Genomic DNA, 72,089 nt, shown 5'->3' on the forward strand with positions numbered 1-72,089 from the left:
AAGCCATCTGGTCCTGGGCTTTTCTTTGTTGGAAGGTTTTTAATCACAGTTTCAATTTCAGTGCTTGTGATTGGTCTGTTCATATTTTCTATTTCTTCCTGATTCAGTCTTGGCAGGTTGTGCATTTCTAAGAATTTGTCCATTTCTTCCAGATTGTCCATTTTATTGGCATAGAGTTGCTTGTAGTAATCTCTCATGATCTCTTTTATTTCTGCAGTGTCAGTTGTTACCTCTCCTTTTTCATTTCTAATTCTATTGATTTGAGTCTTCTCCCTTTTTTTCTTGATGAGTCTGGCTAGTGGTTTATCTATTTTGTTTATCTTCTCAAAGAACCAGCTTTTAGTTTTATTGATCTTTGCTATTGTTTCCTTCATTTCTTTTTCATTTATTTCTGATCTGATTTTTATGATTTCTTTCCTTCTGCCAGCATTGGGGTTTTTTTGTTCTTCTTTCTCTAATTGCTTGAGGGGTAAGGTTAGGTTGTTTATTCGAGATGTTTCCTGCTTCTTAAGGTCGGCTTGTATTGCTATAAACTTCACCCTTAGAACTGCTTTTGCTGCATCCCACAGGTTTTGGGTCGTTGTGTCTCCATTGTCATTTGTTTCTAGGTATTTTTTGATTTCCTCTTTGATGTCTTCAGTGATCACTTCATTATTAAGTAGTGTATTGTTTAGCCTCCATTTGTTTGTATTTTTTACAGATCTTTTCCTGTAATTGATATCTAGTCTCATGGCGTTGTGGTCAGAAAAGATACTTGATACAATTTCAATTTTCTTAAATTTACCAAGGCTTGATTAGTGACCCAAGATATGATCTATCCTGGAGAATGTTCCATGAGCACTTGAGAAAAATGTGTATTCTGTTGTTTTTGGATGGAGTGTCCTATAAATATCAATTAAGTCCATCTTGTTTAATGTATCATTTAAAGCTGTGTTTCCTTATTTATTTTCATTTTGGATGATCTGTCAATGGGTGAAAGTGGGGTGTTAAAGTCCCCTACTATGAATCTGTTACTGTCGATTTCCCCTTTTATGGCTGTTAGTATTTGCCTTATGTATTGAGGTGCTCCTATGTTGGGTGCATAAATATTTACAATTGTTATATCTTCTTCTTGGATCGATCCCTTGATCATTATGTAGTGTCCTTCTTTGTCTCTTTTAATAGTCCTTATTTTAAAGTCTATTTTGTCTGATATGAGAATTGCTACTCCAGCTTTCTTTTGGTTTCCATTTGCATGGAATATCTTTTTCCATCCCCTTACTTTCAGTCTGTATGTGTCTCTAGGTCTGAAGTGGGTCTCTTGTAGACAGCATATATAAGGGTCTTGTTTTGTGTCCATTCAGCTAATCTGTGTCTTTTGGTGGGAGCATTTAGTCCATTTACATTTAAGGTAATTATCGATATGTATGTTCCTATTCCCATTTTCTAAATTGTTTTGGGTTCGTTATTATAGGTCTTTTCCTTCTCTTGTGTTTCTTGCCTAAAGAAGATTCTTTAGCATTTGTTGTAAAGCTGGTTTGGTGGTGCTGAACTCTCTCAGCTTTTGCTTGTCTGTAAAGGTTTTAATTTCTCCATCAAATCTGAATGAGATCCTTGCTGGTTAGAGTAGTCTTGGCTGCAGGTTTTTCTCCTTCATCACTTTCAGTATGTCCTGCCACTCCCTTCTGGCCTGTAGGGTTTCTGCTGAGAGATCAGTTGTTAACCTTATGGGGATTCCCTTATGTGTTATTTGTTGTTTTTCCCTTGTTGCTTTTAATATGCTTTCTTTGTATTTAATTTTGACAGTTTGATTAATATGTGTCTTGGCATATTTCTCCTTGTATTTATCCTGTATGGGACTCTCTGTGCTTCCTGGACTTGATTAACTATTTCCTTTCCCATATTAGGGAAGTTTTCAACTATAATCTCTTCAAATATTTTCTCAGTCCCTTTCTTTTTCTCTTCTTCTTCTGGAACCCCTATAATTCGAATGTTGGTGCATTTAATGTTGTCCCAGAGGTCTCTGAGACTGTCCTCAGTTCTTTTCATTCTTTTTTCTTTATTCTGCTCTGCAGTAATTATTTCCACTATTTTATCTTCCAGGTCACTTATCCATTCTTCTGCCTCAGTTATTCTGCTATTGATCCCATCTAGAGTATTTTTAATTTCATTTATTTTGTTGTTCATCGTTGCTTGTTTCATCTTTAGTTCTTCTAGGTCCTTGTTAACTGATTCTTGCATTTTGTCCATTCTATTGTCCATTCTATCTCCAAAATTTCGGATCAACCTTACTATCATTATTCTGAAATCTTTTGCAGGTAGACTGCCTATTTCCTCTTCATTTGTTAGGTCTGGTGCATTTTTATCTTGCTCCTTTATCTGCTGTGTGTTTTTCTGTCTTCTCATTTTGCTTATCTTACTGTGTTTGGGGTCTCCTTTTTGCAGGCTGCAGGTTCGTAGTTCCTCCTGTTTTTGATGTCTGTCTCCAGTGGCTAAGGTTGGTTCAGTGGGTTGTGTAGGCTTCCTGGTGGAGGGGACTAGTGCCTGTGTTGTGGTGGGTGAGGCTGGATCTTGTCTCTCTAGTGGGCAGGTTCACGTCTGGTGGTGTGTTTTGGGGTGTCTGTGGCCTTATTATGATTTTAGGCAGCCTCTCTGCTAATGGGTGGGGTTGTGTTCCTGTTTTGCTAGTTGTTTGGCACAGGTTGTCCAGCACTGTGGCTTGCTGGTCGTTGAGTGAAGCTGGGTGCTGGTGTTAAGATGGAGGTCTCTGGGAGATTTTCGCCATTTGATATTATGTGGAGCTGGGAGGTCTCTTGTGGACCAGTGTCCTGAAGTTGGCTCTCCTACCTCAGAGGCAGAGCCCTGACTCCTGGCTGGAGCACCAAGAGCCTTTCATCCACACGGCTCAGAATAAAAGGGAGAAAAAGTAGAGGGAATTAGTAGAAGTATGAGGAAAGAAAGAAGGAAAGGAGGGAAGGAAGGAGGGAAGGAAGGAAGGAAGGAAGAAAGAAAGAAGCAAAGAAGGAAGGAAGGCAAGAAGGAACGAAAGGAGGGAGGGAGGGAGGGAGGAAGGAAGGAAGGAGGGAAAGAAGGAAAAACAGAAAGAAAGAAGATACAGTAAAAATAAAATAAAGTATAATAAAGTTATTGAATTAAAAAATTCTTATTTAGAAAAAAAAAAGGGACGGATAGAACCTTAGGACAAATGTTGGAAGCAAAGCTATACAGACAAAATCTTACACAGAAGCGTACACATACACCCTCACTAAAAGAGGTAAAGGGGGAAAAATCATAAATCTTGCTGTCAGAGACCACCTCCTCAATTTGGGAAGATTCGTTGTCTAAAGGAGGGAAGGAAGGAAGGAAGGAAGGAAGGAAAGAAAGAAAGAAAGAAAGAAAGAAAGAAAGAAAGAAAGAAAGAAAGAAAGAAAGAAAGAAAGAAAGAAAGGACGAAGGTAAAGTATAATAACGTTATTAAAATTAAAATTGATTATTAAGAAAAAAATTTTAAGAAAAAAACATGGACGGATAGAACCCTAGGACAAATGGTGGAAGCAAGACTATACAGACAAGATCTCACACAGAAGCATACACATACACATTCACAAAAAGAGGAATAGGGAAAAAAATCATAGATCTTGCTCCCAAAGTCCACCTCCTTAATTTGGGATGATTGGCTGTCTATTCATGTATTCCACAGATGCAGGGTACATCAGGTTGATTGTGGAGCTTTAATCCGCTGCTTCTGAGGTTGCTGGGAGAGATTTCCCTTTCTCTTCTTTGTTCTCACAGCTCACAGGGGCTCAGCTTTGGATTTGGCCCTGCCTCTGCGTGTAGGTCGCTGGAGGGCGTCTGTTTTTTGCTCAGACAGGACGGGGTTAAAGGAGCCGCTGATTTGGGGGTTCTGGCGTACTGAGGCCGGCGGGGAGGGAGGGGCACGGAATGCGGGGCGGGCCTGCGGCGGCAAAGTCCGGCGTGACCCTGCACCAGCCCGAGGCCCGCCGTGCGCTCTCCCGGGGAAGTCGTCCCCGGATCCCGGGAACCCGGCAGTGGCGGGCTGCACAGGCTCCGTGGAAGAGGGGCGTGGAGAGCGACCTGCGCTCGCACACAGGCCCCTTGGTGGCGGCAGCAGCAGCCCCAATGTCTCCCGCCCGCCTCTGGGGTCCGTGCCTCCAGCCGCGGCTTGCGCCCGTCTCTGGAGTCCACGCCCTCAGCCGCGGCTTGCGCCCGTCTCTGCAGTCCGCGCCCTCAGCCGTGGCTCGCGCCCGTCTCTGGGGTCCGCGCTTTCAGCCGCGGCTCGCGCCCGTCTCTGGGGTCCGAGCTTTCAGCCGCGGCTCGCGCCCGTCTCTGGGGTCCGCGCTTTCAGCCGCGGCTCGCGCCCGTCTCTGGGGTTCGCGCTTTTAGCCGCGGCTTGCGCCCGTCTCTGGAGTTCCTTTAAGCAGCGTTCTTAAACCCCTCTCCTCACGCACCAGGAAACAAAGAGGGAAGAAAAAGTCTCTTGCCTCTTCGGCAGGTGCAGACTTTTCCCCGGACTCTCTCCCGGCTAGCTGTGGTGCACTAACCCCTTCAGGCTATGTTCAAGCCACCAACCCCAGTCCTCTCCCTGCGCGCTCCATCCGAAACCGAAACCCGAGCCTCAGAGCCTCAGCTCGCAGCCCCGCCCGCCCCGGCGGGTGAGCAGACAAGCCTCTCGGGCTGGTGAGTGCCGGTCGGCACCGATCCTCTGTGCGGGAATCTCCCCGCTTTGCCCTCCGCACCCATTGCTGTGCACTCCTCCGCGGCTTCGAAGCTCCCCACTCCGCCTCCCGCAGTCTCCGCCCGCGAAGGGGCTTCCTAGTGTGTGGAAACTTTTCCTCCTTCACAGCTCCCTCCCACTGGTGCAGGTGCCGTCCCTATCCTTTTGTCTCTGTTTATTCTTTTTTTTCTTTTGCCCTACCCAGGTACGTGGGGAGTTTCTTGCCTTTTGGGAGGTCTGAGGTCTTCTGCCAGCCTTCAGTAGGTGTTCTGTAGGAGTTGTTCCACGTGTAGATGTATTTCTGGTGTATCTGTGGGGAGGAAGGTGATCTCCACGTCTTACTCTTCCGCCATCTTCCTCTGCAGCCCCCTATCATTGTAGTTTTGATTTGCATTTTCCTGATGATTATTGATGCTGAGAATATTTTCATGTGTCTGTTGGCCATCTGTATGTCTTTCTTGAGAAAATGTCTACTCAGATCCTATGCCTATTTTTATCAAGTTGTTTTTTTGATGTTGAGTTGTATGAGTTCTTTGTATATTTTGGATATTAACCCCTTATCAGATATATTGCTTGCAAAAATATTTACCCATTAGCAAGCTATCTTCTTGTTTTGTCCATAATTTTTTTCACTGTGAAAAAGTTTTTAGTTTGATGTAGTATCATTTGTTTATTTTTGTTTTGTTTTCCTTGTCTGAGGAGATAGATCCAAAAGAATATCGCTAAGACCAATGTCAAAAATCATTCTGCCTATGTTTTCTTCTAGGAGTTTTATGGTTTCAGGTCCTACATTTAAGTTTTAAATACATTTTGGTTTTATTTTTTGTATATGTTGTGAGACAGTAGTCCAGTTTGATTCTTTTGCATGTAGCTGTCCTGTTTGCCCAATACCATTTATTGCAGAAGTTCTGTTTATTCTTGCCTCCTTTGTCATAGATTAATTGACCATATAAGCATGAGTTTATTTCTGGGCTCTCTACTCTGTTCCCTTGATCTATGTGTCTGTGTTTGTGCCAGTTCCATATTGTTTTGATTACTGTAGCTTTGTAGTATAGCCCAAATACAGGGAGCAAGATACCTTCAGCTTTGTTCTTTTTTTTTTCTTAAGATTGTTTTGGCTATTCAGGGTCTTTTTTCTTTCCACTTAAGTTTTAGAATTATCTGTTCCAGCTCTGTGTAAAATGTCATTGGTATTTTGATAGAGATTGCACTGAATCTGTAAATTTCCCTGGGGAATATGGTTATTTTAACAATATTAATTCTATCAATCCATGAGCACCATATATTTTTTCAACTGTTTTTGTCATCTTCAATTTCTTTCATCAATGTCTTGTAGTTTCCCAAGTACAGGTCTTTTACCTCCTTGGTTAGATTTCTTCCCACGTACTTTATTCTTTTAGATGCAATTGTAAATGGTATTGCTTTCTTAATTTTACTTTGTAATAGTTTGTTATTAGTGTATAGAAATGCAACATATTTCTGTATATTAATTTTGTATCCTGCAACCTTACTGAATGTATTTATTAGTTCTAATAGCCTTTTTGGTAGCATCTTAAGAATTTGCTATATATAGTATCGTATCATCTGCAAACAATGACAGTTTTACATCTTCCTTTCCAATTCCAATGGAATTCCTTTTATTTCTTTTTCATGTCTGATTGTTGTGTCTAGAACTTCCAATGATATGTAAAAAAGTAGTGAGAGTGGGCATCCTTGTGTTGTTCCTGATCTTTGAGGAAATGCTTTTAGCTTTTCATTGTTGAGCATGATATTGGCCACATATGGCCTTTATTATGCTGAGGTATGTTCCCTTTGTAACCACTTTGTGGAGAGTTTTTATCATAAATGGATGTTGAATTTCATCTACAGCTTTTTCTGAATCTATTGAGATTTTTACTCTTCAACTTGTTAATGTGGTTGATTGACTTACAGATACTGAGGTCTCTGGTATCTATGACATAAATCTCACTTGATCATGGTGTATGATTCTTTTCACATAGTGTGTTGAATTTGGTTTACTAATATCTTGTTGAGGGTTTCTGTATCTATTTTCATCAGTGATATTGGCCTGTAATTTTCTTTTTTGTGGTGTCTTTGACTGGTTTTTGTGTCAGGGTGTTGTTGTCCTTGGAGAATCAGCTTGAAAGTATTCCTTTCTCTTCAGTTTTTTGGAATAATTTGAGAAGCATAGATGTTAACTCTTCTTTAAATGTTTGGTAGAATTCACCTGTGAAGGCTTGTGGTCTTGGATTTGTTTGTTGGGGTGTATTTATTACTGGTTCAGTTTCAATACTGGTAAACTGTTTGGTCATATTTCCTATTTCTTCCTGATTCAGTCTTGGAAGATTGTACATTTTAGGAATCTATCCATTTCTTGTGGGTTCTCAATTTATTGCTTATAGTAATATCTTATGATCCTTTGTAATTCCATGGTGTCAGTTATAACTTTTCTTTCATTTCTGATTTTATTGATTTGGGGCATCTCTCTTTTTCTTTTCTTTTCTTTTTTTTTTTTTTTTCATAATAAGTCTGGCTAAATGTTTGTTAATTTTCTTTATAATGTTGTCAAAGAACCAGCTCTTAGTTTCACTGATCTTTTCTATTATTTTTTCAATCTCTTTGTCATTTATTTCTGCTCTGCTCTTTATGATTTATTTCCTTATACAAACATTGTTCTTCTATTTTTAGTTCCTTTAGGTGTGAAGTTTGGTTGTTTATTTGCAATTTTCCTTGTTTCTGGAGGTAGGCTTTTATTACTATAATCTTCCCTCTTAGAACTTCTTTAGCTGGTTCCCATATATTTTGGATCATTGTGTTTTTGTTTTCATTTCTCTCCAGGTATTTTTTATTTTTGTAATTTCCTCTTTGATTTCTTCACTGATCCATTAGATGTTTAGTAGTGTACTGTTTAGCCTCCATGGGTTCTTTGCAAGTTTTAACTTTACTTGACTTGTAGTCTCATAGCAGTGTGTCAGAAAAGATGCTTGATATGATTTCAATCTTCTTAAATTTATTGAGATATTTTGTGGACTAGCATGTAATTTATCCTGGAGAATGTTCCATGTACACTTGAAAAGAATTTTTATTCTGCTTCTTTCAGATGGAATGCTCTCTCTCTCTCTCTCTCTATATATATATATATATATCCCATCTGGTCTAATGTGTGATTTAAATCCAATGTTTCCTTGTTTGCTTATTGATATTTTTGTCTGGATAATCTTTCCATTCATATAAGTAAGTTGTTAAAGTCCCCTACTATTAAAATATTACTGTCAATTTCTCCATTTATGCCTGTTAATATACCCTGTATGCATTAGGTGCTCCTATGCTGAATGCATATATATTTACAAATGTTATATCTTCTTGTTGGATTCCTCTGTTTATCATTATGTAATGTCCTTCTCTTTCTCTTGTTATAGTCTTTGTTTTAAAGTCTATTTCATCTGATATAAGTATTGATACCCCAGCTTTATTTGCATTTGCATTTGCATAAAATATCTTTTTCTATCCCATCACTTTCAGTCTGTGTGTGTTTTTAAATCTGAAGTGAGAAGTGTGTGGGCAGATATATATGGGTCTTTTAAAAAAATATTTATTCTGAGACCATATCTTTTGACTGGAGAGTTTGATCCATTTACATTTAAAGTAATTATTGATAGGTATGTACTTATTGCCATTTTAATAATTATTTTCATTTTTTTGTAGTTCTTTTTTCTTTCTTTCTTCTTCTTTTTCTCCCTTCACTTGTGAATTAATGATTATGTTTAGTGTTATGCTCGAATTTCTTTCTCTTTTTTTGTGTACATGCCAGTTATAGATTTTTGTTTATATGAAGACTATATATAGAAATATATATGTGGATATATATACACATAGATATATATATACACACACACATGATTATTTTAGGTTGAAGATCTCCTAAGTTCAAACACATTTTAATAATCCAGCATTTTTACTCCCCTCTCCCACATTTAATATTTCTGATATCATAATTTACATGTTTGGTTTTGTGTGCTTCTTAACCTCTTATTGTGGACAGAGATGATTTTTCTAATTTTGTACTTAATATTTCTCCTAGTTTTAAAATTGGTTGATCTATTACCTTACTGTATGTTTGCCTTTACCAATGAGATTTTTCCCTAGCCTTGGAGAAGTTACTTAATATCTCTATGAGTGTCAAAGAGTGCTTACCTCATTAAGTACTCATAAATACATATAAGAAAAGGTGAAGTCCTGACTCATACAAATATATAACGAACATTTGTCATAATTTTATTTAACTAATTCATGAGGAAGCCAGCAAAGTGTTACAACTGATTCAAATGAGAATTAATAGTACCACGCATATAGTCAATAAGCAATGGTGAAATGAATTTACAAAGATATGCCAAACGGGTAAATTCACAGTGCAATAATAAAATACATTCCACAAGACACAAATCATGTTATTATATATTCAAGAATTATTTGCAGTAAATCAGTTTTCCACAAATTATGGAGTTGTAAAATAGCTCAAAGACAATATAAGACAGAGACTCCATAGAATCAGATAGACCCAGAATGTATGATCCACGATCCCAAGTCTTCAGCTGAACACATTCAATACCTTTTTGTTCCATTAAAAAAAAAACTATCAATTTTATTTAGAAATTGTTGTGGCAATGTGTGTATATATATATATATATATATATGTGTACATATATACATATATTTATAAACACACACACACAGACTGTTGTACAAGGCATACAATTAAAACTGTAATTTTTTTTCTTTTTTTTGTGGTATGTGGGCCTCTCACTGCTGTGGCCTCTCCCATTGCAGAGCACAGGCTGTGGACGCGCAGGCTCAGCAGTCATGGCTCACGGGCCCAGCCGCTCCACGGCACGTGGGATCTTCCTGGACCGGGGCACAAACCCATGTCCCCTGCATCGGCAGGGGGACTCTCAACAACTGCACCACCAGGGAAGCCCCAAAACTGTAATTTTGATTAGAGTTCTTTACTACTGTTACTGATATTGGTATTATTTTACATACTGGTAAAGTTTATTTGCTCATACTTTTTTTAGCATTTTTACAACCATATACTTAAGTAAATTGGGCTATAATTATCTATGGAATGCTTTGTCCATATATTATTTAATCATACATATTCTAGCCAAAGTAATGCAGTAGTGTTCCTATGGTGGATACTTGGAGGAAGTTTTAGGGGACATTGGCTAAATGTACTACTTCTTTGGGAAAAATTTCTCTTTGTTCCTAGTACTAGAAATATTTTATTTTCACCAAGTAATCATTTAATTTCTATCATAAAGACCTTGACTTATGTGGTTGATCTCCCTGTTTGAACTGTCTGTTAAAAGGTTAGAGCTAAATTTATAATCTACATCAAGCTTATGTTTAAGGCACTATGGAAGGAATTTGACTTTATGCATTTTACTTTTATCTTTTATTTGTTCCATTTTCTCCCTATAATTAATGCTTGTTTTGTCTTAATGAAATATATGTATATGTATATGTGTGTATATATATATATATATATATATGGAAATGACTTTGACCAACCTAAAAAAAAAAAAACCTGTAGTGACTTATTTTTCATTAAATTGAGAAACACAAGTTTAACTAAATCATCAAGTTATTGGACTAAACACAATTATGATTCAGTCAAAATTATAAAACTGATTATGTGTGCAAAATGTCAAACTCCAACAATTAGCAGAATTGATGAGAATGGTCCAATCCAATATCTTTTCTTTAGCCTGAAAGCAGAAGTTAGTTCAACTTCATATACATAATCATCTGAACATGGCTATCAGACACAAACATAACTTGTTAAAATTTTATAAATAAAGAAGTGATATTATGAGGTGTGTATTTTTCTTTTCTTACAATTTTTCTCCTTAATTTTTTCTCCCTATAATGAAAGAGAAAAAAGGAAACAAAGAGGATTTAAACTAGCTTTAGCAAGAGATTCGCCTAGAAGAATTTGATATGAATATCATTATTAAAATCCCACTGCTTCAAATGGACTTTTACATTAATATATCTGTGGAGGTATAAAATTATCTGATTTATAACTTTACATTATTAGATATGAAATGTCAGTTATTATCTCTTCAACTTAATACTTAGACTAGCATATAATTTTATGCATCTTTGAGAAAAAAGCACACATCTTCATAAGTCATTCCTTGTTTGTGTGTATTCTTTGTTACAGTCTATTTGACTTACTGTGTTATGACTTATCACTCATTCTTTTACTTTTAAATTGTGAATGTATGAAATTAAACCAAGAGAATTTATCAAACCAAATTTCACTTCCTTCAGTGTATGGCATTTGAAGTTAACATTGTGCTACATGTTGAAAGAGAATGTTGAAAGTTCAAATCTTTCTAACAAAGTCCTAAACTTGTGAATCTAGAAGCCATTAGTAGTAGCAAAGTTGATCTTTTTTTGTTGTTTATTTATCCATGTTTATTTTGATATTAATAAACAGGGAAATAATGGAGGCTATATGAATATGAACGAAAATACTTCATCTGAAAACATAACTGATATGTAATTATGCTTTATATCTATAGAATCTTGTGAGATAATTTTAAGATTGAACACATGCTTGTTTACCAAACTCCTTAATACTAGAATGGAAAAAGGGTAGATGTAGGTAAAGAAAAACTAATCCCAGCTCTGTCTCTTGCTTACTTTGTGAATTTGGCTCTATAAATTCCTTCAGTTTCCTTATCAATTTAATATGGGTATCTACCTCAAACATTTGCTGTGAGCATTAAATAAGATGATGGATGTAAAGACTCCTGATATAGTTTCAGGACATAATAGACAGTGAATAAATTTTACCTTCTGTGGTTACTATTATTTTTATTCTAATCCATTTTATTTTCTTTTTATAATTAGGAAGCAGGTATATAGTGGTAAGTTGCCAGCCTGATGCATAAGCATATTAGGCAGAAATCAGAAGTAGGAGCTTGATCTCTTGACTCTACTACACTGGTATTTCCACCAAAATTTGCCTTTTATATTAGCAATTATTTTATTACCTAATATTGCTCCTGCATTTTTCACCAAAGTGCCTTGCACAAAATATGTATTTGATAAATGCCTGTGGAACTTAAACACATCTATATAACAAGTTCATTTTCCTCTCACTGACCCTTTAGCCAAGCTGTGTAAGGGTAAAACCTAAATATTAGTCAAGGATTTGTTATTTGCCATATCCATCTTCACAATTTTTAAGCAAACGTGTGGGACATTTTCTGATAATTGTCCCAACAGTTCTAGTTGGCTGGCTCTGCACTTTTATTTTTGGGAGTGCTCATGAAGCTTTTTCTAACTAAAGCTCTAAGTGGATATTTTTCATTCTTAACTTGTCATAAAGTAGGCTTCACAGTTGTCTGATTTGAGATTACCAATACATCTGGCCTATCAGAACTTCCACAGGGTCTAGATGCCACATTGTTGCTAGCCCAATGTTGATTTATTTGCCACAGATGGGCTTCTCTCCATAACCTTCAATGGCACAGTCTCAATAGTGGGAATCAGTCAGCTTCTTTCTTGTCTTTGAACTGTGCATACAAGGGTTTATTTACGCCTGCCTTGCAAGCGTTATTATAGTTGTTATCCTGTTTGGATACTGGCCAATATTTTGGATTTCATGTGGATACAGCTTTGAATTTCCAATTATTATTTTAAAATTGCTGCATACACCCTTATATTTACATAGTATTTTATGCATTTTAGTATGGCCTCAAAGGTATGGTGTCATTGTATCCTTAAAAATTATAATAAGAATATTATTAGAAACATCTTTAGCAGAGAGACAGACACATAGTTTCAGGAAGTTTCTGTATATCACAGGGTCATTAGAGCCAAGCTGGAGGTAAGTTCCTGGTCTTCTGCCACCCCACCAGTACTCTAGACTGGAGTATTGTGCTCTGTTGTCTTTATTAATGAACTACAAATCATTGAAACCAAGCACTAGAGATGAAACAGACTGGAATATTACATCTAAGAAAACTTGAGACAGTTCCTTTTCAAACTGTCACCCCCATCTCTCTCCATAAACATGCATACAAGCTTTTTTTAAAATGAGTGAAGTTATCAAACAACTTCAGAGCCTAAATTTTGGATCTAGAGTTTTGCACATGATTGGCCATTGAGCTAATTATAATTAGTACCATTTATAGAACATTACTCATACGTATGGAAGCTTTGAATGGAATAAGAAACAGTTCTTAGTTCTGGACAATTTACTCTTTTTGGAGATAAAACAGTTTCAAACACAAATGCAACCATGAAATAAAAATACTCTAACAAGGAACTAATATACTTTACAACTTATGTACATACATATTTGGAATTGGCCAGTTGCTCAGACCTCCAAACACTGCACATGCTCTCTCCTCTGTATTCACATTTCTTCCCTACCTAACTCAATTCCTACTGAATTCTTGTTCAGGCAAGCCTTTTCTGACCTCCTTGATTAGACCAGCAACTACCATCCCCCATCTTAAGTTGCTATATTTTCAACAGCCTCCTTTAACATAGCTTCTATTTTACATTTACTTGTGTAGTTAATTAATGACTTCTTTTGGCATTTGATTCTAAGTTCTCTCCTTTTTGTATGCTCTTGTAATACAGTGACTTGCACAGTGTTGTACACAAAATATGTAATCAGTAAGTATTTTTTGAATTAATTTATGAATCTTCCCTGCCTAACTAAGATTTTATGGAAAGGCAAGTGGTCAAGAAGTACTGAATGTACTCCAAAGTTAGCTGTCAAATAAGGTTTGGTAACTTTGACACTATTGACATTTTAGGCTAGATCATTCTTTTCTGTGCTGTGTTGTGCATTGTAAGATGTTTAGCATCATATCTGGCCTCTAGCCACTAGATGTCAATATCATTTCCTCCTGTTCCATACCCCCACCTCCAAGTCTTAACAACCATAAATGTCTCCAGACATTGCCAAATGTCCCCTGGGTGCAAAATCATCCCTGATTGACAATCATTGCTTTAAAGAAATAGTTACATTCTTAGTTCTCATATTTTCACAGCATGAATTGTCTATATCAAAGCTAACCTATTTACAGTCATATAAATCTGCAGTGTACCATCCTTAAGCCATTGTTTGAGGTAGTATTTTTATTGTTCCTTCTTTAAATTTCCTCATTCTACTTAATTTCCTCAAATATTATTCATACAATAGAGCCTGATTCTGATTCTCAGCAGTCAGATGAGGCTTTCTCTATTAGTCAGGGTCTTAGCAGGAAACAGAGAACATCTCAAATAAGGATAAAAGAAATATATACAGAAGTAGGCAGAGTGTAAGCAAGAAAAAAAGGGGGATAATGCAGTATCCCACAGTTGTTAAGATTCTAAGGCCTGACAGGATAGAGAAATGGAATTGTTAACAAAGCCTAGGAAGAAAGAGTCACCTTGATACGTTCTGTGACTTTCAGTAGAGGGTCCAAGGCAAACCAAGGTGACCTCTTAAGAAGGAAGTCAGAGAAATAAGCACTCTGATGTCACTCTTCTTCACATGAATCCCTTCCATAGTTCCCCATTGACTGAACCATACAGAAAATTATAGAATAAGAAAAACTATTAATATAGCGCCTATGAGTCAAACTATTGGGGTAGAGATCAGAGTGGAGAAGGATAGAAAGTAAAGCTAGTAAAACAAAATGAAGTTAATTTAGCCCAATTTTTCTCTCTACTTTTGTAAACAAAGCAGAATGACCCTGTTATTAATGTAAACATATAATTTACATTATCATTGTGAAATTAACTTCAATGGCAGACAATAGTTCTTCCTTAATTGCCTTTACTTGTTTTTTTTTAAAACAAATCCTTGTTTACCTGCTAGCTAGCACACAAATTACAGTGAATCTGAAAGTCTTTAAAATCAGGGACTGTGTTTTAATTGTAGCATATTCTCTTGGACATATTTGGTTATTAGAGACAAGTTTTTAAACTATTTATAATATTTTGTTATTGTTTAAATTAATTTTGATTTCCAGGTGGAAAGAGCAACAAGTACAAGGATCTCATGCTTGCTCTCTTCTTATCTTGAAACAGCTTCTTTAAGCAAAGTGTAGTTTCCTTCTTCTCACATCTTATTTATACATCAACCCCATGTAATTAGCCTACCACCTTCTTCATGGCATTGAATTTGGTTTGATATAACTCTATATCCATAGAGAAGTTCTTTCATTTTTTTGTCACGACACTCTGCATTGCTTGATAATATTGACAACTCCTTTCACTAAACTCTATCTTTAATCAGTTTCTACAATGAATCTTTTATACTCTTCCTAATTCTCTGACCATTCCTTCTTTTCTACATTGTCCTGTCTTCTCAATGAACCTTATAAGTGGAAATGTTCTCTAGATTCATTTCTCTTTTGCCACAAATAGTCTTCCTAGACAATATTGTATATTTTTATTTATTTAACTCCTACCTACATGCTCATAATTCTTCAATCTGTATTGCCAATCCATGGTCATGTGATGTTGCAGAGGCCCTCAAACTAAACTTTTTTCAAAATTAAGCTGACTGTCTCTCTTCTTTCCCAAAGTAACATTTTCTCCTGGTTTCTTTGTGTCAAATGAGAACAATGCTATCTACCTCAGAATCATCAAAAACCAAAGACCTCAGAATAATCTTCTAAACCAATACTCTAGCCAGTTTACCTTTCTAATTCTCCACAGATAGTCATTTATAAATCCATTGTAGTTTATCTTCTAAGTAGCTCTCAAATCTGTTTGCTATATCTCATCCTTCTTGTAATGTGCTATATAAGAAACCCTGGGCATCTTTGCATTACCTATTGTCAGAATCTCCTATCTTTTGTGTACCATAAGTAAGAACTGGCTGAAATCTGTCCTGTTCTTCTATGGCCAGGAATTAGAAGTGGTTCTCAGAAGTCAACAGTACTAATAAGTTAGTCCAAAGCAGAAAGAAAATATCAAATAGCTCCAAGTTAGATCATAAAACAAGCCAGTAGCTAGAGAGACATAATGCAAAGTCAAAAGAGAAAAGAGCAAGTTGATAAAACAGAGAGCCAAGAGTCAAGAATAAGAGGGGAATATGTAAAATGAGAGGTAAATGATTAGTAGGATTAATATTAAAAATAGTTAACAGTGCATATAATTTTGGCACCCACTCACCAAAAATGTATTGGCCATAGGCTTAGAGCAGTAAGAACAATATCCCCATAAGATTTTGGTGGGGGGCCCAAGGAGGGACAAATATGAGTGGAATAACAAATGAAAAGCTCTTGTGGGGCTTAAGGTAGTGACTTTTCCCCCCCAATATGGAATTAATATAATTCAATTGTAATTTGCCTATGTCAGCCCTGGGAGAAACTGAAGGAAAAAAATGGGTAAAATATCAATGGAGTGACTGCACCCACAGTGAACTCCCAGGTCCCTGCATATGCTGTGCTTAATAAAAACTATATGGTTGAGATGAACTATAACTTGCTAGTTAATGTCTGTTCCATACTAGTATCCTCTCCCATTTAGTCTCCATATTACCACTTGTGATCTTTTGGAATAGATATGTTAATCATGACACTATCACATGAACATTCCAGAGCTATCTAGCTTCTTGGTATGTGTACAAAACTCTTGATAATTTTGCTGTCAATAATCTCATGTGTGTAATCTTTCACTTTTTCTCAACTTGCACTTTACAGTTGGTTAACCCTACACAGCCTTGAATTCTATAAGCATACAAAGCTCTTTTATTCTTTTGCTCCTTTTCTTATGCTATTCCTGCTTCCTGGAACAGCTCAAAAATGCCAACATGGAAAACTCCGACTTGTCCTTCAAGAAGCTAAAGTTTGATCTAATCCTAACAAGGCTTCTCTGACTCCTGGATACTTCATTCTTGAAAGAATTTATGTCCCCTCTTTTTCTTGAATAAAAATGCATAAATCAATGAATGAATTTATGCCCCATCATGCATTTTTCTGTAAAAATCTTCAGAATTTACCACTATGTTAAACTGCCTTATTTCCATGTTCTACATTTAAACATTCAGTTTCTGTTCAAGGTCAGAGTCATGATGATATATATTCATCTTAAAATCTCTAACAATGTGTATACTGTCTGTTGGGGAAAGAGAAAATTTTCTCTACCTTTATAGGTTCTTCTGGCTACTCTGAGAATTAAATTGACATGAGACAGATTATTACGAGAAAATCGAACAAAAATTTAATAACGTGTACATGGGAGAGATGCAGAAAAACTGAGTAATTTGCCAAAATGGCTTAAGACTTCATCTTAAATACCATCTTCATCTAAAGACAAAAGAAGTTGAAGGTAGGGTTTGGGGACACAATATGTTAAGTAGGCAATTCACATAGAGATGAAAAAACAAATATTTGGTAAACAAATGTAGGCTGGGCCATACAGAGACAGTGAGACACAGAGTGGACTCTGATTTCTAGGATCTGCTGAGTTTCCCCCACTACACCTAGATCATATTCTTTCCTGACAGGCCCTTTTTTTAAACTAATTAGGCAGGTAATGGGAAAGTGAAAGGAAAGTTTCCAGAGTCTTCTGTTTATTAAAATAATCAGCCTAAATTCGCCCTCATATCAAAAACAATACATTTTTGGAGGAGGAGCTTCAAGATGGTGGAAGAGTAAGACATGGAGATCACCTTCCTCCCCACAAATACATCAGAAATACACCTACATGTGGAAAAACTGCTACAGAACACCTACTGAATGCTGGCAGAGGACCTCAGACCTCTCAAAAGGCAAGAAACTCCCCACATACCTGAGTAGGGCAAAAGAAAAAAGGAAAAAAACAGAGACAAAAGAATACGGACAGGACCTGCGCCAATGGGAGGGAGCTGTGAAGGAGGAAAGGTTTCCACACACTAGGAAGGCCCTTCCTGGGCGGAGACAGTGGTGGAAGGGGGAAGCTTCAGAGCAACAGAGGACAGCGCAGCAACAGGGGTGCAGAGGGAAAAGCGGACAGATTTCCACACAGAGGACTGGTGTTGACCAGCACTCACCAGCCTGAGAGGTTGTCTGCTCACTGCCGGGACGGTTGGGGGCTGGGAGCTGAGGATCCGCCTTCGGTCGGATCCCAGGGAGAGGACTGGCATTGGCTGCATGAACACAGCCTGAAGGGACTAGTGTGCCACAGTTGGCCGGGAGGGAGTTCGGGAAATTCTGGAGCTGCCAAAGAGGAAAGGGACTTTTTTCCCTCTTTTTTTCCTGGTGCACAAGGAGAGGGGATTAAGAGAGCCTCTTAAAAGAACTCTAGAGATGGGCATGAGCCATGGCTATCAGCACGGACCCCAGAGAAGCGGATGAAATGCTAAGGCTGCAGCTGCGGCCACCAGGAAGTCTGTGTGCAAACACAGGTCACTATCCACACCTCGCCTCCTGGGAGCCTGTGCAGCCTGCCACTGCCAGGGTCCTGTCATCCAGGGACAACTTTCCCAGGAGAATGCATGGTACGCCTCAGGCTGGTGTAACATCACACTGGCCTCTGCTGTTGCAGGCTTGCCCCACATCTATACCACTCCCTCCCCCCAGTCTGAGTGAGCCAGAGTCCCCCAATCAACTGCTCCTTTAACCCCACCCTGTCTGAGTGAAGAACAGACACCCTCAGGTGACCTACAGGCAGAGGCGGGGCCAAATCCAAAATTAATCCCTGGAAGCTGTGGGAACAAAGAAGAGAAAGGTAAAATTTCTCCCAGAAGCCTCAGGAGCAGTGGATTAAATCTGCACAATCAGCCTGATGAATCCTGCATCTGTGGAATACCTGAATAGACAATGAATCACCCCAAATTGATGAGGTGGACTTTGGAAGCAATGATATATTTTTTTCCCTTTTTCTCTTTTTGTGAGTGTGTGTGTGTATGCTTCTGTGTGTGATTTTGTCTGTCTAGCTTTGCTTTTATCATTCATCCTAAGGTTCTGTCTGTCTGTTTTGGGGTTTTTTTTAATTACTTAAATTTTTTTTTTCTTAAAAAATAGTTTTTATTTAATTATTTTATTTTATTTTACTTTACTTTATCTTCTTCTTCCGTTTTTTTTTCTCCCTTTTATTCTGAGCCGTATGGAGAACAGGATCTTGGTGCTCCAGCCAGGCATCAGGGCTGTGCCACTGTGGTGGGAGAGCCAAGTTCAGAAGACTAGTCCACAAGAGACTCCCAGCTCCACATAATATCAAATAGCAAACATCACCCAGATATCTCAATCTCAATGCCAAAAACTAGCAAGACTCAATGAACAGCAAGCTACAGTGCAGGACACCCTATGCCAAACAACTAGCAAGACAGGAACACAACCCCGTCTATTAGCACAGAGGCTGCCTAAAATCAAAATAAGTCCACAGACACCCCAAAATACACCACTAGATGTGTACCTGCCCACCAGAAAGACAAGATCCAGGCTCATCCACCAAAACACAGGCACTAGTCCCCTCCACCAGGAAGCCTACACAACCCACTGAACCAACCTCAAACAATGGGGACAGAGACCATAAACAACAGAAACTATGAAATTGCAGCCTGCAAAAAGGAGACCCCAAACACAGTAAGTTAAGCAAAATGAGAAGATAGAGAAACACACAGCAGATGAAGGACCAAGGCAAAAACACAACAGACTAACTAATGAAGAGGAAATAGACAGTCTACCTGAAAAAGAATTCAGAATAATGATAGTAAAGATGATACAAAATCTTGGAAATAGAATGGAGAAACTACAAGAAATGTTTAACAAGGACAAAGAAGAACTAAAGAGCAAACAAACAGTGATGAACAACACAAAAAATGAAATTAAAACTTCTCTAGAAAGAATCAATAGCAGAATAACTGAAGCAGAAGAACAGATAACTGACCTGGAAGATAAAATAGTGGAAATAACTACTGCAGAGCAGAATAAAGAGAAAAGAATGAAAAGAATAGATGACAGTCTCAGAGACCTCTGGGGCAACATTAAACACACCAACATTCGAATGACAGGGGTGTCAGAAGAAGAAAGGGAAAAGAAAGGGACTGAGAAATTATTTGAAGAGATTACAGTTGAAAACTTCCCTAATATGGGAAAGGAAATAGTTAATCAAGCCCAGGAAGCACAGAGTGTCCCATACAGGATAAATCCAAGGAGAAACATGCCACGACACATACTAATCAAACTATAAAAAATTAAATACAAAGAACAAATATTAAAAGCAGCAAGGGAAAAACAACAAATAAAATATAAGGGAATCCCCATAAGGTTAACAACTGATCTTTCAGCAGAAACTCTACAAGCCAGAAGGGAGTGTCAGGACATATTTAAAGTATGAAGAAGAAAAACCTACAAGCAAGATTACTCTACCCAGCAAGGATCTCATTCAGATTTGATGGAGAAATTAAAACCTTTACAGACAAGCAAAAGCTAAGAGAATTCAGCACTACAAAACCAGCATTTACAACAAATGCTAAAGCAACTTCTCTAGGCAGGAAACACAAGAGAAGTAAAAGACCTACAATAATAAACCCAAAACAATTAAGAAAACGGTAATAGGAACATACATGTTGATAATTACCTTAATTGTACATGGATTAAATGCTCCAACCAAAAGATGTAGACTGGCTGAATAAATACAAAAGCAAGACCAGTATATACGCTGTCTAAAAGAAACCCACTTCAGCCCTAGGGACACATACATACTGACAATGAGGGGATGGAAAAAAGATATTCCATGCAAATGGAAATCAAAAGAAAGCTGGAGTAGCAATTCTCATATCAGACAAAATAGACTTTAAAACAGAGACTATTACAAGAGTCACAGAGGACACTACATAATGATCAAGTATCAATCCAAGAAGAAGATATAACAATTGTAAATATTTATACAGCCAACATGGGAGCACCTCAATACATAAGGTAAATACTAACAGCCATAAAAGGGGAAATGGACAGGAACACAATCATAGTAGGGGACTTTAACACCCCACTTTCACCAATGGACAGATCATCTAAAATGAAATAAATAAGGAAACACAAACTTTAAATGATACATTAAACAAGATGGACTTAATTGATATTTATAGAACCTTCCATCCAAAAACAACAGAATACACATTCTTCTCAAGTACTCATGGAACATTCTCCAGGACAGATCATGTCTTGGGTCAAAACTCAAGCTTTGGTAAATTTAAGAAAATTAAAATTGTATCAAGTATCTTTTTGACCACAGGCTATGAGACTAGATATCAGTTACAGGGAAAAATCTGTAAGAAATAGAAACAGATGGAGGATAAACAACACACTACTTAATAACCAAGAGATTACTGAAGAAATCAGAGAGGACATCAAAAAATATGTAGAAACAAATGACAATGAAAACACAACAACCCAAATCCTATGGGAATCAGCAAAAACAGTTCTAAGAGGGAAGTTTATAGCTATACAAGCCTACCTTAAGAAACAAGAAACATCTCAAATAAGCAACCTAACCTTACACCTAAAGCAATTGGAGAAAGAAGAACAAAATAATCCCAAAGTTAGCAGAAGGAAAGAAATCATAAATATCAGATCAGAAATACATGAAAAAGAAATGAAGGAAACAATAGCAAAGATCAATAAAATTAAAGCTGGTACTTCGAGAAGATAAACAAAATTGATAAACCATTATCCAGACTCATCAAGAAAAAAAAGGGAGAAGACTCAAATCAATAGAATTAGAAATGAAAAAGGAGAAGTAACAACTGACACTGCAGACATACAAAGGATCATGAGAGATTACTACAAGCAACACTATGGCAATAAAATGGACAACCTGGAAGAAATGGACAAATTCTTAGAAATGCACCACCTTTCAAGACTGAACCAAGAAGAAATAGAAATATGAACAGACCAATCACAAGCACTGAAATTGAAACTGTGATTAAATATCTTCCAACAAACAAAATCCTAGGACCAGATGGCTTCACAGGCGAATTCTACCAAACATTTAGAGAAGAGCTGACACGTATTCTTCTCAAACTCTTCCAAAATATAGCTGATGGAGGAGCACACTTAAACTCATTTTACGAAGCCAACATCACTCTGATACCAAAACCAGACAAACATGTCACAAAGAAAGAAAACTAAGGCCAATATCACTGATGAACATAGATGTAAAAATCTTCAACAAAATACTAGCAAACAGAATCCAACAACACATTAAAAGGATCATACACCATGATCATGTGGGGTTTATCCCAGCAATGCAAGGATTCTTCAATATGTGCATATCAGTCAATGTGATACACCATACTAACAAATTGAAGGAAAAATCATATGATCATCTCAATAGATGCAGAGAAAGCTTTTGACAAAATTCAACAGTGTTTTATTATAAAAACCCTCCAGGAAGTAGGCATACAGGGAACTTTCCGCAACATAATAAAGGCTATATATGACAAATCCACAGCCAACATCGTCCTCAATGGTGAAAAACTGAAATCATTTCTGCTAAGATCAGGAAAAAGAAAAGGTTGCCCACTCTCACCACTATTATTCTCAAAGATTTGGAAGTTTTAGCCACCACAATCAGAGAAGCAAAAGAAATAAAAGGAGTCCAATTTGGAAAAGAAGTAAAGCTGTCACTGTTTGCAGATGACATAATACTATACATAGAGAATCCTAAAGATGCTACCAGAAAATTACTAGAGCTAATCAATGAATTTGCTAAAGTAGCAGGTTACAAAATTAATGCACATAAATCTCTTGCATTCCTATACACTAATGATGAAAAATCTGAAATTGTAAAAACACTCCCATTTAACATTGCAACAAAAAGAATAAAATATCTAGGAATAAACCTACCTAAGGCGACAAAAGACCTGTATGCAGAAAACTATAAGACACTGATGAAAGAAATTAAAGATGATACAAATAGATGGAGTGATATACCATGTTCTTGGACTGGAAGAATCAACATTGTGAAAATGACTCTACTACCCAACGCAATATACAGATTCAGTGCAATCCCTGTCAAACTACCACTGACATTTTTCACAGACTAGTACAAAAAATTTCAAAATTTGTATGGAAACACAAAAGACCCCAAATAGACAAAGCAATCTTGAGAAAGAAAACTGGAGCTGGAGGAATCAGGCTTCCTGACTTCAGACTATACTACAAAGCTACAGCAATCAAGACAATATGGTACTCCACAAAAACAGAAATATAGATCAATGGAACAGGATAGAAATCCCAGAGATAAACCCACACACCTATGGTCACTTTAACTTTGATAAAGGAGCAAAGAATATACAGTGGAGAAAAGGCAGCCTCTTCATTTAGTGGTGCTGGGAAAACTGGACAGTGACATGTAAAAAAATGAAATTAGAACACTCCCTAACACTATACACAAAAATAAACTCATAATGGATTAAAGACCTAAATGTAAGGCCAGACACCATCAATCTCTTAGAGGAAAACATAGGGAGAACACTCCATGACATAAATCACAGTAACATCCGTTTTGACCCACCTCCTAGAGAAATGGAAATAAAAGCAAAAATAAACAAATGGACCTAATGAAACTTAATAGCTTTTGCACAGTAAAGGAAACCATAAACAATACAAAAAGACAGGCCTCAGAATGAGAGAAAATATTTGCAAATGAAACAACTGACAAAGGATTAATCTTCAAAACATACAAGCACTCATGCAGCTCAATATCAAAAACACAAGCAACCCAATCCAAAAATGGGCAGAAGTCCTAAATAGACATTTCTCCAAAGAAGATATACAGATTGCCAACAAACACATGAAAGAATGCTCAACATCATTTATCATTAGAGAAATACAAATCAAAACTGCAATGAGATATCATCTCACACCAGTCAGAATGGCCATCATCAAAAAATCTAGAAACAATAAATGCTGGAGAGAGTGCGGAGAAAGGGAACACTCTTGCCCTGTTTATGGGAATGTAAATTGATACAGCCACTATGGAGAACACTATGGAGGATCCTTAAAAAACTAAAAATAGAACTACCATATGACCCAGCAATCCCACTACTGGGCATATCCCCTGAGAAAACCATAATTCAGAAAGAGTCGTGTACCAAAATATTCATTGCAGTTCTATTTACAATATCCAGGACATAGAAGCAACCTAAGTGTCCATCAATAGATGAATGAATAAAGAGGATGTGTCACATATATACAATGGAATATTACTCAGCCCTAAAAAGGAAAAAAACTGAGTTATTTGTAGTGAGGTGAATGGACCTAGAGACTGCCATAGAGAGTGAAATAAGTCAGAAAGAGAAAAACAGACACCGTATGCTAGCACATATATATGGAATCTAAGAAAAGAAAAATAAAATGGTCAGAAGATCCTAGGGGCAATACCGGAATAAAGACCTACTAGAGACCTACTAGAGAATGGACTTGAGGATACAGGGAGGGCTTACGATAAGCTGGGACAAAGTGAGAGAGTGGCATGGACATATTTACACTACCAAACGTAAAATACATAGCTAGTGGGAAGAAGCCACATAGCACAGGGAGATCAGCTTCGTGCTTTGTGACCACCTAGAGAGGTGGAATAGGGAGGGTTGGGGGGAGGGAGATGCAAGATGGAGGAGATATGGGGACATATGCATATGTATAACTGATTCACTTTTTTATAAAGCAGAAACTAACACACCATTGTAAAGCAATTATACTCTAATAAAGATGTTAAAAAAAAACACACACATTTTGGGACAGCAAATTTTACCCCCTACATGTCTGGCACTTAAAAGTTAGTGAACAAATGAATGAATATTTGTTGATCAAGCTGAACTAAAGCTGAATGCCAGTGGTGAAATTAAAATGTAATTGACAAGTTAATTAGACATTTCTCCAAAGGAAACATACAGATGGTCAAAAGGTACATGAAAAGATGCTCATCATCACTAATTATTAGAGAAATGCAGATCAAAACTAAAATGAGGTACCACTTTACACCAATCAGAATGGCCATCATTAAAAAGTCTACAAATAATAAATGCTTTAGAGGTTGTGGAGAAATGGGAACCTTCTTACATTGTTGGTAAGAATGTAAATTGGTGCAGCCACTATGGAAAACTGTATGGAGGTTCCTCAGAAAACTAAAAGTAGAGTTGCCATAAGATCCAGCAACCCCACTTTTGGGCATATGGCCAGACAAAACTGTAATTCAAAAAGATATATGCACCCCAATGTTCATACCAGCACTATATACAATAGCCAAGACATGGAAACAACCTAAATGCCCATTGATAGATAAATGAAGAAAGAAGATGTGGTATATATACACAATGGAATATTACTCAGCCATAAAAGAGAATGAAATAATGCTATTTGCAGCAACATGGATGAACCTAGAGATTCTCATACTAAGCAAAGTAAATCAGAAAGAAATAGACAAATACCATATGATATCACTTATATGTGGAATCTAAAATATAACACAAATGAACATATCTATGAAACAAAGACTCATAGACATAGAGAACAGACTTGCAGTTGCCACATGGGTGGGTGAGGAAGGAAGGATTGGGAGTTTGGGATTAGCAGATTCAAATTATTATATATAAGATAGATAAACAACAAGGTCCTACTGTATAGTACAGAGAACTACATTCAATATCCTGTGATTTAACCATAATGGAAAAGAATATGAAAAAGTATATATATATATATGTATAACTGACTTTGCTGTACAGCAGAAATTAACACATTGTAAATCAAGTACACTTCAGTAAAATTTTTAAAAATGTAATTGAATACTCATGTTGGAATTACATAGAACACATACAGTTTCACTACGCTGTTCAAGTAACTTTGTTAAAAAAAAATAGTGACCCAAATAGTCATTTGAGATTTGTGTTTGTGTGTTTGGGCATGTTTAATTATCTTTTTGTACCCATTGCTCTCTGTTTTTTTGTTGATGTTTTTATTGAATTCTCTGTTGACTTGAATAAATTGAACAGATGGAATTGGTCAACAAATTCAGGCCTGTCAGTTGTATATATTATGTCATTGTTTTCCTATATAATGTAAAATAGGAACTTCACCTTTTAAGACCTAAGGATAACATAAACAGAATGAATTAATTTATATTTGCAGAGTACAGTGAGTTATGCATAAATATATGTTTTATTTAAATATAGAAAACATATAATAAAAGCTCACTGTGCTGAGAATACAACATTATAAAAGACAGACAGGATTACTTTAGAAGAAGAAAAACAAGAAAACCATACTTAAAATAATAAGAAATTAACACAATATTCTTGGAAATAAACAGTTTATGAATTGCAATCTTTCCTATGTTTGACCTATCGCTTACATGGTATTCCAAATCTCTGGTGATTTTAATGAAATGGAATTAGGGGTTTTGCATCAAGTGTTAAAATACAAATTTAGGGATTGCAGCATTTACATTGTTTTTGCATAATCTTATTAATTGGTGAATACAAATTTAGTAACTCCCATGGTTTGGATGCTACCAGTTCCTCTTCAGCTATATCATTTCATCATATAATGCAGAAAGAGAAATATTTGTTTGAGGTAAGAATATCTCACTTCTGATCACAAGCCAAGCTTCTTATCACCTCTGTCTTCCTTCATAATTTGTTTTTTTTTTGAACAAATGATTTTTCTGATCTAAGAATTTATATAGTATTGATGTGATGCTCTGTCTTTTCTCAATTCTATACATTATTTTCATCACTTTTTAAAATAAACTTATTTTATTTATTTATTTATTTTTGTCTGAGTTGGGTCTTCATTGCTGCTCGTAGGCTTTCTCTAGTTGCGGCGAGTGGGGGCTACTCTTCATTGTGGTGTGCAGGCTTCTCATTGCGGTGGTTTCTCTTGTTGCAGAGTATGGGCTCTAGGTGTACAGGCTTCAGTAGTTGTGACATGCAGACTCAGTAGTTGTGGCTCACAGGCTTTAGAGCTCAGGCTCAGTAGTTGTGGCCCATGGGATTAGTTGCTCTGTGGCATGTAGGATCTTCACAGACCAGGGATTGAACCCGTGTCCGCTGCATTGGCAGGCAGATTCTTAACCACTGCACCATCAGGGAGTCCAATTTTTATCACATTTAACATTTAAAATAGAAATGAGAAATGAGAACATTTTTTAAAATACATTCATTCATTTTTGGCTGCATTGGGTCTTCGTTGCTGTGCGTGGGCTTTTCTCTAGTTGTGGCGAGTGGAGACTACTCTTCGTTGCAACACATGGGCTTCTCATTGCGGTGGCTTCTCTTGTGCAGCATGGGCTATAGAGCACAGGCTCAGTAGTTGTGACACACATGCTTAGTTGCTCTGTGGCAGGTGGGATCTTCCCGGATGAGGGCTCAAACCCGTGTCTTCTTCATTGGCAGGTGGATTCTTAACCCCTGTGCCACTAGGAAAACCCTAAGTGAGAACATTTTTAAAGACAATATTATGAGCCTTTTTGTGATTGCTATATCTTTTATGACTTGAATTTTTTTCTCCTTTCCAATTCTTCCCACATAGAACCACCCTAATTGTTGATTTAATGCACTATCTTTATTACATCATGGTTTTGCTCATCACATTGCTCCCAAATGCTGCTGTGTGCTGTCCAGATGATCCAAAATCTGCCCCATCCTACCTACCCAGCTGTATTGACCACATCTCCCCAGGATCCACTTTTCACTACAATTAGCCACATGCCTGCAGTGTTCTTTATTTATTGTTCATTACACAGTCTGTGTTCCTTGACATCCTCGGTTAAGTGAACATGATTACTGCTTGGAGCAGTATCTCCAAATTCAAGCTAAACTTCAAGGTTAAGTATTAGATACCAAGACCTCCACAAAACTTATTTAATGACTTAGTTAGCCAAAGACTTCACTCTTTTCTACATATTTACAAATATAAATGTCACCATACATTATACCATATGGGTCTTCTTGTTTCATGTGTGAATCTGGTTATCAAATTTTTGAGAGAAATAAAGGTCACATTTTATACTTTTAAAATGTTTCTCACAGTGCCAAGTGTAATATGAAGTAAAAATAAGAAAAAGTAGAATTATAAAGTTCCTTACAGATCCAGCTTGCCTGGTTTTGAGCATTCTGAGCATCAGTATTTCAACTCAAAATCTGTTAATGTGTGGCCAATTCATTCTGGTTGAAAAGTTAACTCAGATATATATCATACCTTATTTTTTTAAAAGAAATTTCATACATAGTATCCCATTTTAACAATTGAGCATATTAAGCAGACACATCATTAATAAAATGATTACTGTTTTTCTGTAAAACTTCAAGAAAAATTACAGGAGAAAATACTCGTGAACTTGGGATAGGCAAAGATTTCTTGGGGCCCAAAAAGCATGAACCATAAATGAAAAATTGACAAATGGGCCTCTATCAAAATTTAAAACTTTTATTCTTCAAAAAACATCGTTAAGAAAATGAAAAGATGATCTTTAAACAGAGAGTATATTCACAATGCATATACCTGACAAATGACTTGTAGCCAGAATATATAAAGAACTCTTACAGCTCATTAAAAAGACAACCCAGTTAAAAATCTAGGCACAAGAAAGTAATGAATGGACAGTGCAGCACAAGTAAAGGGGTTCAACATCATTAGACATCAGAAAAATGCAAACCAAAACAATGAGATAGCATTGTATATTTATCAGAATAGCTAAAATTATTAAAAGAACAAGTGTTAGAATGGAACTGCTGGTAGGAAAGTAAAACAATAAAACCATTTAAACTGTTTGGCAGTGTGCTATAAAGTTAAACATATTACCATAACATGCAACAATTTTACTACTAAATATTTACCTAAGAGAAATTAAAACATATGTTTACACACATACTTGTACATGAATATCCATAGCAGCTTTATTCATAATAGCCTCAAGCTGGAAGCAACTTAAACGTTCATCAACTAGTGAATGGATGAGGACATTGTGGCATATCCATGTAATAATATACTACTCAGCACTTAAAGGGAACAAAGTACTGATACATATAATAACATGAATGAGTCCCAAAAACATTATGCTGAGTTCAATAAGCCAGATACAAAAGAATACAAACTCTATGATTCCATTTACTACCCACGATTATTATACCAGAAATGTTGCTTAAAAAAAAGAAGAAAAAAAAACAAACAGATTTAATCTATAGTGACAATAAGCAGACAAGTTGTTGTCTGCAGCTGAAGGTGGAATGTGATTGAACTGGATGGGGCTCAAGGGAACCTTTTGGTTTGATCAATGTGTTCTATATCTCGACTATGGTGGTGATTATATGGATATATGTATATGCTTGTAAAATTCATTGAAATGTACACATTTTACCTCAATAATGTTGTTTTGAAAAAAAATGATTACTGTTTTTCATAAAAACTCATAAAATATCAAAATAACATAACTAATATATTACTTTAATAATATGTACTCTAGGATAAATACAAATTTCATATTAATATTTATATTATATTTTATTAAATATAATAAACCATGATAATGATTACTTATTATAAATGAGTACATATTGAATGCTTGCTTTGCATGAGAAGATTCAAAAGTTTACAGACTTCATTTTTGAGACATAGTCTACTATGTGTCTACTTCATGTGGTCCTCACTAAGGGATTCAAACCAAGGGAAGCTCCTTATCTGTACATTTATGATTCTCAAGGAAGGAAAATAGGAATATGAAGACTTGTATCCTAGTGCTTAAAACTTCTACTCACAACTTATTGACCAAAGCACATGACATGACCACACCTCACTTTAAAGGTGGCCAGGATACACAATTCTACTATGTCCTGGAAAAGAGAAAGTCAGAAATGATGAACGACACTAACATTTATACCAAGAGGCCTAAGTAGCTCCTATCACATGTAGCACACTACTATGCATGTTTCTAGGTCTCTGAATTTTCTTCTGCTTGCAAATATCTTATTTATTTATTTCCAGGCCCAGGACTTCCATATTTATGTAGAATGTTCAATATTTATACCCAAGTGACTCATATTTGCTTTATTTACCTTATGCTTGCTTGACATAAAATCTGGGTCTTTGCATTCTTGGATAATTAATTTTTTGTAACATTTGTTGACTTTTTCCCCTCATCACTGTATATATGTTCACTTGATATTTTGTGCCTTTTATTCAGTGATCATATATCCAAAATTCTAGCACCTTGCCATGTGTTTCAGATGAATCATTCAATTCTAATTACATTGTTCAACTAAAGCATGACAATTTGTGGATTTTTAGGTAGCATTTATTTTTAACTATTGGCTATTTATAATTTTACCTACATTTAAATTTATCTCTTTTACAAAAAATATTCAGACCCTGTTATTGAGGAAGTTAAATACAAAGTTGAATCATTTTATTGTATATAAGTTTTTGAACTCCTGCTAGATCTTTACAGCCTGGGTGATATTCCCAGTTCAACAACACATTGTCCTTTCTGGTCTCTGGCATTTGTAGTATCCTTTAACCTTAGTCCACCTCTTTGTTTTTTGTCTGTGGCCCTGCTTAACAATTCCTGCTTTACATGTCCTTGCTCATATATGTCTCCTACAAATATGCCTTCAATGTGAACTGTTTCAGAACTTTCAAAATTGTTATTTGTGATATGGTCCTATCATTTAATGGTCAGTGGGAAACCATAGATAATGCTAGAATTGCTCTTGAATCAAGAGCAAAATCTATTTTGTCTATAGCTGAATGACAGATGACACCGAAGGAACTGATAAGCAATAAAATAAAATCTGATAAATGGAAGAGTGTTTTGAGGTCATCTACTTTAATTTCCAAGTCAAAGTCTGAAATTTTAAGCATGTTCACGAAGTTGAAGGGAATGAATCTGGCATTCCCAACTGGGAGAATGGCATGAACTAAAGCAAAGCCAGAGAAAACTGTAAAACCTCTTTTGAGAGATTGAAACCCAGCAGGATCCTGTAGAGCCCTCCCAGGTACAAAATCCCCTCTATGTCCCACATTTCTTTTTTGTAAAGAAAAGCTTTAGTCTCCTAGGCCTTACCAGAGCCCCAAAGAACAGATTCAAGCAGTTGCTAGTGAGAGTAGAAGGGAATGCAGAAACAAAGGAAAAGCAGTCAAGGAACAATAGTTCAGGTATAAAACAAAGTCCTAGTTCCTCTTCAAGGGATATACATAAAAATCTGATGGATATCTTTGAGATGTTCTACAGAAACTAAGACCTGACCAGGCTGACCACAAGCATGTAGACCCCAGACTGGTTGAAACCAGAAGGTTGATGATTAAGATTCCTGAAACTTCACCCCATTACCTCCCCACCAACCAAGTCATACCCCTGCAACTCTCACCTCAAATGTTGCCTTTAAAAATCCTTCCCTGACAGCCATTGGGAAATTCTGGTCTTTTGAGAATGAGCCACTCATAGTCCTTGCTGGGCCCTGCAATACATGTTCTACTTTCCTTCACCACAACCTGATGTCAATATATTGGCTTTGCAGGCAAGTGACCCAAGTTCTGCTCAATAACAAGATAACAACTGGAAAGTTTCACACAGTATGATAATCTCTGGGCTATTCATGTTGCTGCAAATGACATTATTTCATTCTTTTTTTTATGGCTAAGTAGTATTCTATTGTGTATATAGACCACATTGTCCTTACCCATTCATCTGTTGATGGACAATTAGGTTAGTAAGGTTGCTTCCATGTCTTGGCTATTATAAATAGTGTTGTGATGAACATTGAGGTGCATGTATCTTTTTGAATTATAGTTTTCTCTGGACATACACCCAGGAGTGGAATTGCTGGAACATATAGTAACTTTATTTTTAGATTTTTAAGGAGCCTACATATTGTTTTCCATAGTGGTTGTACCAATTAACATTCCTATCAACAGGGAAGGAAGATTCCCTTTTCTCCACACCCTCTCCAATATTTATTATTTGTAATAATTGTTGTGGGTTTTTATAAATACTCCTGACTCCAAAACACCTTAAATATTATCCTGCAAATTTTTAATTCTTTAGGTTTTTCTATATACAGTATCATGTCTTCTGCATATAATGATAATTTTACCTCTTCCCTTCCAATTTGGATATTTTTTATTTCTTTTTCTTGTTTGATTGCTGTGGCTATGACATACAATACTATGTTGAATAGACGTTGTGAGAGTGGGCATCCTTGTCTTCTTCCAGATTTTAGTGGGAATGCTTTATTTTGGCTGTGGATTTGCCATAAAAAGCTTTTACTGTACTGAGATATGTTCCCTCTCTACCCACTTTTGTAAGAGTTTTTATCATGAATGGATATTGAAATTTATCAAATGCTTTTTCTTCATCTATTGAGATGACCATGTGGTTTTTGTCCTGTCTTTTGCTTATGTGACATATCACATTGATTGTTTTGCGTATGTTGAACCATCCTTGTGACCCTGGTATGAATCTAACTTAATCATGATATATGATATTTTTTGCATGCTTTTGGGTTTGGTTTGCTAATATCTTGTTGAGAATTTTTGCTTCTATTTTTATCAAATATATTGGCCTGTAATTTTCTTTTTTTGGTAGTGTCTTTGTCTGGTTTTGGTATAGGGATAATGGTGACTTCATAAAATGATTATGGAAGTGCTCCCTCCTCTTCAATCTTTTGTAAGAGTTTGAGAAGAATTGGTATACATTCTTCTTTGTATGATTGGTAGAATTCCCCAGTGAATCCATGTGGTTCTGAACTTTTGTTTTCAGGGAATTATGTTTATTACAGATTCTATTGCACGTCTAGTTATTGGTCTATTCAAACTATTTCTTCTTGATTCAGTGTTTGTGGACTGTATGTTTGTAGAAACGTCCATTTTTTGTAGGTTGTCCAATTTGTTGGCATATAATTGTTCATAGTGTTCTCTCTTTCTCTCTCTCTCTGTATTTTGTTGTTGTTGTTTGTTTGTTTTGTGTTTCTGCAGTCTCAGTTGTCATTTCTCCTCTTTCATTTCATATTATGTTTATTTTGGTCCTCTCTTTTCTTCTTGATGAGCCTGGCCTGAGGTTTGTTGTCTTTGTTTACCTTTTCAAAAAAATGGCTTTTGTTTTATTTATTTTTTCTATTTTAAAAAAAAACTTTATTTTACTTATCTCCTCTCTGATATTTAATGATTTCTTCCTTCTGCTGACTTTAGTTTTTGTTTATGCTTCTTTTTCTAATTCTTTTAGTTGGTAGGTTAGGTTGTTTATTTGAGGAAGGCCTGTATCACTATGAACTTCCCTCTTAGGACTGCTTTTGATGCATCCCATAGATTTTTTTCTGGTTCTATGTTCATTGTCATTTCTCTCAAGGTATTTTTTAATTTCTTCTTTTCTTTCATCATTGACCCATTTTTTTTTTAGTATCATGTTGTTTAGTCTCCATGCAATCAAGTTTTTCTTATTTCTTTTTCTGCTGGTGATTTCTAGTTTCCTGCCATTGCAGTCAGAAAAAAGCACAGTAAATAAGAATGATTGTGATGCAGATTTAAGCCATTGTTTTCCCCATTGATAAGAGTTTCTAGAAATTTGGTCTCCCTCTCTTTTCAGGCACAGAGAGGGAAACACCCTTACAAATGTGTTTCTCACAAAAGGGTAATTTTCACTTGTTTTTCAGAGCCCTTCCCATCTCTGCTGTTTCTCTGAAAATAACCAGTTTAAAAGAATCAATACTCCAGAGAAATATTTTGGGGTGGCAAATTCTTCTTCCTTATAGTGTCATTAAGAGAAAATAATACAGGTATTTAGGATATTTGAATTAAAGTAATTTAAGTCTATCTCTAGTTATAGAATTTTGGTCAAGTATTTTAATCTTGTCCTTACATTTTCATTTCAATAAATAATTTAGCCCAGATTTTCTCTAAATTTCCTTCCAGTGCTAAAACATTGATTCAAACTTGATTTTTTTCAAAACATAACATAAGCACAATTTTTATTTAATTTAATATTTTTGTTATCTTTTTATCACTAATCGTATAATGTAATAAGTATATATGACCTTTACTCTCTGTTTTGCCTATTGTATCTCAATAGTATTGTAAAATTCTTAAAAACAAGGTCAAATCTAATACAAATTTTCCCCAATGTAAACATATTCTAAAAGAAGGCTTTTTCTCATTGCAATGATATTGATATAGAGCTTGGGAAAGCCAGATCTTTACTGTAAACTTTGAGAGGCTAGAATTTCTGGCAGTATCACTGTCACTTTAAATTTAGTAACTGGTACTGATAGAGAACTAATATAAATAGAACAATAGGATTATATTTTGATTATCGCTAGAATTGTTCATTGTTATTTATTGAGTCCAGTGTTTCATGAATTTTCACACCCAGGGATGATTTATATGAATAAATTACATGTCCTAACATTCCTGCAGGTATTTACAAAGTAACACAAAAGTAGTTTCAAGAGGGAGTGCAACTAAACACAGAAGACCTAATATTCAGTTTAATCAAACTTTTAGTTGGTAGCCTCCTTTTCATGTAACTCACCAAGTAAAATGATACTAAATTATCTTTTTTCTTTTTAAGCCATCTTTTAAATTCAAATCATGTGTACTTAAGTTTATTTAAACATAGATGTTTTTATCATGGCATATATACTGAAATAAGATATTGAACTATCCTTTCTCTTTAGAGAGAAAATAATTAGCTCTTTTCTTTTGCAATAGTATGGGACAGGGGGCTGGTGTGGTAAATTTCCACACACGAGTATGACTTTCATGTCCTTTATGTGTGTTCTTTACATGAGTTTATAAATTCTCTTTTCTATGAAGTACATCATTTTCCAGATTTTCTTGATGTATTTTAGCAGAATGTGTACCTCAAAATGTGTTAAATAACCAGCATGTGTGATACAGAAGTTTGTGTTAATATTTTACTAATTTCCAGGAGTAACTCCTCCATTTTTCCTAGCTATTTTGGGAGAGAAATACATTCTGCCAGCCCTGCTAAGGATTCTGAGACTTTCTCAGACCTTCTACATACACCTACTTCACACTTATTTCTCCCTCTTGTGACAGAATTCTTAAACTTGTATACTTTCTTTCTATCCTGCAATATACCATGGTCAAGTGCTAACAGCTTCCCTTTTGCTTTCCCAATGTCAGTGTTAAGACTCCAATTGGTGATCTTACCCTCACCTGCAGATTTGATCCCCATTCTGTTTGTGTTCACTTGCCATCTGCCAAAGCTTTCTTTCACAGCTGATGGAAGAAATTCTTACACATATTGAGGTATGCGGAAGTCGTTCTGGTTTATACATGATTTGGCTTGAACTAGAACAGCCTGTCTTGTGGCCTATCAAACATACATTGTACATATGATTTAACCATTAAAGAAAAGAATGCATTTAAAAATAAAAATGGAGTAACTGCTGTTCAGCCATTCAAAATGGAGCCTGATGGCCATTATGAATACTTCAGACATGTTCCTGCATTACTGAGAACTTGAATTTTCTGACCTGAGTCAAACTCATGGACACCACCAGCCATTCTCAAAACAGTATCTGCTAGTAGCTATAAGTCTGGATAACTTTAGGGAAAATTTCAAGAAATAGAAAGATAACTTAATTAGCTGCAGCATTATAAACTTCACTTCTGCTATATTATTGATAAGTAAATACATTGAATAATTATAATAAATGCCAATTTTACAGGTAGATAATTTGTTTCTGTGAATAAAAATATATAGATATTAGTGAATTCAAAATGTAAAAAGTTATTTCCATTCATCGTCCTAATTAACAAATGTAACTTTAGTTCCTTTCTTTGGAAGATGGGGAAAATTTGGTACAATAAGTTTAATTTACCAAAAGAAGCAGATAATGATTGAATAAAGAATAGGTTGAGTGAATTCCATGATGGTCCAGTTGTTAGGACTCCATGCTTCCACTACAAGGGTACGGGTTTGATCCCTGGTCAGGGAACTAAGATCCTGCATGCCACATGGCACGACCAAAAAAAAATTAGGTCGAGATGATGAAGTCATTGGAATTTACTTTTGATAAGAAAAACAGTTAACGTTTATCAAGTACTAAATAGATGCCTAGAGTAGACATTAACAAATATTTAATTAAAAATATAACAGTGAGTGAAGGGATTCATGGCATTGTCTCCATTTTACAGTCATGAAAACTAAGACTTAGCAAGATTAAGAATCTTGCTCAAGGTCACAGTGCTGGTGGTGACAGAGCCATGATTCTCTGACAGCACCAAAACCCATGGTATACTGCCACTTGAAGAGCTTAAACTGAAATATGTTACAGGCTTGTTTTGTTTTGTTTCATAAATCGATAAGGCATAAAATTTCAAATTACCTGACAGCGACATGGTTTTGGGATTCTAGTACACACATAAAGAGTAAATGAAAGAGAATATAAACATCTGTGTAGTCAGCAATATCAGTCGATTAGGAGAATCAATCCTGACCATGAATAAAGTAAAAGAAGTTCCCTATATGTAGTTTAAAGAGTCACTTTATGATAAAACATATCTTAAATCCCAGGAAGGATTTACAAAATAGCTAATGCCTCCATAATTTTATGCTTAACTCTTTTTAGCAGTGTTTCTCATTTTCATCTTGTCAGTATGCAAATAGGAAATGATACTAGACTTTGTTACTTAAAGTAGTGTATACTTTGATAAATATTTTTGGAAACGTGATGCCCAAAACTGAATACAAGTCTTCAAATGTTATTTGACATACACCAAGAGCAATACAATTGCTGACTTTCTTATTTTTAGTATTTTTATATTTATTCAGCCTAAAATTGCATTCACTTTTTGTAACTGCATCACACCACTGTGTCTTTAATCATATTAAGCATGTTATCTAATAAATTGCTTTTTCTTCTGCATGAACTAGTTTTTAAATAAGATCTCAAGCATCTCTGTATGTTTTATGATTTTTTGAACCAAAACATTTGGGTATTATCTTCATTATAATCCCAATTAAAATTCACACTTTCAGTTTTAACTCTATTTTCATGTCTTTCCAATTGACTGATATCCCATATTTTCTGCATCTGAGCTTTGCAATTTTTGTCTCTTGCACTATTTACATGCCTTCTTTATAAGTCGTCTTTATGAGCCAAATAAAAATTAATTAATTAATTAATAATACTATAGACAGGGCTGCAGTCAAAGCCCTGTAGCTCTTGGCATTTGATGTCAAGTGATGTCGAGCAGAGGCCCAATGTCACATGCTGTGAGTACATTGATCAACAAACTTCAACTGTTTCTAATAGCACTAGCATCAAGTTAATATTTTGCATATTGTAAAATAGACTGTCATGAGAAATACTTTCAAATAGCTGTTTAAATCAAGCTTCTTCTTTCTGCAGCTTAGGCGCTGAGCACAAGAAAGAGATAAAAATGACAGCCATCAGAAACTGGTGCTCTTAAAACCTATGGGAGAAGATGAAATTGTCAAGGGAATGCATGCAAAATTAATGGAATGGAGTAGAGAATATGATTGTGAATTCATCAAAAAAATAGAATTCATTCAGAGGAAAAGGGTCCAATATAGGAAACTAAGAGGAAAAGATTAGAGAGGTTAAAGAATAAGGGAGAGTACAGTGTCCTGAAAACAAAAAGAGGGACAATTACCTTCAGGGTGCTTCAGCTCTAAAGTTTACCTCCCCATACAATTTAGGCAGGTTAAAGTCAATGTGCATAATTGTTTAAATATAAACCCTTATGTAAAGCAAAACTCAAGATCCTAAGGATAGCAACTAGCAGCAGAAAAATAATCCTATGTAAAGAATTAAAGTTACTAATAAAAGTTAGCTTAAAAATAGAAACAAGAGCTTAAGGGAAATGTGCTATCTTCAGATTCCTATAGGACCAAATTGTTTGTAGCTCCAGAGAACCATACTAAAATTATATGGTATTTGTTGTACCGTAAATGAGATGACCAATTTACAAAAGAGTAACTGGAAATGCTACTTTTACATTAGTGTCATTTATTCCTCTATTCTTTTGATTAACCAATGTTTGTTGAGCCACACCATGCGTTAGACATTTTTTAAAGTGCCAAGGATATAGTGGTGACTGAGACAGACACATTCCTAACTTCATGGAATCTATAGGCTAAATGAAGAGGGTAGATATAAAACTTATATACAAATAACTATTTAAATTTCAATTATGATAATCTTAATGAAAGACAAATACAAGATCTATAATAACACGTAGTAGGAGAATTAGGCTCGTTTGGAAGGCTCTCTATGTGGACGTGATGTTCTAGCTGAGAAGACTGCCAAATGAAGAGATAAAGGAAACACCTGAGCAGGAGACAAACACAAACGTTGCTCACTGCAAATAAAAAAAACTAAAATAAAATCAATATGGATGGAGAAAGATATTCTTTAGATTCATGGGGAAATGCATTCTTTACATGGATCAAGAAAATTAAGCAGGACCCAGACCGTGCAGGGTTCTGTGAGGTTTTAGTCTTCATTTTTATTTTTAAAACATAATCATTGAATTTTCTAAAAAAGTGACATGGATTAAAGAGATCACTTCAGCTGCTGAGAGGAAAATAGATTCATAGAACTGAGAGAGAATAAGAAAGTAACAATTAGGAAGTTATTGCAATAGTTTAATCAGGAAATAGTGGTAGCTTGGGCTACAGTAGTAACAAAATAAAAATGAAGAAGTGAATTCAAAATATTTTAGACATTTATTTTGGTGTGCAAATGGGTATGAAAAATGAGTATTTATGAGAAATGCAAGAGTGAGAAATTTTGCTTTAGATAAAGTCTTTGCCTAGGTTATTTCTAAGGTCTATTCCAGACAGTCTGTAATCTCATTATTCTGTAACACCTTAATACCTACTTATATTGCGATTCCATGAAAAGAGAATAGAATTTGAATTTATTGTCACAGCTCCACTGGGGACAGGGAAGGCAGAGAAGTAGGATTTTATTTGATTCACTGCATCCTTTTTTAAAAATTAATTTTATTGGCGTATAGTTGATTTACAATGTTGTGTTAGTTTCTGCTGTACAGCAAAGTGAATCAGATATATACATACATAGATTATTTTCCCGTATAGGCCATTACAGAGTATTGAGTAGTTTCCTGTACTATACAGTAGGTTCCTATTAGTTACCCATTTTATATATAGTAGTGTGTATATGTCAATCTCCGTCTCCCAGTGTAACCCCCCCCCTTTTCCCCTTGGTAACCATAAGTTTGTTTTCTACATATTGATTAACTGCATTTTGTTTCTTCAACCTATGAAGGCCTGACAGAAGTGCCCTATTTATATATTTTTCAGAATACTAAATAACCTCCTGATAACTGCTGAAGTTAATATGTTGACAGTGTTAGGGTAGTGGAGAATAACAGATAATTACAAACAAATGCTAAAACTAAAATAGTTTATGCAATGAGACTGGATATATTTCCTTGAGGGTTGATCATGATTAAAGACCTATAAAAATCCTCCCTCCACAATGTTTCTACAGCATGCTGAGATCTTCAGGAAAGTGTTATTTATGCCTGCATCTGCATCCGAGTTATCACCAGGCTCTCTAACAGAGGGACAGGAGATTTTTAATTAAACTTTTGTGAATAAAGACAAAACAATTTTCTAAAGCAATTGTCTGGAAGTCAGTGGCAACCCAATTTTCAACATGCAGTGTAGCCATTAATTGGCTAGGTGCCAATAGTGGATGGGAGGGGTTGGGGAGAAAGTATGTCAGAATGGAAGAAAACCCACAATTTAATGTTCTTTTACAAGTATACTTTCCTAGAGTTCCATCAGAAGGATCAGTATGATTGAAGATCTCTATCTTTCCAATTTAATATCTACTGGTTATTTATTTTTGTAATACTTTATTTTAGTGCAATAAATTTTAGAGCCAGAAAGCCAATATTATAATAAAATATTGAAAATTGAATTAAAGTAAACTAGCTTTTATCAAATATACATAATCTCAATGCTTAACCAAAAAATAAAAACAAGAAAGAGACTGTAGTTTCCTGGAAGTGGTTTCAATTTTAACTTTCTATGATCATGAAGTAAATTTTTTGATAACATTATGTTCACAAATTCCAGACTGTTTTTTTTCTTCCAGAATTAATAGCAGTGAATCTGAAGGAAAACTCTTGAGACAATTCTTTAGGGTTTTCTGAGATCAGAATGATTCTTGACACATAGTTGGTACTCAGTGAATATTAAATGACTGAAGAAAAAACAACAACTTTTTTTTTTTTTTTTTTCGATACGCGGGCCTCTCACTGTTGTGGCCTCTCCTGTTGCAGAGCACAGGCTTCGGACGCACAGGCTCTGGACGCGCAGGCTCAGCAGCCATGACTCACAGGCCCAGCCGCTCCACGGCATGTGGGATCCTCCCGGACCAGGGCACGAACCCGCGTCCCCTGCATCGGCAGGGGAACTCCCAACCACTGCGCCACCAAGGAAGCTCAAAACAACAATTTTAAACGCTGAAAAGGCAGGCTAAAGTTCTATTGGATAATGGCTCAAAAGATCAGATAATTAAAACCATATATCTCATCGTATTATATTATAGTCTGCATACTTTTATGGAAGTTAAGATTTATGATCTAGAATTTGGGTCACAACCAAATCTTGAATGTTTTAGATCTGCCTGTGCTGAGGTTGATTGTGAGGGCTCTTCCTCATAATTTGTAACAAACAATATGTAAAATGACTAATTTTGCAAATTAACTACCTTTAACAAAATAGAGAGCTGTAAATTAATCTCCATATACTATCAGTTATTCATGTGCAGTTTTTTTTTTAAATTCTTGTGGAATATAAATGGAATTGCTCAGAAACCCACAGCTTTCCCCCCAGTACAAAGGCCCCTCTATGTCCACTGACTCCTTTTTGTAGAAAAATTGAAGTCTCCCAGGCCTCCCTGAGTCACAAAATTGCAGGCTCAAGCAGGTAATAATTAGGACTATAGAGTCACAGACTCAGTGTCTGATGCACATTCCTGAGTTATTTTACAGATACTATAACTGCCACCAGAGAAAAAAGGCTAAGTACATGGTGACCAGACTGTAGCCAATACATAAACTGCTCCATCTTGAGTAGTACTGAATCTATGGCTAGCACAATTCCAAGAACTTGTCCTAAGAGAATGGATTAGCACTATTGCTCATATTGCTTGTTCTGTCTGTCTATGTAATCAGGCAACTAAAATTATCAACAAACAGATGGTACAGACCCATGTCAACATCTTCCACCTTAAGTATCCTATGTCAGCATGAAGTTACACAAGACTGAACTTTGCCCCTAATCTCATAGAAATAGAATGATGTCTGAAAAGTGGGTATTTGTAAGCAGGTCTTTTGCACCTTTCTTATTTTGTCTATTTCTGTTCCACTGAAACCTTAATTATAAAAATGAGATTACTAGGTAACATTTAACACAACTGCTGACTTATACCCTGCTAAATGCACACAATACCATGCCTAACCTATTGATTCTTTCCCTAGATTAAAAGAAGTAGAAATGAAGAATTAAGTAGTTAAAGAATGACTAACTCTCTACCCCTAGTAGCCCCCTTAACAATACTGCAGGTAGACCACAAAAGGATGAAATAACATCTGTAGAAAGACAATGAGGAGTCAGCCAGCCTGCAGGCAAAGGAAAACGACTCAGAGCTTGACTTCTGCCTTGATGATTCACAGAGGTACTTTCCCCTTTAAAAACTGTTATGGCTGAGCAGGATCTTTAGAGTTGGTTTTTAGGACATGAGTCCACATGCTCCCTAGATCACTGTCTTTCTGATTAAAGCAACTTTCCATTCTACCAAATTTACCCCTTAAGTATTGACTTTTGAGCAGTGAGCAGCTGAAACTGAGTTCAGTAACAGAAAGAGATGAAGTCTTAATTATAGATCCCAGGTTTTTTCTTCATGTGATTTAAGTGAAGAAAAAGTTGTGACATTACTAAAGTAAAAACATCTTATCCTCCTTCTCAGTACTACATCCATAATCATGGATTTTTGGTTTCCTAATTGAACCTTTCTTAACATTTGAGTTCCTTTTTATATTGTGTGCATGATTTACTATCCTTTATCCTTTTTATATTGTGTGCATGATTTACTATCCTTTATCCTTTATTTCTTCTACAGAACTAGAAAGTAAGCTAAGGATCAGGGGAGGAAATTAATATTTACCAAGGGACTCTTGTGTAGATGCTCTCTGGAGATACAGATATTCATATTATTTAAATCTCTCAATCATCCTATGAGGTTCTGACTATTATTCCTTGGTACAAATACATAAATATGAATTTGTGTATGTCTAAGATTAGCCAGCAGAAGAATGCAGAAAGAAATAAAAATTTTAACTTTTTTTTTTATTGGAGTATAGTAACTTTACACTGCTGTGTCAGTTTTTGTCAGTTTTTGCAGTACAGCAAAGTGAATCAGCCATACACATAGCCCCTCTTTTTTGGATTTCCTTCCCATTTAGGTCACCACAGAGCACTGAGTAGAGTATCCTGTGCTACAGAGATTCTCATTAGTTATCTATTTTATACATAGTAGTGTATATATGTCAATCCCAATCTCCCAATTCATCCCACCCTTCCTTCCCCTCTTGGTTACATATGTTTGTTTTCTATGTCTGTGTCTATATTTCTGCCTTGCAAATAGGTTCATCTGTACCATTTTTCTAGATACTGCACATATGTGTTAATAAACAATATTTGTTTTTGTCTTTCTGATTTACCTCAGTCTGTATGACAGTCTCTAGGCTCATCAACATCTTTGCAAATGACACAATTTCTTTCCTTTTTATGACTAATATTCCATTGTACATATGTACCATATCTTCTTTACCCATTCCTCTATTCGTGGACCTTTATGTTGTTTCAAAGTCCTGGATACTGTAAATAGTTCTGCAATGAACATTGGGGTGCATGTATTATTTTGAATTATGGTTTTCTCTGTGTATATGCCCAGTAGTGGGATTGCTGGATCAAAAGGTAGTTCTATTTTCAGTTTTTTAAGGAAACTCCATACTGTTCTCCATAGCACTGTATCAGTTTACATTCCCACCAACAGTGTAAGAGGGTATCCATTTCTCCACACCCTCCCCAGCAGTTATTGTTTTGTAGATTTCTTGATGATGGCCATTCTTACACATGCGAGGTGATACTTCACTGCAATTTTGATTTGCATTTCTCTAATAATTAGTGATGTTGAACAGCTTTTCATGTGCATCTTTGTCATCTGTTATGTCTTCTTTGGAGAAATATCTATTTTGGTCTTCAACCCATTTTTTGATTCAGTTGTTTATTTTCTTGATATTAAGCTGCATGAGCTGTTTGTATATTTTGGAGATTAGTCTTGTCAGTTTCTTCATTTGCAAATATTTTCTCCCATTCTGAGGGTTGTCTTTTTGTGTTGTTTTGGTATCCTTTGTTGTGCAAAAGCTTTTAAGTTTAATTAGGTCGTATATGTTTATTTTTGTTTTTATTTTCATTATTTAAGGAGGTAGGTCCAAAAATATCTGGCTGCAATTTATGTCAAAAAGTGTTCTTCGTATGTTTTCCTCTAAGAGTTTTATAGTGTTTGACCTTACATTTAGGTATTTAATCCATTTTGAGTTTATTTTTGTGTATGGTGTTAGGGAGTGTTCTAATTTCATTCATTTACATGTAGCTTTCCAGTTTTCCCAGCACCACTTATTGAAGACGCTGTCTTTTCTACATTGTATATTCTTGCCTCCTTTGTCAAAGATCAGGTGACCATATGTGTGCGGGTTTATTTCTGGGGATTTCTATCCTGTTCCATTGATCTATATTTTTATTTTTGTACCAGTACCATACTGTCTTGATTACTGTAGCTCTGTAGTATAGTCTGAAGTTCCTCGAGCTTCAGTTTTCTTTCTCAGGATTGCTTTGGCTATTCGAGGTTTTTTGTGTTTCCAAAAAATTGTAAAATTTTTGTTCTAATTCTGTGAAGAATGTCATTGGTAATTGATAGGGATTGCATGGAGTCTGTATATTGTTTTAGGTAGTATAGTCATTTTCACAACATTGATTCTTCCAATCCAAGAACATGGTATATTTTTCCATCTGTTTGTGTTGTCCTCAATTAGTTTCAAAAACATCTTATAGTTTTCAGAGTACAGGTCTTTCCTCTTTAGGTAGGTTTATTCCTAGGTATTTTATTCTTTTTGTTGCAAAGATAAATGGGAGTGTTTCCTTAATTTCTATTTCTGATCCTTCATTGTTAGTGTATAGAAATGAAAGAGATTTCTGCGTATTAATTTTGTATCCTGCAATGTTACTAAATTCATTGATTAGCTCTACTAGTTTTCTGGGGGCATCTTGAGGAATTCTATGTATAGTATTATGTCCTCTGAAAACACTGACAGTTTTATTTCTTCCTTTCCAATTTGGACTATTATTTCTTTTTCTTTTCTGATTGCTGTGGCTAGGTCTTCAAAAACTGTTGAATAAGAGTGGCAAGAGTGGAGTAATACATGGAGATCACCTTCCTCTCCACAGATACAATAGAAATACATCTACATGTGGAACAACTCCTACAGAACACTTACTGAATGCTGGCAGAAGACCTCAGACCTCCCAAAAAGCAAGAAACCCCCCACATACCTGGGTAGGGCAAAAGAAAAAAGAATAAACAGAGACAAAAGGATAGGGATGGGACCTGCACCAGAGGGAGGGAGCCATGAAGGAGGAAACGTTTCCACATACTAGGAAGCGTCTTCATGGGTGGAGACTGCGGGTTGTGGAGGGGGAAAGCTACAGAGCCATGGAGGAGAGCAGAGTAACAGGGGTGTGGAGGGAAAAGCTGAGAGATTCCTACACAGAGGATCAGAGGCTTGTCTGCTCACCCAGCGGGGCAGTGGGGCTGGGAGTTGAGGCTCCGACTTCAGTCAGAGCGCCAGGAGAGGACTGGGGTTGATGGCATGAACACAGCCTGCAGGGGCTAGTGCACCACGGCTAGCCAGGAGGGAGTCCAGGGAAAAGTCTGGACCTGCCGAAGAGGCAAGGGACTTTTTCTTCCCTCTTTGTTTCCTGGTGCATGAGAAGAGGGGATTAAAAGCTCTGCTTAAAGGAGCTCCAGAGACGGACGCGAGCCACGGCTAAAAGTGCGGACCCCAGAGACGGGCATGAGATACTAAGGCTGCTGCTGCCACCACCAAAAATCCTGTGTGCGAGCACAGGTCACTCTCCACACCCCTCTTCCGGGGAGCCTGTGCAGCCCGCCACTGCCAGGGTCCCGGGATCCAGGGACAACTCCCGCGGGGGAACGCACGGCATGCCTCAGGCTGGTGCAACATCATGCCAGCCTCTGCCACCACAGGCTTGCCCCACACTATGTACCCCTCCCTCCCCCCGGCCTGAGGGAGCCAGAGCCCCCGTATCAACAGCTCCTTTAACTCCATCCTGTCTGAGCGAAGAACAGTTGCCCTCCAGCGACCTACACACAGAGACAGGGGCAGATCCAAAGCTGAGCCACTGGGAGGTGTGAGAACAAAGAAGAGAAAGGGAAATGTCTCCCAGCAGCCTCACCAACAGCGTATTAAAGCTCCACAATCAATTCAATATACCCGGCATCTGTGGAATACATGAGTAGACAATGAATCATCCCAAATTAAGGAGGTGGACTTTGAGAGCAAGATATATGATTTTTTTTGCCTTTTCCTCTTTTTGTGAGTGTGTATATGTATGATTCTATGTGAGATTTTGTCTGTATAGCTTTGCTTCCACCATTTGTCCTAGGGTTCTATCTGTCCGTTTTTTAAAAAAATTTTTTTCTTAATAATTATATTTTAATAACTTTATTTTATTTTACTTTGTCTCTTTTCTTTCTTTCTTTCTTTCTTTCTTTCTTTCTTTCTTTCTTTCTTTCTTTCTTTCTTTCTTTCTTTCTTTCTTTCTTTCTTTCTTTCTTTCTTTCTTTCTTTCTTTCTTTCTTTCCTTCTTTCCTTCCTTCCCTCCTTTAGACAACAAATCATCCCAAATTGAAGACATGGACTTTGAGAGCAAGATTTATGATATTTTCCACTTTTCCTCTTTTATAAGAGTGGGTACATGTATGCTTCTGTGTGAGATTTTGTCTGTATAGCTATGTTTCCACCATTTGTCCTAGGGTTCTATCCATCAATTGTATTTTTTTCTACTACTAATTATTTTTTTTATTTTAATAACATTATTATATTTTATCTTACTTTATTTTATTTTACTTTATCTTCTTTCTTTCTTTTTTCCTTCCATCCCTCCTTTCTTCCTTCCTCCCTCTCTCCCTCCCTCCCTCCTTTCTTTCTTACTATCTTATTTTCTTAATTTCTTTCTTTCTTTCTACTTATACTAATTCTTTCTTTCTACATTTCTCCCTTTTATTCTGAGCCGTGGGGATGAAAGGCTCTTGGTGCTGCAGCCAGGAGTCAGTGCAGTGCCTCTGAGGTGGGAGAGCCAACTTCAGGACACTGGTCCACAAGACACCTCCCACCTCCAAATAATATCAAATGGCGAAAATCTCCTGGAGATCTCTGTCTTGACACCAGCACCCAGCTTCACTCAAAGACCAGCAAGTTACAGTGCTGGACATCCTATGAAAAACAACTAACAAGACAGGAACACAACACCACCCCTTAGCAGAGAGGCAGCCTAAAATCATAAGTCCACAGACACCCCAAAACACACCACCAGACGTGGACTTTCCCACCACAAAGAAAACATCCAGCCTCATCCACCAGAACAAAGGCACTAGCCACCTCCACCAGGAAGACTACACAACCCACTGAATGAAACTTAGCCACTGGAGACAGACACCAAAAACAACAGGAATTACAAACCAGCAGCCTGCAAAAAGGAGACCACAAATACAGTAAGAGAAGCAAAATGAGAAGATAGAAAAACACACAGCAGACGAAGGAGCAAGATAAAAACCCACCAGACCTAACAAATGAAGAGGAAATAGGCAGTCTACCTGAAAAAGAATTCAGAATAATGATAGTAAAGATGATCCAAAATCTTGGAAATAGAATAGACAAAATGCAAGAAACAGTTAACAGGGACCTAGAAGAACTAAAGAGGAAACAAACAATGATGAACAACACAATAAATGAAACTAAAAACACTCGAGATGGGATTAATAGCAGAATAACTGAGGCAGAAGAACGGATAAGTGACCTGGAAGATAAAATAGTGGAAATAACTACTGCAGAACAGAATAAAGAAAAATGAATGAAAAGAACTGAGGACAGTCTCAGAGACCTCTGGGACAATATTAAATACACCAACATGTGAATTATAGGGGTTCCAGAAGAAGAAGAGAAAAAGAAAGGGACTGAGAAAATATTTGAAGAGATTATAGTTGAAAATTTCCTTAATATGGGAAAGGAAATAGTTAATCAAGTTCAGGAAGCACAGAGTGTCCCATACAGGATAAATCCAAGGAGAAACACGACAAGACACAAATCAATCAAAGTGTCAAAAATTAAATACAAAAAAGCATAATAAAAGCAGCAAGGGAAAAACAGCAAATAACATACAAGGGAATCCCCATAAGGTTAACAGCTAATCTTTCAGCAGCAACTCTGCAAGCCAGAAGGGACTGGCAGGACATATTTAAAGTGATGAAGGAGAAAAACCTACAACTAGGATTACTCTACCCAGAAGGATCTCATTCAGATTTGATGGAGAAATTAAAACTTTTACAGACAAGCAAAAGCTGAGAGTTCAGCACCACCAATCCAGCTTTACAACAACAGGTAAAGGAATTTCTCTAGTAAAGAAACACAAGAGAAGTAAAAGATCTACAATAACGAACCCAAAACAATTAAGAAAATGGGAACAGGTACATACATATTGATAGTTACCTTAAATGTAAATGGACTAAATGCTCCCACCAAAAGACACAATTTGGCTGAATGGATACAAAAACAAAAGACATATATTTGCTGTCTACAAGAGACCCACTTCAGACCCAGAGACACATACAGACTGAAAGTAAGGGGATGTAAAAAGATATTTCATGCAAATGGACACCAAAAGAAAGCTGGAGTAGCAATTCTCATATCAGACAAAATAGAATTTAAAATAAAGACTATTAGAAGAGACAAAGAAGGACACTACATAATGATCAAGGGATCGATCCAAGAAGAAGATATAACAATTGTAAATATTTATGCAGCCAACATAGGAGCACCTCAATACATAAGGAAAATACTAACAGCCATAAAAGGGGAAATCAACAGTAACACATTCATAGTAGGAGACTTTAACACCCCATTTTCACCAATGGACAGATCATCCAAAATGAAAATAAATAAGGAAACACAAGCTTTAAATGATATATTAAACAAGATGAAATTAATTGATATTTATAGGACACTCCATCCAAAAACAACAGAATACACATTTTTCTCAAGTGCTCATGGAACATTCTCCAGGATAGATCATATCTTGGGTCACAAATCAAATCAAGCCTTGGTAAGTTTATGAAAATTGAAATTGTATCAAGTATCTTTTCCGACCAAAATGCTATGAGACTAGATATCAATTACAGGAAAAGATCTGTAAAAACTACAAACACATGGAGGTTAAACAACACACTACTTAATAATGAAGTGATCGATCAAGAAATCAAAAGGAAATAAAAAATACCTAGAAACACATGACAATAGAGACACAACGACCCAAAATCTATGGGATGCAGCAAAAGCAGTTCTAAGACGGAAGTTTATAGCAATACAATCCTACCTTAAGAAACAGAGAACATATCGAATAAACAACCTAACCTTGCACCTAAAGCAATTATAGAAAGAAGAACAAAAATACCCCAAAGTTAGTGGAAGGAAAGAAATCATAAAAATCAGATCAGAAATGAATGAAAAAGAAATGAAGGAAACAATAGCAAAGATCAATAAAACTAAAAGCTGGTTCTTCGTGAAGATAAGCAAAATTGATAAACCATTAGCCAGACTAATCAAGAAAAAAAGGGAGAAGACTCAAATCAATAGAATTAGAAAGGAAAAAGGAGAAATAACAACTAACACTGCAGAAATACAAAAGATCATGAGAGATTACTATAAGCAACACTATGCCAATAAAATGGACAATCTGGAAGAAATGGACATATTCTTAGATATGCATAACCTGCCAAGACTGAATCAAGAATAAATACAAAATATGAACAGACCAATCACAAGCACTGAAATTGAAACTGTGAATAAAATTCTTCCAACAAACAAAAGCCCAGGACCACATGTCTTCACAGGCGAATTCTATCAAACATTTAGAGAAGAGCTAAGACCTATCCTTCTCAAACTCTTCCAAAATATAGCAGAGGGAGGAACACTCCCAAACACATTCTACGAGGCCACCATCACCCTGACACCAAAAGCAGACAAGGATGTCACAAAGAAAGAAAACTACAGGTCAATATCACTGATGAACATAGATGCAAAAATCCTCAACAAAATACTAGCAAACAGAATCCCACAGCACATTAAACAGATCATACACCATGATCAAGTGGGGTTTATTCCAGGAATGCAAGGATTCTTCATTATACACAAATCAATCAATGTGATTCACCATATTAACCAACTGAAGGAGAAAAAATGTATGATCATTTCAATAGATGCAGAGAAAGCTTTCAACAAAATTCAACAATGATTTATGCTAAAAACCCTGCAGAAAGTAGGCATAGAGGGAACTTTCCTCAATATAATAAAGGCCATATATGACAAACCCACAGCCAACATCATCCTCAATGGTGAAAAACTGAAAGCATTTCCACGAAGATCAGGAACAAGACAAGGTTGCCCACTCTCACCACCCTTATTCAACATAGTTTTGGAAGTTTTAGCCACAGCAATCAGAGAAGAAAAAGAAATAAAAGGAATCCAAATTGGAAAAGGAGAAGTAAAGCTGTCACTGTTTGCAGATGACATGATACTATACAAAGAGAATCCTAGAGATGCTACCAGAAAACTACTAGAACTAATCAATTAATTTGGTAAAGTAGCAGGATACAAAATTAATGTACAGAAATCTCTGGCATTCCTATACACTAATGATGAAAATCTGAAAGTGAAATCAAGAAAACACTCCCATTTACCATTGCAACAAAAAGAATAAAATATCTAGGAATAAACCTACCTATGGAGACAAAAGACCTGTATGCAGAAAATTATAAGACACTGATGAAAGAAATTAAAGATGATACAAATAGATGGAGAGATATACCATGTTCTTGGATTGGAAGAATCAACATTGTGAAAATGACTCTACTACCCAAAGCAATCTATAGATTCAATGCAATCCCTATCAAACTGCCACTGATATTTTTCACAGAATTAGAACAAAAGAAATCACAATTTGTATGGAAACACAAAAGACCCCAAATAGCCAAAGCAATCTTGAGAACACAATACAGAGCTGGAGTAATCAGGCTCCCTGACTTCATACTATACTACAAAGCTACAGTAATCAAGACAGTATTGTACTGGCACAAAAACAGAAAGATAGATCAATGGAACAGGATAGAAAGCCCAGAGACAAACGCATGCACATAGGTCAACTTATCTTTGATAAAGTAGGCAAGATTGTACAGTGGAGAAAGGACAGCCTCTTCAATAAGTGGTGCTCGGAAAACTGGACAGGTACATGTAAAAGTATGAGACTAGATCACTCTCTAACACCATATACAAAATTAAGCTCAAAATGGATTAAAGACCTAAATGTAAGGCCAGAAACTATCAAACTCTTAGAGGGAAACATAGGCAGAACACTCTATGACATAAATCACAGCAAGATCCTTTTTGACCCACCTCCTAGGGAAATGGCTCAGTGGCCATGGCTCACAGGCCCAGGCCCAGCCACTCCGCAGCACGTGGGATCCTCGCAGACCAGGGCACGAACCCGCGTCCCCTGCATCGGCAGGCGGACTCTCAACCACTGCACCACCAGGGAAGCCCTGTTGGAAGATTTTTAATCAAAGTTTCAATTTCATTACTTGTGATTGGTCTGTTCATATCTTCTGTTTCTTCCTCATTCAGACTTGGAAGATTATACCTTTCTAAGGATTTGTCCATTTCCTCCAGGTTGTCCATTTTACTGGCATATAGTTGCTTGTAGTAGTCTCTTCTGATTCTTTGTATTTCTGTGGTGTCAGTTGTAACTTCTCCATTTTTATTTCTAACTTTATTGATTTGAGTCCTCTCCTATTTTTCTTTTCTTTTCTTAAACACCAGTGTTGTGTTTTTTTTTAACATCTTTATTGCAGTATAATTGCTTTACAATATTGTGTCAGGTTCTGCTATATAACAAAGTGAATCAGCTACATGTATACAGTCTGGCTAAACTTTTATCAGTTTTGTTTATCTTCTCAAAAAAAAAACCATGTTTTAGTTTCATTGATCTTTGCTATTTTTTCTTTGTTTCTATTTCATTTATTTCTGCTCTGACCAATATGATTTATTTCCTTCTACTATCTTTGGGTCTTGTTCTTTTTTCCTAGCTGCTTAAGGTGTAAGGTTAGATTGTTTTTTTGTGATTTTTCTTGTTTTTAATTTTTAAAAATTCATCCATTTATTTATTTATTTTTGGTGTGTTGGGTCTGTTGCTGCACATGAGCTTTCTCTAGTTGTGGTGAGCAGGGGCTACTCTTCATTGCAGTGTATGGGCTTCTTATTGTGGTGGCTTCTCTTGCTGTGGAGCATGGGATCTAGGCAAATGGGCTTCAGTAGTTGTGGCATGCAAGCTCAGTCATTGTGGCTCACAGGCTCTAGAGCATAGGCTCAGTATTGTGGTGCATGGGCTTAGGTAGTCTTCAGCATGTGGGATTGTCCTGCACCAGGGATCAAACTCATATCCCCTGCAGTGGCAGGCAGATTCTTAACCACTGTGCAACCAGGGAAGTCCCTTTCTTGTTTCTTGAGGTAAGATTGTATTGCCATAAACTTCCCTCTTAGAACTGCTTTTGCTGCATCCCATAGGTTTTTGGGTCTTCACGTTTTTGTTGTCATTTGTTTGTAGGTATTTTTAGATTTCTCTTTAATTTCTTCAGTGATCTCTTGGTTACTTAGTAGTGTTTATTTAGCCTACATGGTTCTGTATTTTTCACTGTTTTTTTCCTGTAATTGATTTCTAATCTCATACCATTGTGGTTGCAAAAGATGCTAGATACAATTTCAATTTTCTTAAATTTACCAAGACTTGATTTGGGATCCAATATGTGATCTATCCTCAAGAATGTTCTGTGTGCGCTTGGGAAGAAAGTGTATTCTGCTGCTTTCAGATGGAATGTCTTGTAAATATCAATTAAGTCTATCTGGTCTAATGTGTCATTTAAGCCTTGTGTTTCCTTATTAATTTTCTGTCTGGATGATCTATCCATTCGTATGAGTGGAGTGTTAAAGTCCCCCACTATTATTGTGTTACTGTCAATTTCTCCTTTTATGGCAGAGTTATCCTTAAGTATAGATGTGCTCCCCTATTGGGTGCATAAATATTTACATTTCTTATATCTTCTTGGATTGATCTCTTGATCATTATGTAGTGTTCTTCCTTGTCTCTTGTAATAGTCTTTATTTTAAAGTCTGTTTTTTCTTATATGAGTATTGCTACTCCAGCTTGCTTTTGATTTCCATTTGCGTGGGATATTTTTTCCATTCCCTCACTTTCAGTCTGCATGTGTCCCTATGTCTGAAGTGGGTCTCTTGTGGACAGCATATATAGGGGTCTTGTTTTTGGATCCATTCCACCAGTTTGTCTTTTGCTTGGAGCATTTTATCCATTTGTATGTAAGATAATTATCAATATGTATGCTCCTATTACCATTTTCTTAATTGTTTTGGGTTTGTTTTTGTAGGTCCTTTTCTTTTGTGTTTTCTGCCTAGAGAAGTTCCTTTAGCATTTGTTGTAAAGCTGGTTTGTTGGTGCTGAATTCTCTTAGCTTTTGCTTGTCTGTAAAGATTTTGATTTCTCCATCGAATATGAATGAGATCCTTGCTTGGTAGAGTAATCTTTGTTGTCATTTTTCCCTTTCATCTCTTTAAATATATCCTGACACTCCCTTCTGGCCTGCAGAGTTTCTGCTGAAAAATCAGCTGATATCCTTATGGAGATTCCCTCGTATGTTATTTTTCCTTTTCCCTTGCTGCTTTTAATAGTTTTTCTTTGAATTAAATTTTTGTTAGTTTGATCAATATGTGTCTCAGCATGTTTCTCCTTGAGTTATCCTGTATGGGACTCTTTGTGTTTCCTCAAATTGGGTGGCTATTTCCTTTCTCATGTTAAGGAAGTTTTGGGCTATAATCTATTCAAATATTTTCTTATTCCCTTTATTTTTCTCTTCTTCTCCTGGGACCCCTATAATCCAAATGTTGGTGCATTTTATGTTATCACAGTTTCTGAGACTGTTCTCATTTCTTTTCATTCTTTTTTCTTTATTCCTCTCTGTGGCAGTTATTTCTTTTCTTTTTGTGAGAGAGAATGATACCTGTACTCTTGTGGAGCTGATTCTTTTCCCTCTGATGGGCAGGACCATGTTAGGTGGTGTGTTATGGGATGTCTTTGAGCCTAGTACAACTTTAGGCAACCTATCTGCTAATGGGTGGGGCTTTGTTCCTCTCTTGCTGGTTGTTTGGCATGAGGTGTCCAGCCCTGGATCCTACAGGCAGTTAGGAGGAGCCAGGTCTTGATGTCTTGGATAACTCAAGGTGAGTGCATGCCAATTAATATTCCCTAGGCCTGGGAATTCTCTGGTGGTCCAACATCCTGGACTCATCTTTCCCACCCTGGAGGCCCAGGCCTGAGTTCTGGTTGGAAACCAAGAGACTGAAAATCACATGGCACAGCCAGAGAAAAAAGAAAGAAAACAACAAAAAACAAAACCCAAGAGAAGTAGCAAAAACAAAAATAGACAGCAGTAAAACAACACACAAAATAAGAAGGATGAAAACAGACAAACCCAACCCAAGACAAATGATAAAAGTAAAACCAAACAAACAGATACAAACAAGCAGACAGAAAAGAAAGAAAAAAACTGAGAGAACAAACAAAAGAACTCAAAAGTGAAAATAATAAATACTAAACTAACAGAAACAAAAAAAAATGAAAAACAAAATGAAAACAGAAAGGAAACCAGAAACATGCAGAGAGAACATAAAACAAACATATATAAATGATTAAAAAATAAAATAAAGAACAAAAACAAGAAAAAGCACAAAACAACAAAAAAGTAAAGAAAAAATAGAAAAAAATATTAAAGAACAAAACTTAAAAAAATATTAAAAACAAGAACACCAACTACTGAACAAAACAAAATGAGAAAGAAAGAATAATAGTGATAAGAATATTCTCCTGGGGCCTCCTCTGTTAGTGTCCTTGCTCCCTCAGTGAGCCAAAGCCAACCCCCACCTATACAGGAGGTCCTCCAATACTCTAGGTAGGTCTCTGGACCTGCTGTGTGCACTGTGGGGCCAGCTCAGACTCTGACCTGGCCCAACTTCCACATGGACTAGCCCCCAAATTCCACTGCTGCTAATGCTAGACCAGCCTGTCTTGTGGGAACACTTGTTGTCTCTTCAGATATTTCACAGATGCAGGATTTAACAAGCTGATCACAGGGATTTAATCTGTGGCTTGTGCACCTGCACGGAGAGATTTCCATTCCTCTTCCTTAGTTGCACTGCCCTTGGCGCTCAGCTTTGGTTTCAGTTCCCCCTCTGTGTGTGTGCCACCCTCAAGCATCTGTTCCCCTGCCCAGGCAAGAAGGAGCAGAAAAGCAGCATCTAATTTGGTTATACTTACTCAGGCCAGGTAGGGGTATGGAGGTCAAAACTGGGGTGTCGTTGGTGGCAGCAGAGACCAGAAGGCAGTTGCAACAGATAGCAGTGCAGTCACTTTGTTGGGAGTCTCTCCCAGTGTCCATTGAAAGCAGGGGCTGGCATGTGGGGGCGGTGACAGCCCTGGACCTTGCACTCAATAATGGTGGCTCATTTCCTAGGCAGATGACGCTTCCTCTATGGGAATTACTGGTGGCAGAGCCCCTCACTCCCTTCCCCTCTGTTGTATCCATGCACTCACCAGTGGTCCTTTCACCAAATCTGCTCTCTTGACCACATGCTTTAGCACTCAACCCCCACAATCACTGCCAGATTCCTGTCTCAGGCAGGGATGCCCAGGGCTGTTTCCTGAGGAGGTTTTGGGATGGACAGCACTCAGGACTGTGAAGCCTACATGAGCTGAGGAGGCCTTGATTTGAAGGGCTGGTGAATCTGTTCAGATGGATGCCCCTCCCAGTGCCCTCAGAGGCTGAGGTCAGAGGGTGGGGAAGGGGGTTGCAATGGTGGCCCGCCCATTGCGCACCACTGAACAGTGACACCTTTCTTCTTATGGTGTCCCAGGATTTTCCCTCAAACTTTCCCTGTTGTGGAGCTCTTTACTCCTGTCCCTTCAGGCTGTCTTTTTCACAGCCAACATCTGTCTGCTCCCTGGGTTCATGCTCCAAACCCCACTTTCCAGGACCCAACCTCCTTCAGCAATGAGACACATGACTCAGGCTGTGGTGTGCAGGGATGAGGCACAGACTATGAGCACAGTTCTTACTTTGTCCTGCCTGCCACAGACTGTCCACTGCATTCTCCTTTGATCTCACAAAGGTCCCTTTATGTCCCAGCTGATTTCCCCACCATGAAGGGGGTGTTTTTCTGAGTGTGGGAACTTCTCACCTTCAGCTTCCTACAAGGGTTGCTGTTCCCTTTTTTGATTCTTCTTTTCTTTTTTCCTTTCTTTCATCCTACCTGGTTGTAAAGGAATTTTTCTTGTCTCTTAAGGTGTCCAAATCTTCTGCTAATGTTCAGCAGGTGCTCTGTGAGAATTGTTCCATTTGTGGATGTATTCTTGATGTACTTGTGAGGAGAGATGAATTCCACATCCTCCTATTCCACTATCTTGACTCCTCCTCTAATTATTTTTATCGCTTTTACCAAATGTCTATTAACTCAACTACTCTGATGTTCTGAGGAGGAAGGAATAATAGCTGGAAGAGTTGAAAGACAGGTGTCAAGTAAACTTTGCAATTCTTTCTGTTTGGACCTTATATTGCTGTTCTGGTAATTGAGCTCTCTGGTAGAACCCAGCATATACTCCTGAGGGAATGTTGTAGGAGAGGATTTAAGACACCTCAAAATACTAGTCCTGTTGACTAGATGAGATAGAAAGAGGAGCAGATTTTGATGAACTTTGACGAGTTCAGTTTAGAGGAAATTGGATGAAAGTTGTATATGAAATGGAAATAAAAAACTGAAATATGTGCTGAAAACACTCCAAGGTTTTTTAAAAAAACACATTTAAAAAAGATGGTCACCTTTTAGAACTGGGTTTAAATCCTGTCACATACTAACTTTATAAACTTGGTCTCTTTTTTTTTTTTAATGGAAAACAAGAACTATAACATCCACCTCATAAGGATGCCTAATGGAAGACAACCCAATGATAAAACTCCTGTAAACCCCACACTCAGCACCCAGCTCACTGTGGGCAGGAGTAGATGTGGGTTCTATTGCCTTTGTTTCAAGGAAGGGGAAATATTTAAAATGTTCATGTCAATTTTTCTACAGCCTTTGACATATTCAAGATTTTCCTGTGGAAAATAAATGCAATAAGTTAACGGTTGTATGCCTTTCACCAGTGTAAACTTATTTGACAGTTATTTTCATAGTTTTTTATTATGCATTATTTATCATAATATTGAAGGAAAAATAGCCCCTTCCCCATTAGCAAGGCAGTCTCAAAGGTTTTTCATTCCTCTTTTGATAAATGGCACAATATGAATCAGATTTTACTACACAATATGAACTGTTTCCTCTAATAAAAGTGTACCATACAAACAATTCCATCACTCTTATTGCATTTATGTTTTTTTTAAATTTTAACTGTTTGCACTGATACATCCATATGAACCATTTGTAAAATCAGATGTAGAAGTCAGAGGTATAAATTGTGTCTCCAGGACCTCATTATTTTAACCTAAAAAAAAAAAAAGCACATGTTGGCTTACATTTCCATCCCTCATAAGAAATGTAGAAGTGAGCATTTTATTTAATACAAAACTAACTAGTTAATTAGCTAAATACTTTATATTTATATGATAGACTATTCAGTGATATATAATATTCAATGTGATATCCTATAAATGATGTATTTGATTTGGCCTATGTAGATATTCCTCCTTTAAGATTCCAATGATTTAAAAGATCAGTGACTTGACTGATATTATGGAGTCAATGTTAGAACCAGGACTAATTCATTTTACTCTTTGCATCTGGTGCAGTTTTCTGCTGAGTTCTTATTGAATGTGTCTGAGAGGGAATGAGTGTGGCAGAGTAAGAAGATGCTAAGCTCACTTCTACCCACGGGCACACCAAAATTGCAACTATTTACAGAGCATTTATTGATGATAAAGGTGGAAAGATTAGCAAAAAAGGTTTTCTACAACTAAAGTTATAAAAAAAAAACATAATGAGACATGGTAGAGGGACAGAGATCTGGTATAGGCAAGACCCATACTCCTGGATGAGTGACCCACAAACAGGAGGATAATTACAATTACACTGGTCTCCTCAAGGAGCAAGTGGTCTGATCCCCACAGCAAGTTCCCCAGCCTAGGGATCCTACTCTGGAAAATAAACCCCAGAACATTTGGCTTTAAGGCCAGTGAGGCTTACTTTCAGAAGAGCCAAAGGGCTGTGAGAAATAGAGACTCCACACTTAAAGGGGGAACACAAAATCTCACATGTTCCAGGACGAGGGAAGGAGCAATAATTTAAAAGGAGCCTAAATCAGACCTACTTGGTGATCATGGAGAGCCTCCAGGAGAGGTAGGAGGCAACTGGAGCTCACACTGTAGACATGGACACTGTTAGCAGCATATTGGGGAACACATTATACCACATGGACAGAGATGTTGACAGGTATCATTTTGGAATCCTCCCTCTAGCTTATAGTGCCAGTAGCCAGTCATTCTCACCAGCCTGTCAATGCCACTATTGGGATACCTCAGGCCAAGCAACTAGCCAGGCAAAGACAAAGCCCCACTCACTAGCAGGCCTGCTACCTTAAGACCCCCTGAGTACACAGCAACCTTGGGACCTGGCTCTTTTCACTAGAAGAAAAAGGACCCACCAACACATACCAGTGCACTGATACAAACCCCAGGAACACCAGGGCCTTGCAGCCAGAGACTCACTTTCTGTGGACCAATGTATTAGCTGTAGGCCCCTAGGGCCTTACTGTCAAAGACCTTGGGAGCCAGCTCAACTCAATAGTGAGCTGGCACTAATGCCAGGACTCCCTGGACCTCAGCTTCTCCAACAAATGGGCTGACACAAGTCTGGAACCCTAGGACCTGCAGCAAGAGACTCCAGAACCTGACTCTGCTAACCAATGGGCAAGCACAAGTACCAGGATCCAATGTCACCTACCAGTGGGTGAGCAAAAGTCCCAGGATCCCTGGGCCCCAGTCCTATCTACCAGTGGCAGACAGCACCACTTATAAAGCTAGTAGGAGAATTAAATTACAAAAGTAGTAAAATTATTTATATCTGCATAAATAGTTAAGGAATATGAAAAACAAAAAAGATGTAAAACATCATATATATGTACATGATCTATATAGAGGATCATATACATATATATGATCATATGCATATATAGATCATACACACACACGTATATATATATATATATATATATATATATAGAGAGAGAGAGAGAGAGAGAGAGAGAGAGAGAGAAAATGAGGGAGTGCTATATATAAATCTCATAGTAACAACAAACCAAAAATCTATGACAGATACACACACACAAAAGAGAAAGGAATACAAACATATAACTAAAAGTAGTCATCAATCTCAATGAGAAAGAGCAAAATATAAAAAAGGAACAAAAACTATTAAAACACCCTGTAAACAATATGAAAACTGGCTATAAGTACATACCTATTGATAATTACTTTAAATGTAAATGAACTAAAAAGATATAGATTTGAATGGATACAAAAAGAAGACCCATATATGTCCTGCCTACAAGAGACCACTTCAGATGTAAAGACACAAAAGACTGAAAGTGAGGGGATGGAAAAAGGTATTCCATGAAAATGGAAATCAAAGGAAACCTGAGGTAACAATACTTATATCAGAAAAAATAGACTAGAAAATAAAGACTAACAAAAGACAAAGGACTTTACATAATGACCAATGGATCAATCCAACGGAAGATATAACAATTGTAAATATATATGCACTGAACATAAGAGCACCTAAATATATTAAGCAATCATTAACAGACATAAAGGGAAAAATTGACAGTAACACATTAATAGTAGGGGACTTTAACACCCCACTTAGATAAGTGAAGAGATCAGCCAGACAGAAAATCCATAAGAAAACAGTGGTCTTAAAAACACATTATATATATATATATATATATATATATATATATATATATATATATATATATATATAAATAATTTTCTCCAGGATTGATTACTTGCTAGTCCACAAAACAAATCTCAGTAAATTTAAGAAAATTGAAATAATATCAAAATTTTTTGGCCATAGTGTTATGAGAATAGAAATCAACTATAAAAATAAAAACTGCCAAAAATACAAACACATGGAGGCTAAATATTATACCCCAAAACAACCAACGGATCACTGAACAAATCAAAGAAGAAATAAAAAAAATACTTGGAGACAAATGAAAGTGAAAACACAATGATCCAAAATCTGTGGGATGCAGCAAAAGCAGTTTTAATAGTCAAGTTTACAGCAATACAAGCCTACCTCAGGAACCAAGAAAAATTGGAAATATATAACCTAACTTTAAAACTAAAGGAACTAGAAAATGAATTAAAACAAAACTCAAGGTTTTTAGAAAAAAGAAATCAAAGATCACATAATAAATAAATGAAATAGAAAGCAGGAAAACAATAGAGAAAATAAATGCAGCTAAGAGCTGGTTCATTGGAAAGATAAACAGAAGCGATAAACCTTTAGCCAGTCTCACCAAGAATATAAAGGAGAGTGCCAAAATCAATAATATCAGAAATGAAAAAAAAAAAAAGCATTTACAACCAACCCAAAGAAACACAAAGGATGATATGAGATTACTGTACAATATTATATGCCAATAAAACGGGCAACCCAGAAGAAATGGACAAATTCCTAGAAATTTGCAATCTCCCAAGACTGGAGTTAGGAGAAATTACCAGTAATTTCATTACCAGTAATAAAATTGAATCAGCAATAAATCAACACCCCCCCCAAAAAAAGAACAAAAGCTCAGTACCACAACTCTTCACAGGTGAATTTTACCACATTTAGAGATGAATTAATGCCTATCCTTCCCAAACCCTTATGAAAAGTTATAGAGAAAGAAATATATCTGAACTCATTCTATGAGGCCAGCATCATCCTGATACCAAAACCGAAGATATCCCACAAAAAATAAAATTATAGGCCAACATCACTGTTGAACTTAAATGCAAAAATCCTCAACAAAATATTACTTAACTAAATTCCACAATACATTAAAATGATATACACCATGATCAAGCAGGATTCATCCCAAGAGTGTGAGAATTTTTCAATATCCACAAATCAATCAATGTGATGTGCCACATTAACAAGTTATAAAATAAAATAATCTCGATAAATGTAGAAAAACTTTTCAGTAATTCAATATTAATTTCTGATAAAAACTCTCAAGAAAGTGGGTGTGTGGGGAGCATACCTCAACATAATAAAGTCCATATATGGTAAGCCCACTGCGAACATCATACTGAAAAATTAAGAGCTGAAAGCATTACCTCTACTATCAGGAGAAGACAAGGATGCCCACTCTCACCACTTTTATTCAACATAGTATTGGAATTCCTAGCCACAGCAATTAGAGAAGAAAAATAAACAAAGAGAATACAAATTGGAAAGGAAGCAGTAAAACTGCCACTGTTTGAGTTCACATCATCTTATACATAGAGAATCCTAAAAACATCAACAAAAATATATTAGAGATACTAAAGGAATTTGGTAAAGCTGAAAGACACAAAATCAATATACAGAAATCTGTTGCATTTCTATAAACTTACAACAAAATGTTAGAAAGAGAATTGAGAAAACAATCCCATTTACAATTGAATCATAAAGAATGAAACTCCTAGAATAAATCTAACCAAGGAGGTAGAAGACATATATTCAGCAAATTATAAGATACTTATGAATTAAATTCAATATGACACAAACAGATGGAAAGATTCCCTGTTTTGACAGATAGGAAGACTCAATATTTTTTATTTTTTTATTTTATTTCATTTTTTTTTTTACTTTTTAAAACATCTTTATTGGAGTATAATTGCTTTACAATGGTGTGTTAGTTTCTCCTTTATAACAAAGTGAATCAGTTATACATATACATATGTTCCCATATCTCTTCCCTCTTGCATCTCCCTCCATCCCACCTTCCCTATCACATCCCTCTAGGTGGTCACAAACCACCGAGCTGATCTCCCTATGCTATGCAGCTGCTTCCCACTAGCTATCTATTTTTATGTTTGGTAGTGTATATATGTCCATGCCACTCTCTCACTTTATCACAGCTTACCCTTTCCACTCCCCATATCCTCAAGTGCACTCTCTAGTACGTCTGTGTCTTTATTCTTGTCTTACCCCTAGGTTCTTCATGACCTGTTTTTTTCTTTTTCTCAGATTTCATATATACGTTTTAGCATATGGTATTTGTTTTTCTCTATCTGACTTACTTCACTCTGTATGACAGACTCTAGGTCCATCCACATCACTACAAATATCTCAATTTCATTTTTTTATGGCTGAGTAATATTCTATTGTATATATGTGACACATCTTCTTTATCCATTCATTCAGTGATGGACACTTAGGTTGCTTCCATGTCCTGGCTATTGTAAATAGAGATGCAATGAACATTTTGGTACATGACTCTTTTTGAATTATGGTTTTCTCAGGGTATATGCCCAGTACTGGGATTGCAGGGTCGTATGGTAGTTCTATTTTTAGTTTTTTAAGGAACCTCCATACTGTTCTCCATAGTGGTTGTATCAATTTACATTCCCACCAACAGTGCAAGAGTGTTCCCTTTTCTCCACACCCACTCCAGCATTTATTGTTTCTAGATTTTTTGATGATGGCCATTCTGACTGGTGAGAGATGATGTCTCATTGTAGTTTTGAGTTGCATTTCTCTAAAGATTAATGGTGTTGAGCATTCTTTCATGTGTTTGTTGGCAATCTGTATATCTTCTTTAGAGAAATGTCTATTTAGGTCGTCTGCCCATTTTTGGATTGGGTTGTTTGTTGTTTTGATATTGAGCTGCATGAGCTGCTTGTAAATCTTGGAGATTAATCCTTTGTCAGTTGTTTCATTTGCAAATATTTTCTCCCACTCTGAGGGTGGTCTTTTGGTCTGGTTTATGGTTTCCATTGCTGTGCAAAAGCTTTGAAGTTTCAATTTCAGTGCTTGTGATTGGTCTGTTCATATTTTGTATTTATTCCTGATTCAGTCTTGGCAGGTTATGCATATCTAAGAATATGTCCATTTCTTCCAGATTGTCCATTTTATTGGCATAGTGTTACTTATAGTAATCTCTCATGATCTTTTGTATTTCTGCAGTGTTAGTTGTTATTTCTCCTTTTTCCTTTCTAATTCTATTGATTTGAGTCTTCTCCCTTTTTTTCTTGATTAGTCTGGCTAATGGTTTATCAATTTTGCTTATCTTCACGAAGAACCAGCTTTTAGTTTTATTGATCTTTGCTATCATTTCCTTCATTCCTTTTTCATTTATTTCTGATCTGATTTTTATGATTTCTTTCCTTCTGCTAACTTTGGGCATCTTTTTGTTGTTGTTGTTGTTCTTCTTTCTCTAATTGCTTTAGGTGCAAGGTTAGGTTGTTTATTTGAGATGTTTTCTGTTTCTTAAGGTAGGATTGTATTGCTATAAACTTCCCTCTTAGAACTGCTTTTGCTGCATCCCATAGGTTTTGGGTTGTTGTATCTCCATTTTCATTTTTTTCTTGGTAGTTTTTGATTTCCTCTTTGATTTCTTCATTGATCACTTGGTTATTAAGTAGTGTATTTTTTTTGTGTGTGTGTGCTACATGGGTCTCTCATTTTTGTGGCATCTCCCATTGCAGAGCACAGGCTCTGGACACGCACCCTCAGTGACCTTGGCTCACCGGTCTAACTGCTTTGTGACATGTGGGATCTTCACGGACTGGGGCATGAACCTGTGTCCCCTGCATCGACTGGCAGATTCTCAACCACTGTGTCACCAAGGAAACCCTAAGTAGTGTACTGTTTCGCCTCCATGTGTTTGTATGTTTTACAGATCTTTCCTGAAATTGATATCTAGTCTCACAGCATTGTGGTCAGAAAAGATACTTGATACTTTTTCATTTTTCTTAAGTTTACCAAGGCTTGATTTGTGACCCAAGATATCATCTACCTTGGAGGATGTTCCATGAGCACTTGCAAAAAATGTGTATTCTCTTGTTTTTGGATGAAAGGTCCTATAAATATAAATTAAGTCTATCTTGTTTAATGTATCATTTAAAGCTTGTGTTTCCTTGTATTTTTTTCATTTTGAATGATCTGTCCATTGGTGAAAGTAGGGTGTTAAAGTCCCCTACTATAATTATGTTACTTTTGATTTCCCCTTTCATGGCTGTTAGTATTCACCTTATGTATTGAGGTGCTCCTATGTTGGGTGCATAAATATTTACAATTGTTATATCTTCTTCTTGGATCAATCCCTTGATCATTATGTACTGTCCTTCTTTGTCTCTTGTAATACTCTTTATTTTGAAATATGTTTTGTCTGATATGAGAATTGTTGCTCCAGCTTTCTTTTGATTTCCATTTGCATGGAATATCTTTTTCCATCTCCTCACTTTCAGTCTGTATGTGTCCCTAGGTCTGAAGTGGGTTTCTTTTAGACAGCATATATATGGGTCTTGTTTTTGTATCCATTCAGCCAGTCTGTGTCTTTTGGTGGCAGTATTTAATCCATTTACATTTAAGGTAATTATTGAAATGTATGTTCCTATTCCTATTTTCTTAACTGTTTTGTGCTTGTTATTATAGGTCTTTTCCCTCTCTTGTGTTTCTTGCCTAGAGTACTTCCTTTAGCATTTGTTGTAAAGCTGGCTTGGTAGTGCTGAACTCTCTCAGCTTTTGCTTGTCTGTAAAGGTTTGAATTTCTCCATTAAATCTGAATGAGATCCTTGCTGGGTAGAGTAATCTTGCTTGTAGGTTTTTCTTCTTCATCACTTTAAATATGTCCTGACACTCCCTTCTGGCTTGCAGAGTTTCTGCTGAAAGATCAACTGTTAACCTTATGGGGATTCCCTTGTGTGTTATTTGTTGTTTTTCCCTTGCTGCTTTTAATATGCTTTCTTTGTATTTAATTTTTGACAGTTTGATTAATATGTGTCTTGGCATGTTTCTCCTTGGATTTATCCTGTATGGGACTGTCTTTGCTTCCTGGACATGATTAACTATTTCCTTTCCCATAGTAGGGAAGTTTTCAACTATAATCTCTTCAAATATTTTCTCAGTCCCTTTCTTTTTCTCTTCCTTTTCTGTGACCCCTATAATTCGAATGTTGGTGTGTTTAATGTTGTCCCAGAGTCCTTGGAGACTGTCCTCAGTTCTTTTCATTCTTTTTTCTTTATTCTGCTCTGAAGTAGTTACTTCCACTATTTTATCTTCCAAGTCACTTATCCATTCTTTTGTCTCAGTTTTTCTGCCTTTGGTCCCTTCTAGAGTATTTTTAATTTCATTTATTGTGTTGTTCATTGTTGTTTGTTTTCTCTTTAGTTCTTCTAGTTCCTTGTTAAATGTTTTTTTGCATTTTCTCTATTCTATTTCTAAGATTTTGGATCATCTTTACTATCATTATTCTGAATTGTTTTTCAGGTAGACTGACTATTTCCTCTTCATTTCTTAGGTCTAGTGGGTTTTTACCTTGCTCCTTCATTTGTTATGTTTTTTTCTGTCTTCTCATTTTGCTTATCTTACTGTGTTTGGGGTCTCCTTTTTGTAGGCTGCAGGTTGGTAGTTCCCGTTGTTTTTGGTGTCTGTCTCCAGTGGGTAAGGTTGGTTCAGTGGGTTGTGTAGGCTTCCTGGTGGAGGGGACTAGTGCCTGTGTTTTGGTTTATGATGCTGTATCTTGTGTTTCTGGTGGACAGGTCCACGTCTGGTGGTGTATTTTTGGGTGTCTGTGGACTTATTATGATTGTAGGCAGACTCTCCGCTAATTGATGGTGTTGTGTTCCTGTCTTACTAGTTGTTTAGCATAGGGTGACCAGCATTGTAGCTTGCTGGTTGTTGAGTGAAGCTGGGTGTTGGTGTTGAGATGGAGGTCTCTGGGAGATTTTCACTGTTTGATATTACATAGAGCTGGGAGGTCTCTTGTGGACCAGTGTCCTGAAGTTGGCTATCTCACCTCAGAGGCACAGCAGTGACTCCTGGCTGGAGCACCAAGAGCCTTTCTTCCACACAGCTCAGAATTGAAAGAAGGAAAGAAAGAAAGAAAGAAATAAAGAAAGAAAGAAAGAAAGAAAGAAAGAAAGAAAGAGGATAAAATAAAGTAAGATAAAATAAAATTATTAACATAAAAAATATAAAATTATTACTAAGGAAAAGATTTAAAAAAAGAGGACTGACAGAAGCCTAGGACAAACGGTGAAAGCATAGCTATACAGACAAAATCTCACACAGAAGCATACATATACACACTCACAAAAAGAGGAAAAGGGCAAAAAATAATATATCTTGCTCCCAAAGTCCACCACCTCAGTTTGGGATGATTCCTTTTCTATTCATGTATTCCACAGAGGCAGGGTACATCAAGTTGATTGTGGATATTTAATCCGCTGCTCCTGAGGCTGCTGGGAGAAATTTCCTTTCTCTTCTTTGTTTGAATAGCTCCCTGGGTTCAGCTTTGGATTTGGCCCTGCCTCTGCGTTTAGGTCGCCTGAAGCTGTCTGTGCTTTCCTCAGAGAGGACGGGGTTAAAGGAGAAGCTGATTCGGGGGCTCTGGCTCACTCAGGCCAGGGAGAGGAGGGGTATGGATGTGGGGTGAGCCTGTGGCAGCAGAGGCCAGCATGACGTTGCAGCAGCATGAGGCATGTCATGTGTTCTCCTAGGGAAGTTGTCCCTGGATCATGGGACCCTGGCAGTGACAGGCTGCACAGGGTCCCAGGAGGGGAGCTTTGGATAGTGACCTGTGCTTGCACACAGGCTTCTTGGTGGTGGCAGTAGCAGCCTTAGCGTCTCATGCCTGTCTTTTGTTCTGTGCTGATATCTGTGGCTCGCATCCATCTCTCGAGCTCCTTTAAGCAGTGCTCTTAATCCCCTCTTCTCGCCCACTAGGAAACAAAGAGGGAAGAAAAAGTCTCTTGCCTCTTTAGCAGTACCAGACTTTTTCCCAGACTTCCTCTCGGCTAGCCGTGGTCCATTAACCCCTTCAGGCTGTGTTCACACCACCAACCCCAGTCCTCTCCCTGGGATCCCACCGAAGCCCGAGCCTCAGTTCCCAGCCCCTACCCACCACAGCAGGTGAGCAGACCTCTTGGGCTGGTGAGTGCTATCCAGCACTGATCCTCTGTGTGGGAATCTCTCTGCTTTGCCGTCTGCTTCCCTGTTGCTGCACTCTCCTCCACAGCTCTGAAGCTTTCCCCCTCTGCTACCTGCTATCTCCACCCATGAAGAGGTTTCCTAGTGTGTGGAAACCTTTCTTCCTTCACGGCACCCTCCCAGTGGTGCAGGTCCCAACCCTATTCTTTTGTCACTGTTTTTTCTTTTATCTTTTGCCCTACCCAGGTACGTGGGGAGTTTCTTGCCTTTTGGGAGGTCTGAGGTCTTCTGCCAGGGTTCAGTGGCTGTTCCATAGGAGCAGTTTCACATGTAGATGTATTTCTGATGTATCTGTGGGGAGGAAGATGATCTCCACCTCTTACTCTTCTGCCATCTTCCTGAACTCTTCCAATATTTTTTAAATTATCATACTCCCCAGGTCAATCTACATATTTAATGCAATCCCCATCAAAATACTAAGGGTATTTTTCACAGAAGTAGAGCAAATAAAATTTATATGGAAACAGAAAAAACTCTGAATAGTCAAAGCCATCTTAAGAAATAACAAAGCTGAGGGTATCATGCTTCCTGATTTTAAACTATACTACAAAGTTATAGTCATCAAAATAATATGGTACTTGCATGAAAGCAGACACATAGATCAATGGAACAAAATAGAAAGCAAAGAAATGATACCACACTTACATGGTCAATTAATATGTGAAAAGGAGGTAAGAATATACAATGGGGAAAGACAGCCTCTTCAGTAAATGTTGTTGGGAAACTGAACAGCAACCATGCAAAAGAATCAAACTGGATAATTTTTTCATATGATGTACAAAAATAAATTCAAAATGGCTTAAAGACTTAAATGTAATACTGAGATCATAAAACTTCTAGAAGTAAACATAGGCAGTAATCTTTCTAGCATTGGTCTTATTTATATATATATACTTTTGATGTGTCTCTTCAGACAAAGGAAATAAATGCAAAAATAATCAAATGGGACTACATCTGATTAATGGGACTGATTCACACAAAAAAGGTTTTGCACAGTGAAGGAAACTATCAACAAAGTGAAAAGGTCACCCTTTGAATGAGAGAAGGTATTTACAAAAGACATATTAAATAAGGGGTTTGTATCCAAAATATGGAAAGAATCATAAAACTCTACATCAAAAAAAAAATACTAATCAGAAATGGGTAGAGGATCCAAACAGACATTTTTTTTCCTATAGAAGGTATACAGATGGCCAACTGGCACATGAAAAGATGTCCAACATCATTAATCATCAGGGAAATGGAAATCAAAACCACAGTGAGATATCACTTCACACCTGTCAGAATGGCTATTAACAAAAAGACAACAAATAACAAGTGTTGTCAATGATGTGGAGAAAGAGAAACTTCTGGCACTGTTGGTGGGAATGTAAATTGGGGCAGTCACTATGGAAACAGTATAAATATACCTCAAAAAATTAAAAGTAGAACTACCATATAATCCAGCAAATTCTTTCCTGGGTATTTATCCAAATAAAACAAAAATACTAATTTAAAAAGATATACACACCACAATGTTCATCACAGCATTATTTATAACAACCAAGACACAGAAACAACCTAAGTGCTCATCAATAGAAGAATGGATATAGAAGATTTGGTATATACACATATATAATGGAATATTACTCAGTCATAGGAAAGAGTGCAATTTTGCCATTTGTGACAATATACATGAACCTAGAGAGTATTAGGCTAAGTGAAATAAGGTAGGGAAAGACAAATACTGTATGATTTCACTTATATGTGGAATCTAAAAAAAAGCAAAATGAATAAAAATATTCAACAAAACAGAAACTGATTCATACATATAGTGTACTAACAGGTGATATACAGAGAAAAAAGTGTTGGAGGGAGAAAATAAATAGTTGAGAGAGATTAAGAGGTACATACTTCCAGTTGCAAGATAAATGGTTCACAGATATGAAATGTACGATGTGGGGTATGTTGTTAAAAACTATATAATATCTTCGGTTACTGTAACTAGACATCTTAATGATCAGTTTGAAATGTATAGAAATATCATTTCTATACACCATATTGTGTAACAGGAACCAACATAGTGTTGTAAGTCAGTTATATTTCAAAAACAAACTAATCGAAAATAAAATCAAATTTATGGCTACCAGAGGGGAAGGGGGAATTAGATGAAGGCAGTCAAAAGGTACAAACTTCCAGTTATAAGACAAGTAAGTACTAGGTATGTAATGTACAACCTGATAAATTTAATTCACACTGTGGTATGTCATATATGAAAGTCATTAATAAAGCACATCCTAAGAGTCCTAATCACAAGGAAACATTTTTTCTATTTTTTAAAAAGTTTATTATCTATATGAGATGATAAATGCTCACTAAACTTGTGATAATCACTTTATGATGTATGTAAATCAAATCATTATTCTGTAATACCTTAAATTTATACAGTACTATATATCAATTATATCTAAATACAACTGGAAGAAAAACAAAAGTTAGTACCTTACTGGCAATTTACTTCTTGACTTCAGGGACAATGCATCGATGGAACCAATCCAGAAAAAGATTCTCATTGTCTAGGCCTTCTGGTTGTACAACCACAAGACAGATATGTCATATTTATTTTCCCTTAAAGGCTCGGGCATCATCAGCTTTATACGTAAGGGCAGTTCTGATCATAAAACTGACTGCATTTGCATAAAACTGTAGAGTTATTCTAATCCTTCCTGCCTTAAATCCTGCTGCACACTTCACTTCCTTACTAATAATTGTCTTTTGTGGAATTATTTTTCCAGAATAGGACACTTTTATCTGCATTAAAAACCTGTCCAGGTAAATATCCTTTCACTTCAATGATTTTCATAGTGATGTCTGGGAATGCACGTACTGCATCCCCATTGACAGAAGGAGCTTCTCCTGTTATCTTGACATTTTTAAAGCCAAACCTCTTTCTAAAATTATTAAACCATCTTTTGCTGGCATTAAGTTCTCTGACTTTAGATGCTTCACCTTCCTTTTGCTTTGTGCTATTGTATAATGACTTCACATTTTTCAAGTCATATTGGAGTTTATAGGTATTCATTTCTTATAACAATCCTGCATACACATAAAAGCTAAAATTTCGAGATAAGATAAAAAGGTATTTCACAAAAAGTGAGGTTTTTGCACATGTTGGCATAGCTGTAGCAATGATTCCTTAAATTTCCTATTTTTTTGGAGGGGGGTGGGGCGTTACATGGGGCTCTCACTGTTGTGGCCTCTCCCATTGTGGAGCACAGGCTCTGGATACACAGGCTCAGCGACCATGGCTCACAGGCCCAGCTGCTCCGCGGCATGTGGGATCTTCCCAGACTGGGGCATGAACCCATGTCCTCTGCATCGGCAGGTAGACTCTCAACCACTGTGCCACCAGGAAAGCCCTCCTGTTCCTTTTTGATAATTGTCCTTATACTGGATTCATTTATCTTGGAATGAATGGGCAACCACCACTGCAGACCTCAATATACTGTACATATCAAGCAATTTAATTTTTTCTTAAAATGTCATGACTTTTCTGTTTCTCAGGAGCACTTCCTGAGAAGTGTTCATTAGTGCACTTCATCCTATGGTGTTACTCAAGGTTTATAGAATTACACTAAAAACAATAAAAAATATATGAGAATGTGTGAAATCATTTTTTTTACTGTTATATCCAATTTACTGGAGAGATGAACTGCTCAGATGGAGATAACGAGGGTCACATGGTGTTTTAAGCAGATACTCACAACACTTGAGCTCACTGCAATAGCAACAGGAGGTGGCTACAAAATCACTACAGTAGTACAGTATTACTACAGTTAACTTTATGCTGTTATAATTTAATACTGTACCTTTACATTTGTTTATATTTCTTGTGATGGTGAATGGTACCATGTTTGGTCTGTAGGTGTTTGTGTGCATAAGTTTTGCTAAATTTCTACTGTTTCTAATAGACTTCTTTATATTTTATGGTAGTAAACAATAAAATAGACTAGTATCTATGTATATTTTATACATTCATGACATACCTAACTTCTTATTAATTTTTTCCATATTTCTAGGCTACCTGCTTCATCTGCTAGTTTTTTCAAATTGTTGCAAATTTCCAATATATTTATTGAAAAAAAAATCCACTTATAAGTGGATCCACACAGTTCAATCCAATGTTGGTCAGGAGCCAACTGTATATGATAGTATGAGTAGAGGTACTAATTGTAGGGTGTTAATCAAAATACAAAAGGACTTGGATATGAGAGGAGGCTCTCCAGAAGTTCCCAAGCTATCCTAGAAAAACTGTGAAAAACAATCAAGAAAACTTTTGGTTAATTTCCATTCTTATCTCCTTCTATCCAATAGTAAAAAGAGTGTGGGAGTAAAAGTTATTCATTATTTATCAGCAGTATTTGGCAAAGCTGATCACTCTCTCTTCCTTGAAATACTTTATTTTTTTGCTTGATTTTTTTTTTAACTTTGGATCTTCTGTCTCTTTCTTCTTTTCTTTTCATTTTTCTTTTGTTTCTTTTCTTTCTTTTGGTTTATTTTTTTCCTTTAATTCCTTTTTGTGTTACCAGTCCTCAGATTTTCTTTTTTCCTGTGTTACTGAACCAAACTTCATTCTGCTTGCCCATGTGCAGTAAAGCCAATCTACTGACACAGAGTTGTGTTGAAGGAAAGTGCAGCATTTTTTGCAGCAGCCAAGAAAGGTGTCCAGGAAAGTTAGTGCTCAGAATACCTGAATTCCCTGCTGGGTTTCAGAAAAGCATTTTTAAAGGCAAGGTGAGAGAGGAGGAGTCCTAGGATATGTAATCAGCTCATGCACAATTCTCCTACTGGTTGATGGTGAGGTAAGAGAGTGTTGTCACAGGGGTTAACATTATCTATCCTTAGGTGTCAGTAGGTCTGGGGGCTAAATGCTCATGGTCATCAAGTAGTTAACTTTTTCTATTTGGTGGTGTTTTTAGCATCTGTAGAACAATTCAGGAAATGTGCATCAGATACAATTATCTAGGTACTTCAGAGAAGAACTAAAGCTGAGGATACGGGGAAAGGTTGGCTCCAGGAAGACTCCATAGTGTCCCACGTGGTTACAACTACACTCAATTACTAGGTGATCTCATTCAGTTTCATGACTTTATTTAACATCAATCTGCTTAAGTTTCCCAGAGTTATTTCTCTAGCTGAGACCACTTTCTTAAATAAGAAAAAAAGAGCCCAGATAAGAAAGATGACTGGATTTTGAGAAGTCAGGATGAGCTCCATGGAGTTGGTGGGATCTGAGCTAGTTTTAAATGATGGAGTAATATTTTAAACAGAGAAGAAGGAGATAGGCTGTTTATGGGGGATGGTTAAAAATGTCTATGTCTTGTGCAGTGAAACAAGAAGTAAAATAGTTAAACTCAAATGGAGAATTAATGTTGGACAGCATAGAGAAAAGAGCTCAGAAAATTTGATTAGGGTTATTTTATGAGCAAAATTAAACTCAAGAAATGAAATCTTGTTTTACACAGGGCTGCCCCTCCTACAACATACACATTTAAAGGAATCACTCATAATACTCCTAATTGGTTTGTTATTAGAGTCACTTCAAACAGTTCTAAGGAGAAGCTGGAGATTAATAAAAAAAATGAGTGCAAAAACAC

This window comes from Leucopleurus acutus (genome assembly GCF_964270905.1).
Source record: "Leucopleurus acutus genome assembly, chromosome: 13".
NCBI classification, from domain to species: Eukaryota; Metazoa; Chordata; class Mammalia; order Artiodactyla; family Delphinidae; genus Leucopleurus; species Leucopleurus acutus.